The sequence below is a fragment of the Danio aesculapii genome, chromosome 10, assembly GCF_903798145.1.
Source record: "Danio aesculapii chromosome 10, fDanAes4.1, whole genome shotgun sequence".
NCBI lineage: Eukaryota > Metazoa > Chordata > Actinopteri > Cypriniformes > Danionidae > Danio > Danio aesculapii.
The window spans coordinates 8431545-8492492 of NC_079444.1; the positions used below are offsets into that span (position 1 = coordinate 8431545).

General features: G+C 35.9%; 1 protein-coding gene across 2 annotated transcripts; it reads right to left on the minus strand.

Moving 5' to 3' along the window:
- Positions 1-11470: 11470 nt before the first annotated feature.
- Positions 11471-56812, minus strand: smad2 (SMAD family member 2). Of its 2 annotated transcripts, none has more exons than XM_056466834.1 (12): positions 56667-56812; positions 56344-56422; positions 51677-52100; positions 31188-31277; positions 27947-28140; positions 24172-24306; positions 22538-22600; positions 19571-19624; positions 19240-19452; positions 15886-16023; positions 15652-15796; positions 11471-11857 (listed from the first exon to the last, which is right to left on the minus strand). In XM_056466834.1, the coding sequence occupies exons 3-12, from the start codon at positions 51913-51915 to the stop codon at positions 11734-11736; spliced, it is 1395 nt and encodes a 464-aa protein (XP_056322809.1). In that variant the 5' UTR covers positions 51916-52100; positions 56344-56422; positions 56667-56812; the 3' UTR covers positions 11471-11733. The 2 variants fall into 2 exon arrangements, with proteins under 2 accessions (XP_056322809.1, XP_056322808.1); XM_056466833.1 differs by having other exon boundaries at positions 22526-22600.
- Between the last annotated feature and the right edge of the window lie 4136 nt (positions 56813-60948).

Sequence of the window (60948 nt, forward strand, 5' to 3'; positions counted from 1 at the left end):
AGGTTTGTTTGAGCCCTGGTTGACCATGGCTCGTTATTATATGTATTTATAATTCCGCTGTAATCTCTCGGCTGTGTATTTCAAACATGGCGTTTTTTTTTTCATTCTGGCTTGTTGCGTAAGCGAATGACGTATCTCTGTAAACCAATAGCGTTCAACTGTGCGTCTAGCTCTGCCTTTTGGTACCCTTTCTCGTGTTTGGTACCCTTTCGAAAGGGTGCCAAAAAAAAAAGTGGTACGGTACGGTTCGGTATGCTTTTTGACAGTGGAAACTGCTATAAAAGCGTACCAAACCAAACCGAACCACTCAGTGGAAACGGGCCTTTAAAGACCTGTGTGTTTGATCAAGGTTGCAGCTGAACTCTGTAGGAAGGTAGATCTCTAAGAACAGGACTGGGCATCCCTGTTGTAGAGTGTCTAAGAAGTGATGTACTGTAAATCTAGTGGTTGTTTAAATTGTGCTGGTATCTTTCAATTCAGTGTGAATCTGCCTCATCAGGGCATCTCAAAACTATAGTTGTAAGAGTGATCAGCTGTTTCCTCAAAAAGAAATAATTATATTTCTGCCCTACACACTTAGACTACATCCGTCCTGTTGTTTAACTGCTATCCCTCAGCCCATGTTTATTCAGGATACTTAAGTCAGAGAGAGCTTTTTAAATGTAAGGTGAATGGAGAAGCGTAAATACTTTGGTCGTGGTCAGAACTACTGCATTATGCATTTTGCGGGAACTAAACAGAGGCGCTGCGGTCAAGCCACAGAACAGCCCGAGCACTTCACTCTGATCTGACGCATTACCTATTCACCACAGCGAGACTGCCTGTTTGTGTGCATTAGGGCTTCAGCAGTCTCAGTTATATGATATTAGATGGAGTGGGTGCTGTAGAGAGTATGGTGTGTGCGAGTATCCCATGCACACAGATTTCTGTCTTGACTTACATCACTCCGCCCCACTCCAACATCAAGAAGTCAAACTAAAGACAAACACAAGAAAAAGGAAGGACTCATGCGTAAAGAACTCAAAAAAGATAGTATGCCAACGTCAGACTTGATCAACAGATGACTGATCATATTGAGCAGCGCCATCCTTCATGAGCCTATTGTTTGATGACAGAACGGAGAGTTGTCCCTGTGCATCCATTTCCCACAAGCCCCTTTCAATCCCCCTCCCCACCCTCCTCCTCCTCCTCTTCTCCCCCGGGGCAGGAGCATCAATAACGCACACGGCCGGTTGGTCGAGGGTAGAGAACAGGGCCGCCGTGAACCCCCGAGGCCTCCACTATGCACCCCCAACATTACAGCCTGGCCATCCGTCATCACCTCGACCCCGCCTGGGGTCAACGCCACCCTCTGACCAGCCAGAGGATGGGACCATCCAGGGGTCTGGCTGCTGGTTCATATCACTCATATATCATATATCACAGATTTGTTGTACTCAGTATGTCCATATGATGCATGTCAGATCTGGTGCAAATGACACATTGGTGGTGGAAGAACGGGGCTATTAATAGCAAAAATAAAATGTTCAAAGATCTGTCAGGATGACAGATCATGAATGTTCACAAAAAAAAAAATGGGTACTAACAAATTCTCTGAATTCTTTCATTTTTCCCCTGGAACATATTAAAACACTATGTAATAATATTTGGTGTCAGTACCTTTCAACAATTCTAATATTGCATATGATGAATTGTGATCCAAGCACAGTGAGCAAAGCCAAATGGGAAGGAACGTTATGTCCCCTCTTGCCATAGTTTTTCATTACGTTCTGGGTGTCAATGTCAGGCTTGATGAGCTGAGTGCTGTACTGCTAATTGAAGGTAATGACCTTTGGTCGCTTGCCAAAGGCTGCCAAGTCCTTGTGGGGAAAAAACAGGTCGCACCCACTTCAGTTCTGAGGAAGGACTTTGTTGCCCAGGACACACAGTCTGAGATCTAGTTTAGAAAAAAATTGCTCCGTAAAGTTGTGGAATATACTGAAGTTTTAATTTACAACATGGGAACATGTAGAAGTTGAAACCTTCCTCTACAACACAGATGTCACACTCAGCACAATTTAGTTCCAACCCTAATTAAACACACCTGATCAAACTGATTAAGTACTTCAGGCTTGCTTGAAACCTACAAGTGAGTTTGTTGAAGCAGGGTTGGAACTAAACTGTGCAGGGCTGCGAGCCTGCGACCCTCCAGGAACTGAGTTTGACACCCCTGCGCCACAAGAAGTCCAGGGTAACCAATACATTTCTAGTTGGTTTGTTTATGGCGTCCCAAAATTACCCAGCCAGTCCACTGCCACTTTTAATGAAGATCAATATTACATATGATCAGCTTAACAAAAGTAGACTGCTCATGTGTTTTGCAAGCACAATTGTTTGTGCAATGAAGTCAAACAGCATTTTATCCAGGACTTACCATATGCAAACATAACACCTACAGAGTGTACCCTGTCGAGAATGTTTGCAATTAACAAGAACATGTTGTCTTAAATGAAAGGGTTTTAGGCTTTAATGAACTTGAAGAAAAGCCCCTGATAGTGATTCTATTAGCATGCATTACTGCCGTCTTCACTAAGGAGATTAACTTAGCCACAGTCGGTACGTATATTGTCAAGTGTATCTTCTTTATTATGAATAAAAGACAGAGAATGAAATTGATTAGCGAAACACAGAAGACAACACACTCGAGACAAAAGTAGAAAGGCCAGCACAGCGCTGTTGTTCAAAACGGATAAGCTATTCACACAAAAGGGCCATTTCTAGGACAAGGTACAGCAGGCATCAGACTGACAGCAGCCCCTGCTTCTAACTGCTCCAAATGTAATGGGAGGCTCCTCCAACACCTGAGACCATCGCACATTTTCAAGGCCTCCATTCCTGCCACCAAACCTCTTGCCACACTCGCTTTTCTTTCATCTTTGACAAAGCCCCACTATTTGGTGAGGGGACATCTCTTCCACAACCAACAGAGAGAGAGAGGAGAACACAGAATTAAACAAACAAACACAAAGCTCCGTGAAGCAATGCTTAATAGAGTCGCACATGGCTCCCCTTTTCATCTTCTCAATAGCTGTTCAGGAAGGATCAACACTCGAGAGCAAGTCCTCTCCCGCTTCCTCTCTCAGGGGCCTTGTATCAGTCGCCACTTCACAAGGGAACGAACTTTCTTGTTCTGACACACTTTTAATTAGATTGTCCACCACACAATCATTTCCAAGCCACAGCGAGGTCAGAAGAAGTTTCTACATAAAAAATGTGCGCTATGAATAACACTACTGAACAATTGGCAATTCAACAGAGTAGCCAATAAGAAAAATTCACTTGTCAGGTACCCGCTTTGTTGGTCCAAACCTGGTTGATTTTCTTCAGTGGAGGTTTTTTCTAATAACAAGTTTCTTGCGACGTTCTATATTTAAAAGTTACTCCAATGTGAACCCCTAAAATTCTTTGATTTTGCAGCAGTTCTATCACCTTGACATCCTCGAATGTAGGTCTGATGCAAAAGTAAGTACCAATGGCATTTTAATGGAGTTATAGAGGTCGAGAGAAGACATGTCATTGATCCCCAAATAATCCCAAGGCAGAAGTCACAAAGACTTTGAGAAAACTGACAGTGATTACTGTAAAAACCCCCAAGTTGTCTATGCTACTCACTGACCAAACAGCACTTTGACAAAACTGACCTTGAAATATGCAACGGAAATCAATTTGAAATCAATGCCTGAGCAAAAACAGGCCTTAAGATTCAGCCAAGCTGACTTTTGTCTGAGTCGAGCATAGATTTTGGAGGGAGGAGGTGCCTTTGTATATTTAAGGATTAGCAACTCCCCCTTCCCTTAACTGAACTCCTTAGTTATTAATTTTACTGTTAAATACCCAAAGAAAAGCACTTTTAAGCAGCACTCATTAATACGCCTCTCCTCTGTATAGCCCAGCTAGGTGAGAACCGTCACTGTGGCTAATTATTACCTTCATATGCAAATGCCGTTAGTCATGCTTAAAGTGTACTTTTTCTTATTTAATTAATTAAAACAATCATCTATGAACTTTAAATTAGTCTGGTGTAAAATAATCTCTTTTTATCGTTTAATAATTAGCAGGCAGTAAAGCGGCTGTATTAATTGCATTTAGGCTTCCGCCCCAGGAGATGCACAGAGAGGAACGGATCTCTGCTTCCTGAAATAGCGAATTCCCATGAACGGAGGAGCTGAGAAGGAAAAGAGAGTGAGAGAGGGGAAAAAAAAAAAGAATGAGAATAAACTCTTTTCTGCGTTCTTTCTTTAAATTACCCCTGGGAATAAGAGACAACCCTTAATTAGCCTAGCGCCGTGGTAAAATTGATTGAAATGCAGCACATCAATTATTAAGCGTAACAGTTTTTTTATAACTCTCCCCAGCTTCTCTTTGGGTGGGAGTGGGGTACGGCATATCGCTTGGGTGTTACCTCTGAAAACAGACTGCAAATAATAGGACTTTCGTTCAAATCTTTACAACACCACGGTATCTCTTACATGCAGATCCGTACATCGAAACTTAAGTATCACTGTTACTCCTCATGGCTCGTCTCCTTTGTCCTGCTGTGATGTTTACATGGGATTGGAATCTATGACACATACTTTCATGAATTTAGTGATTTAAACAAACTAAGGGATCCATCAAGACTTTGTATTAGGCCCCTTAAATTCTTCTTATTTTTTAGCTCTTGTGAAGCAAGAGCAATATTCCAATCATCTATGATTACCTTTAAAGGAAAGGTATGTCAAATACATCCTTGTCCAACCATACCACATTTGCTCATATGCAACTTGACCCCTGAGGTCAAACTATCACTGTCTGCCAAATGACCTCCCTCCTATCTGGAGTGTCACCGTGTTTAGGTTAAGACAAGGTCATTGTATTCGTTCTTTCTCTTTGTGATATTGTCAATGTGGGTTTACTTATCTTCTCTCAAAGTCACCTAAACGGCAAGTACTCGGTAATAAGCAGCTGGCACTTCTAATTACTTCTGTGATTACCAAAACAGAGCTGTTAGTTAAGCCCATCTCACTGGCAAATAAAAGTGTTCATTACTGAAACTGTATTAATCGGTTAAAACAGCAATAATCTGTATAATTGCTTTAATTACCCTGTCAATAAGAGAGCAACACAAATTCAGCGTGGCTGTTAGCCCACCTGGGCCATTTTCTTTAGAACTGCTGCCAGCTGCTGGTAAAAATGTGCATAACAGAGGTAAATTAAGGTGAGATGTCTTACCATAATCAGAGTTAAATTATGCTAATCGTTTAAGGGTCCAACAACTATCCAACCAAAAAAGAGGAGCGGAATTAAACAAGAATATGAATTGCCTATTGGACAGCTATCGATTTATTTACCCAAGACTTGCACAGTATAATGGCACCATATTCTCTTAAACTGGTTGAATAAATCAGACAGAATTGTAATTTCCAGGTACATTTTCCATTTAACCACTCTACCACCCCTTCTTTCTGAGGTCTCTTGGGGGTCACTACTCCAAAGACTATCTGACCCCTTCGATGTCCTGTATATCTTGGTCATTGTCAGTGCTTACCATGGGTGGAAAAACTCATTTGAGGCTAATTAATTCTTTGCAGGGCCCTTGTGCTCCAGTTACCGCTGCAGACCTTTGCCAAAGTACCAGGAATAAGACTTCAGAAGACATCCAACACTTCACACTGGACAAGTCAGAGGGCAGTACACAAAAGAATCCATAGAGCCCATTGTAAAAGAGTCAGGGTCAAGTATAGGTTAGGGTGATGTTTTAATTAGCTGGCCATAACTTATACATGATTGCTCTTTCCCTATGCCCAAAAATCAACAATAGATCTACTCTTGAGTGATCCAAGCAAAATAGCACAAGACGGTGGAGGTATTGTGAGGGTCAGTAAGGTATTATATGCAAAGAGATCTCACAGTTAACAAATCATGTGAATGGGAGACCCAAGAAGGCTAAGACCGGTTGGCCCCAAGAATGGAAAACAGTATCATACTTACATTATGGATGGAGGTTAAGTGAAAAATGGCCTTCCTGTATCTCAAATAGCAGAACAGCACAAACAACAGCAAGATTCTGGATTTCATTTTAAGACAATGAATGACATATTATGGTGTTGTCAGGTTTTCCCTAGGTATTGAACCGATTCCCTGGAAAAAAGTTTATGTGATAAAAACATATACCTCAAATGCAAAAGTAACTTAGGATAAAGGAGTCTGCACAAATGTAAAAAAAAAAAAAAAAAAGTATGCACAAACGTAAAATAAAAGACCTCCGTTGTAACAATACTACATTGACTGCATCCTCCAAATGTGTGCCCATTCAAATCAAACAAGTTGCAAACCCAATAGGCCTATTTAGAATACATTTCCAGTAAGCCAGTTTGTAAGTAAATATACATTTTTGGGAAATGTTTTTCTGGTGCACATTAATGAGCCGCCAGGGTTTACACCGTGAAATGCTGCCAAACCAGATGTAACTTCAAGACTGAATGCTACATAAATTATGAACTATTACGGTGTAACTTGGAGAAACCACTTAGTGCCTATCCCGATCATGTAGAGGGGTTTTAACAGGAGAGGAATGATTAACGAATGCTGCGATACATCTCAGAGCTTTTAGCAACTGATTGGGTTTATGTGGTCTTGCCTAACATCAAGGCCCCCATGGACCCAACCATCGGTAAGGATGTTAATTCAGAGTGAGGTGGCCTACACACTTTGGATTGTGATATTAGTGAGATTTACCACTTGGATATGGATATACATATTAGCAGTTATAGGACAACTTTCAACTCGTGTTTTATGTTAAAATCTGCTCCTGAAGGGCCAGTGACTCTCAGAGTTTCTCTCAAACTTTACTCAATACACCGGTCTGGAAATTTCTAGTGAAGCCGCAGTCACTCTGGACTGTCCTCCCCATAGACTTCCCTTCATACGCATGCGAATGCGTAGGACCGGAAATGCAAGCAGTTCGCTGGTTGGAAGCTTCAAGCTTGGTAAACTCTGATCTGCGAAATCACAATCACATAATTGTGTGAGACCAATCGTAGATCAAAACATGACCTCTCTGGACGGGAATTTAAAACATGGACCAATCGCTCGCTTTTTTAAAATGTCTAATCACCTTGTTTTTTCCTGCTGCTTTTCGCAGTGCCATACAACAGAATTTGGTAAGCTCAAACTCTAGTGTGCTGCAGCATAATTCGTATACCTTGATTAGCTTGGTTCAGGTGTGTTTTATTGGAATTGGAGCTGAACAATGCAGGGCAGTAGCACTCCAAGAGGAAGATTATTTAACTACATTATGTCGTAAAGTTGTTTAAAGCAAACAAGAACATACCAACAGATGTTTGAGGGGCAGCTGAACTATCAACACAGACAAGCATTCGTTACTGAATCTCTGGCACCTCCTGGTGGTCAAAGAAAGAAAGCATATTTCAATGACACATACAGGGGTGCCCAGGGGGTTGGCAAGTTTAGTCTTGGAGAGCCATGGTCCTGTTAAACGCATCTGAACAAGCTAAACAAGGTCTAAGGGTTATTACAAAACTAGGCTGCATCCAAAACCAGATAGAGGGAAAAAAAAAAAAAAATAGAAGCTTGTTTAAATCTAAAGTATACATAAAAGTAGGCTTTACTTTGGACATCTCATGAGGCCAGTGAAAAGAATTTGAGAATGGCACACACCTGGTACTGGTAAAGTCACATGCAAATGACAAATATGGTCCAGATTACATCCAAACAACACTATTATATAATTCAGAACATATTTTTTAGTGGTAACCATTGAATTAGCAGGTACTCTAGCAAGGCAGCATCCAATTTTGGCTGGAGCTTTAATCTAGGGAAGGGTGTTCAAACCTGCTCCTGTAGGGCTAATGTCCAGCTGATTTTGCTTCGAACCCAATGCCAAAACTCTGTTTTGGAAGTCTTCAGACCCTGATTAACTGGTTAAAACGAATTTAATTAGTGTTAGAGATAAACTCAACAGTGGAACAGGTCTAGGCACCACAGACAAAGAATATGAACAGCTCAATAAATCCACCCATTTAGTCTTTTCCAGGGGTGTCCAATCCTAAAGAGTTTCACTCCAACCCTAAAATAAAATACAGAATCTATCGAATTAAAATCTCCAAGAATACTAGGAACTTCCAGGCAGGCATACTATGGTATGTTTGTGCCAAAACCAGCACTCCACAAGCAGTTTTGAACAACCCTGATGTATACGTAAAGATATTTTAAAGATGTTGAAAATGTACCTCTAACAACCACAAACATGTCATACAATGAAGTACGTCACATATCCACATTTCACAATAATACGGTACAATGTAGTCAGGTTAATTGTTAATATACTTACACACAAAATAAATCCTTGTTTAGGTTATAAGTAATCATTCAGCATATTCAAATACAGAAATCCGGACCCCACCTGATGCTTGTAAAACAAATGTAACAATATAAATTCTTACAAATATTATGACTGACCCACACAGGCCCGTAGCCAGGGGGGGGGGGGTGTTCAGGTGGTTCAAAAGACCCATCCCTCACTGACAAACGTCCAGAATTTGTCCCATACATGAGCTCATTTATCCTATTTTGACTGCAATGCCCTCATAAATTGTTAAAATAACACATCGGAAAAAAAGACCAAGTATACTCCTCTTTTGGCTGTTGCTTCGGTGTGACTTCAGCTAATCAGTGTTGGACAATGCAGACAATTATTTTTTATGAGTCATCATCCAGCTGTGAAAGTAAAAACACAATCTGACGTAGGTGACGTCATCTTTTACTACTGACTTACTGTATTGTTGTTAAATAGACAAAATATTTTATAAGTAACATTTATTGTAAATTTTGGAGCTTATTCTTGAAACTAAAATGGAGCAGTAAAAAGGTGTGAAGCACCAAAAGCCGCTCATATTAAAATGAATTTGAATACTATTTTGGCTGTGCATAGCTGCGGTGCTCAAGGAATTGAGTTTGAGACCCATGTTCTAAATCATCAAAAAGTGTGGTCATGATAACCACCCGATAAGCTAATCCAGCTAAAAATAGTGCTTAAAATGTCAGTAAAATCATTTAAGTCTCTTAATTAAAGAAAATGAGGTGAATAACTGCAAAAAGGTTTACTTTGAGAAAACGGAACTACTTTCACCAGACTGGCTATAGGCCTGCCCCACTAAATGTTCTCATTACTGTACTTTAGTATGCGTTCTGAAAAGGGAGAAAAAAAAAAAAAAGAACAAAAAAAAAAGCATAAATAATTTGAATTAATTGATCTATGGAAGCCAGTTTTCACCAACTTTCCCACGTTTGCATTTCTGATTATAGCGGAAAAATCAAAATTGCAAGATTTAAAGTAAGCCATAGTACTCTGACTTTTCCATCTTTTTTTTCATCCTCAACTGACTATATTTAGGGTTTACAATTACGCATGAGTTTGTTACTCAGAATTTAGCCTTAAATAGAGTTTACCTTTTAAAAATGGCAAGATTCAATCAAACAATTTCAAGAAAAGCCCACATAATAAAACAAAATCTTTTATTCCATGGTGGAGACAAGCTTCATTGAGAAACCCACATTCACACCAATTTGATAGTATTTGTACAACAACAACAAAAAGAGAAAAATAGAGAAAGACAGGCATTAACATGAGAATTAAAACTTTTTATTAGTGTATTTATGAAGTCTGCATATGCAACACGCCTGAAAGCTTATCGCCTGAAGTTCACGTCCTACCAATACATCTCTCTAATGGTAAAACAAGCTCACCAACTGTTAAATGCTTTGCAAAAAAAGGAGAAAAAAAATAACAGAAAAAAAGGAAAAATAAAATTATATATACACATTTATATGCATATATGTCTGGTCCACTTTCAGTTCTATTTGGTTTTCTTTCCACACTCAGTCAAAAAAAATGGCAAACAGAATGTTCCCAGTGTCTTATTGGCCACTTATCGGCTTTAAAAATGGGCCACAACATCTTCGTCAGCTTTTTTTTCTAGATGCACTTAAAGTACAATCGCAAGAGTAGTTAAGATGGATGAAGGAAAATACGGAGACAGAGGTGGGAAGAGGGGAATGGAACGCCTGGTCACTGCCACAACAAGTAAAGAATAACAGACAGCTATATCACAGTCATTAGTAAAAGTTGTACAACGAGCACGCACACTAAAGTTGCACAGTTCTCCCTGTAAAAGCAACCTGTTTGAAAGTCTTTTTTCTATTTTTTTTTCCCCAATTGCAAACAAATAGAATACTGCGATGTTACCGTAGGCTGAATTTCCCCTTTTGGTAACCGTAGTTTTAAGGGGAGGTAGGTTATACAGTATTGTGAACAAAGCAACTAAAAAAGAAAATCGGATGCATTTCAGAGGGATCGAGATCAGGGCGAAACGGTAACCGTGAAAAAAGCGGAGGAAGAGGAGCAAAAAGATATTTGCACTTATAAAAATTTCATGCTAAATAATGATTTTCGTATGATAGGACATTTCATTATGAAGCCATGTTCCTTTAAAAAGAGGGCATGATCTAAAAAAATATTCAATTCTAATAAAAAGGAAGAGAGCTTTAAAGATCTTAAATATATTTATATATAAAAATACATGAAAATACAAAAAGTAGCTAAAAGAAAGATAAAAGGGAAAAACAATCTTGTAATTGAGTGAAGGATAACCTAGTTTATTAACACTTAAAGCTTAAATACTTGGATTTGTTTGTTTGTTTTTATATTTTGTTTAAAGATTTGGACTGCGCGAGACAATTTAAGAAATTTTGTTCATCCTTAAAGCCACTTTCTGAGGAAGCCAGACTCAGACGGCTAGCAAAGGTTTCACCCAGTGAATAAAAAGCTAATTCTGAAGGATCGAATTACACGTTTCGCGTTAAACATTCCTATCAGTTCGAATAACAGAAGCATATCTTACAGCAGCATACCTCAAATCAAAGGCAACATTCTTATATTATATATATATATATATATATATATATATATATATATATATATATATATATATATATATATATATATATATATATATATATATATATATATATATATATATATATATATATATATATATAGTGGTTTGGGGGAAGAAATGGTTCAAAATAAAAAATAAAGCAAAACAAAAGTATCTTTTGGCATTACTGAAGAAAATCGAAAACCATGATTAAGTCTTACCGCGTCAATCTGCACAATTATAACGTGTATATAAAAAAAAAAAAAAAGAATGTAACTTTTTGCCAGAAAAAGTAACCTCCTTGAACGAGCGGATTGGGAGCGCCAACGTCGTTCGTATCCGAGTATTTACTTCATCGGGGTGGGGGGGGAGCCTTACTGCTACACGTGTGTGTGAAGTCATGTACTGCCTTCGTGAACTTCCACACAACATACGCACCTTCCCTCCTTCTCGAAAACCGTAAAAATCAAATAAAAACCAATATACATTTCAAATTCTACTACTAATACATTTAATATTGAGGGTTTATGAAAGAAAACAAGAGAGAATCAAAGGTGCATGAAGCTGATGAGACAGCAAGTGCTGCGTTCGGGTCCGAACATCAGTGTCGAGAGGATAGAGAAGAGGAGAATAGAAGAAAGGCTCACGAGTACTATGAAAGAGAAAGAGGAGCGAGGGGGGCATCGTAAGTCTGTTGTTCTTCGAGTTGTCGCTTGATGTGATTGTTTTGGGGTGGGCAGAGGACAGAGAGCTGGGTTTAGGACATACTGGAGCAGCGTACGGAGGGAGAGCCCATCTGGGTCAGAACCTTGTCCAGCCACTGGAGGGGCCCGTTCAGATGCAGCTCGATCCAGCAGGGGGTGCTCGTCACTGTCTGCCGTCTGCACAACAAATACAGTAAGAGTCAAAGGGTGCATTATAGTTTCTGATAAGGTCCTTTCCACACCAACATGGTACTTTCAAGCCTCCTTTTTTCTTTACACGAGTTTGAGGCTAATTCATGGCAAACACGTTGAGCCCAAATAATAAAAAATTAATTACTCTTGCAAAAAAAGTCCCAAAAGATGGTTTTGGTCAATTAAGGCACTTGTTATGAGGCTGATATAGGCTCAGATCTTAATTATTTTTTTTTTTTGTAAAGAGTAGGTGTTTGGCCAGTAATTTTAAGCTATAAAAACAGGGCATGTCATCATGACTGACAGTTATGATTGACAACTTCTCTAAGCAGACCTTTGGAGTTTCGGGAGGAGGCTGAAGTGTTATTCGATTTCTGTGTTATTTTACCATGTTAAAATTAGTTCAGCAGTAAGCTATTCTTTCTGACCTACTGGATCTAATGAAACACTGTTTATTCGGTAAAGTGAGGGTTTTGTCGGGCTTCATTATTAGTTTGCTGATACACGCCTAGCCATGACAGAGAAAATGGTGATCGTTATTTAGCAGGAATTCTCTTTATGGGTCTGAAATAATAATTAGAAAACAAAACTAATGTTAACCTATGTCCACATTGATCTCCTTTAACGTTATTCGAACTTGATTTACAGGACGTCTCTGACATTTTGAGTTTCAGCATGTTATTGAGTTAATCTACTGAATGTGCTGTTATAAAATATTAATGTTCTAGAAGCAGAATCTTTTATAATAAATAGAGCTGCAAATGTTATAATTTATATACACCTTTTTAACCGTTGGCTTTTATTTGAAACCACCAACTAAACATTAAAGGTAAATTCTATTTTAAATATTATGGCATCGAATAAACCAAATGAAAAGGCTAAAAATAATAAACAATATACAAGCGATGTTGCAGCAGCTGATAGGCCTATATCATATAGACATCAGTTGATGTATTAATATTGCTAAGTTTATTGTACAAATTGATAAGGATTATTTTATATCGTGCAGGCATGAGATGTGTAAATATCCTGTTGATATTTAGAAATCTTGCTGTGTTTCTTTTAAACGCACAATATTTCCCGCAATGTTAAATCATCATCTTTCTAAAATGTGCTGTTTATATGTTCTTGTTCATATTTTACAAGTGTTAGTTCTGGCCCTGTGAAGATAATAAACACCAACAACCCGTTATAAGAGAAATATTTTTTGTGCTCATAGCTTAGTCTGACTTATGCTAGAGCATATGAAAAATCGTTTATTTTGCAGTCCAACATGTATTGCTGTTATTAAATGATAACAGCTGACATCACACAGTTTTTAAATTATATATTAAATGTTTTTAAATGTAAGTGCTAATATTTATATTAGCAAGCTTTTGTTATAGTGCAGATGCGAGGGGTCAAATGAGAAGTTCGGGGGGCGTGGTTGATTTGATGTACAAGCGTTTGGTTGGAAGCTTGATTCCGCAGCTCCACCTCTGGCTCCATCTGGTAGTCCCTTCTGCACATGCCCAGGCTCCAATTTCAGCAGTGTTTTGTGACAGTTTGTGCCCGTCATGAGGGTTTTGCCTTCAAAGCGTTCAATGGGCAATGTTGCGTCATCCATATTTTTTTTTACAGTCATTGCTTTGAACTGTCCAAACACTTCTCAAAGCGCTTTACAGTAGCAAAACAAAAAAAAATACTTAAATTTTTTTTTTTTTAAATAAACCCAGTTCAAATTTTTTTGTGACAGACAACAGTTTTAGAGGCAGTGTGACAATGCGATTGACACAACGTGGTGAAGATTTTTTTTTTTAAATGGACAAAAATTGCAGAAGAAAATTGTGGATTCGTTGTGCAATACTCTTAAATCACATGTTTGCATTGACTTTGCATGTAACTTTCTTACAGAAATACTTAAATTACGCATTTGGTGTGAACCCAGCATTAGGCTTTTATCTCTGGTTGTTGATTCGGCATAGCCTTGACAGTGCGGTTTGGCATTTTCAAGTAGATTTTGTTGTTTTTTTTTTTAATCTGACATTTCACTAATTAAGCAATTGCTCCAGAAAAAGCTTTTGAGTATATACAGTGAAATTGCTTCATTACTACTGCAAAACTGTAGATTTACTATTGTAAATGTAAATCCTGCTTAGGTCATAAAAATCAGTAGTTTGTGAATAAAAACAGTAAAAGTCTGAACAGTTTTAAGCCCACTCTATGACGTGCTTAAATGTTGATATTAGGTTAGTAACTAAACATTGAAATAAAGTAACATACTAGTATTTTTTTCATATTATATTCTTAAAATGTTTGCCTTTTTCAGAGTATTCTTATTTGGCAACCCAATAAGGGGTTTATGCTGTATTTTGTCAATTTCATTTTTTTGCATAGTTCAATTATTAATTATCAATAGTTATATGTAGATAACAAGTTTGGAGAACAGTATTGCTTTCATTTCTAAATTAAAACCCTTGCAAGTTGTAACTGTTCTAAATTTTTATTTTGATCTGATCTATAAAATAAATAAATCTCTGCAGTATTTTTTGTTATTTGTGCAATATAATTTGAAAAACCTTTGAAAAGTTTCAACTGTTATAAGCCATTAAATATCAAACTTAAAGGTAGACAATCATTTTACATTAGAAGTGGATTAAAATGCAAATTCACATCTGTCCAGTAGAGGCTGCTATATGAACACGCATAGAAAATTCAGTTCAATACTCACAAATTAAACAGACATGATGTTTGTCTAGTAATTTACATTATGCGTATGATTGGATTTGATCATTGGAAATCTACAGCAAAGGGTTACCACTTACAAAAATATTGATTACAGTGAATGAATGACACAATAACTGATCATCATTTTTTCTGAATACAGTTACAATCTATTATGAGCAGATGTAATGAAATATACATTCAGGATATCTGTAAATGTTCAGTTTTACTTGAGGCAATTCAACATTACTTTTGCAATTCTAAATTCTGATCTCAACAATGCCATTTTTGACCTTACATGAGTGATTTTTCACAAAATACAATATCAAAGGTACTGATACAGAGTACTGACACACGCATAAAACCATTCGCACTATTTTTTATTTTTTGCAAATGTCAGAAGTGGTTTTTATCCACTCATTTTATTTTGGAATATAGCATGAAAATGGTAAATGGAAATGTCAAGATATGCATACATTTTAAAAATACCAAGTAGAAATATCTTTTTATCAGATAGGTAAAAAAGATACTTTGATATAAACAGATTAACTGAATGAATTCCAGCATGCACATCAAGAGAATCTTTGTTTTAACAAATCATGTGACAGAAACACAAACTAGGCTTGATGGAATGGCATCAAATGAACAAACCAGCAGACTGACAACACTGCACAACATCTTCATTGCTTTGTTCATTCTAAAATACATTAGCTAAAGTCTGTCAAAGTGGCTTGGTATTATTACCTTACAGAACCCTGTTGAGTGGCTGTGCTTCTAAAGGGCATCTCACACCTCCAAAAGCCAAAAAGCGCTGATCGCGTTTAGTTTTGATCTTTTGAGATCATTTTGAAGTCATTTATTACGTGACAAAAAGGTCCGCAGTATCTCTCTTATCTTTTTTTGTTTTGATATTTAGCTCCAGTTTATCATGAAGTGACTATTTTGTTCTCTTTGACTTATTGGATGGTAACGGTGCTTTATCTGCAAATGTTTTATGCACTATTCCAGTTTCGCATGAATATAATTGGCATCTTTGGACAGAAACGTAGCTAGAGAGGCAGTTAGACTGTCCTTACCTGTACTCGGCTCCCCAGCCTTTGACAAAACTCATGCGAATGGTACACATCCTGGTCAACTGATAAACAGCCTCGAAGCCCTGGTTCACAGACTGAGCCAGCAGCGCCGCAAACTCCTGGTTGTTGAAGATCTTCAGGTTACAGCCTAAGAGAGAAGATTTCATTACAGCATAAACAGACTGACGTGATCTCAATATTTTGAAAAATGAGACTCGTGACGTATAAAAGTCTTACCTGGGGGTATTTTACAGACTGTTGCAGGATGCCAGCCATACCTCTGATTACAGTTTGGGCTCTGAACAAAGATGGCGCTATCGCTAAGACATTCAGCAAACACTTCCCCACCAATATAATACAGCCTGACTCCTCGTCCTGATTCAAAACAAACAGCCATCAGAAATGAATATATTAAAATTATAAGTTAATCAAATGTGAAAATCACCATGCTCTTACAGATAAGTTTGATGCGGTGACCAAATTTTTTCAAATGAACAGTGCACACTATTTATTAAAATGAACATCAGGGGTTCGTTCTTCATACCTCGCTTAAATGATCTAAGATGATTTGACAGATCTTGGATCTTTTAATCTTGATAACTGATCTCTGGCTAATTTGGTTCTTCAAACAAGTTCACGAATCAGATTAAAACTGTCTGGATAAACTGATCTGAGATCACTGTGTGTGTTGTGAAGGACAGATCTATTGATCCTCGATATCATGATCATCATGATCGGCAAAGCAACGATTGGCTGACGGCACAGGAGCATTATGACGTCATCCAATTAATATCCAATTATCCACACGCAATAACTTCCCACGTTTGTTGTGAGCTGCAGGCTTTACACTTTCATGTGGCAAGAGTATTCATCATGTATTTCAATGCATATCAATGTATTTAGTTCTACATTTAGAGAAGATTTTCTTTTTTATAGTAGCCTGGGCCCACTCAAGTTTTTTTTTTAATTGACAAAAGGTATAACTGTATTAATTTTGCATCAAAAAAGCATTTTGATATCGGTAAAAGGTGTCTGCAACTTTTTTGAAGCATCAAATCACTGGTATATTAGCGGTCAAAACACGTGCATGACTGCATAAATTATTATCCTTTATTTATTTATTTATTTTTAAAGTCGAATATTGTGCATGTACACATTTGTATCTAAAAAGTTCCTATCAATAAATTCTCTTTGAACCACCAGGTGGCAGTCTTTGTACTTCATTTCGGAGTGCAGATTGCATAAGTGTATATATATATATATATATATATATATATATATATATATATATATATATATATATATATATATATATATATATATAAATGAATAAATAAATCTTTATATATAAAAATAGCAGGTTTGAGCAACCAGAACTGTTGCTATGACAACAAGTCTCAGATGATTTTTGAACTAAACGATCCTGGATCATGTCAAATTGTCAATATCCAAATCCAGCTAACGGAGTAATCCACGTACAAAGAACGGACCCCAGGAGACAAGAAAAAAAAACAATGTTTTGGCCTAAATATTTGTTTTTTCCATTTAATAAATTACTGAGTGCATACCTTCTTTGCTACTTGTCACTAAAAGTATACTTCACTCAAAAAATTAAGAGAGCAATTAAGCATTTCATTTATGATTATCACTTTGATTTTTATGCAGTTTGTAATCTTTTTGCTTCTTTATTGCTATAAGGTGTGACTTTTGGGTTGCTACTGGGATTTTATGCAAGCTTGTAATTCTGGCTTGGGTTGCATTTTACTGTTGTTATATATCATGTAGTGCTTTGAGTTTAAGAACAGTGCACCAAATATATAGATTTTTTGATACTTGATAAACACATGTATGAGGTCAAGTTGAGGTAGCCGTGCAAAACCTGCTGACTTTGACCACAAGGTGACGCTACAACGTTCAAAAACCATGAAAAAGACCACAACCTTACAAATACAGTGATTAAATACAATTCTGTAGCTCCTGGTCAATTATTATTCAGACTGGACATTGCATATCTTTGCGATGTGACTATTGCTTATAAACATTGTGAGATCAATGGTGAAACAATATATTGTGCAGCCCTTCCTCCATAGTATTTTTGTTCCTACTATGAATGTAAATGACAAAAAATTCTAATTCGAGAGAAAATAAATTCAAAGTTTAACCACTTCAGTGAGTAAATAAGTAGAACATTTTAATTTCAAGACAGCAAATGTGACGCTGATCATAAACACTTAATATTAAGTGTTACATCTTAATGTCATTTTGTTGCCTTAAATTGAATCAAATAAACTTTTCTAGTCATCTGAACTTACATCAATAAAACTGACCAAAACTATTAAGTTAAGCTTTGCATAATCTAAATTGTTGAAACCTGCTTAACCTATTATAGTAAGTTAAATTAATAAAAACATTTGCTATCAGGATTTTTGCTATAATATGTTACAATATCACCTACTAGTGGTTGGGTCAAACTTATTTTTCTACAAAAGCGCACAAACAAATGTTAATTAAGTGAATGGTTTACCCAAGAATGAAAGTTTACTAACCATTTAATCACTCTCAAGTGGTTTCAAACCTTTAGGGGTTTCTTTTGTTCTGTTTAACACAAGTGAAGTTCTTTTTAATAATGTTGGAATCCATAACCACTGTTCTCCATAGAAGAAAAAACATAAGTGCTAGGGTAGTTTTGATTTCCAACATTCTTCAAATTATCTTTTTTGAGCAAGAAGCTCAAACAGGTTTAGAACATGTGGATAGTGAGTAAATGACAGAACTTTCATTTTCAACCCTTTAAAAGCATTGTCATTTGTGGGTGACCTTTCCCTTTAAACCAGGGGTGTCCAACTCAGTTCCTGGAGGGCCGCAGACCGGCACAGTTTAATTCCAACACACTTACTGTACCTGTAGGTTTCAAACAAGCCTGAATAACTCAGTTTGATCAGGTATGTTTAATTAGGGTTAAAGCTAAACTGTGGCCCTCCAGGAACTGAGTTTGATACCAGCACTTCACATCCAAATTATACTTCAGTGTATTATATGTCTGTCATCACATGTGTACAGTCTGAAAACACATTGAGGTCTTATTAAGCCAAACTAGTAGTCTGAGCAAGAAATGACAACATCATTGCCTTTAATCTACCGCCTCAGGAAATGATTTGGGCGTGTTCACAACACTATGAAGAAAGAACAACGTTTTCAAAATCTCTTCTCAGATTCAGAGCGCCTTGTATATGTCATTATCTCTCAGGAAGCTTGTGCCCGCGACTGTCTTAAGCACACATTTGGTGAGACTGTAGATTAAAGATAATAATGCTGTAAATAACGTTCAAGTTTTTTTTAGCACTGACGTATTGTTTAAATTAATAAGACCTTGATGTATCACCAAGAAACATTTTGTTATGCCTGTATATGTTCTTAAACTGATAGTAGCCAATGACATGATTTTATGCATGAACAAGAACCATGGTTTCAGCTAAAAATCTTCTATAAATCTTCAACTGGAGGGAAAAAAAATCCCTTAATATCAGATGGAGTGTTTGAGCATCCCTTTGAAAGCTGAAGAGCAGGGAGGAGCAGAAGAGGTCTTGATACCTATATGTCTTCGGGTCATCTCGACGGTGGCGTTGCGGTTGACGTTGGACAGCAGGCCCAGGCAGAAACGCTCTGAATTGGAGGGGTCTGTGAAGCCGTCCACGGTGAGGGAAGGCTGAGAGGCGTGGAATGTTTCTCCGACTCGCTGGTTGAGTTCATAGTAAGCTATGGAGCACCAAAACGCAGGCTCTGAGTAAGTCACTGGCTGTAGGTCTGGAAAAAAAAAGCCAATGAAAAAATTGGATCACAAACTCATTTCCATAATTGATAACCATTATTATTGATCACTTGAGAATTAAACAATGGGGTTAAGCAGTTAGTTGGGTCTTACCCATGCCATGATTGACAGGCGAGAGTGTGCTTGGTGACAGTTCAGCAGGAGAACCTGACAAAGAGAAGATTTTTATACATTTAACAAATGTAATGGCAATACAAGAACAAACCATTTTTTTTTTTTGTAAGTAGTCATCAAAAGTTTAAACATTATACATTGTATTTACGGGTGTAACAGTACACTGAAGTCACGGTTTGGTATGTACCTTGGTTTTGAGGTGACAGTTTGATATGGGTTCAGTACAAAAGAATGAGCAACAAATACCCAGTACTTGCTTTTTACCCAGGCAGAAGTGTTTTGTTACAGTCAGCTTCAGAACTGAAAAGCTTTGTGATGCAAAAGTACTAAATAAACAATAACGAGAAATAAAATGTTATAATTAGGAGAATAAACTTTTCAAAATGTAATCTCCATCCTCAACGAAAAAAAAAAAAAATTAATAAAAAAACTGAAAAACAATTTAATTTAAGATCCAGTAAGCTTCAAAACTGAAATCTCCCTCTGAAAATGTTAGCTAGATGTCCATCCATAACAGCGGGTGCAGTGGACAACAACTGACCTGCACACAAGATAACACAGAATCTTATATTTACACAGTTTTTATTTAAACGCAGCTTTTTTTAAGACTTCAAGATAAAACAGTTTAAAATTGTACACGTAGTGCTCCCTGTCAGTCCAATGAAGTGGAGAGTTGCAAGCTTCTGTTTAAAGTAGTAAGTTGGCATGACCACAACAACATGGCAAAACAATTTCAGACTGCTGCGTCTCGGGTTTTAAGATGCAAAGACGGGTTCTTTGTGAATGGCTCCTACAGTGCATCCACTTTTTCCACATTTTTTTATGCTACAGTCTTATTCCAAAATGGATTAAATTAATTTATTTCCTTAACATTCTACACACAATACCCCATAATGACAATGTGGAAAAAGATTTTTGAAATCGTTGCAAATGTACTAAAAAAATTTATTTAAAAAATTATAACAATAAATAAATAAATAAATAAATAAAAAAAATTAATTAATTTAAATTTAATTTAATTTAAAAAAAAAAAAACTCACATGTACATAAGTATTTACAGCCTTTGCTCAATACTTTGTTGATGCACCTTTGGCAGCATTTACAGCCTCAAGACTTTTTAAATATGATGCCACAAGCTTGGCACACCTGTCTTTAGGAATTGTTGCCCATTCCTCTTTGCAGTACCTCTCAAGCTCCATCGGGTTGGATGGGAAGCAACGGTGTACAGCCATTTTCAGATCTCTCCAGAGATGTTCAATAAGATTTAGATCAGGGCTCTGGCTGGGCCACTCAAGGACATTCACAGAGTTGTTGTGAAGCCACTCCATTGATATTTTGGCGGTGTGCTTTGGGTCATTGTCCTGCTGGAAGATGAACTGTCACCCCAGTCTGAGGTCAAGAGCACTCTGAAGCAGGTTTTCATTCAGGATGTCTCTGTACATTGCTGGTTCCTGCTGCTGAAAAACATCCCCACTGCATAATGCGGCTACCACCAAGCTTTACTATAGGGATGCTATTAGCCTGGTGATGAGCGGTGCCTGGTTTTCTTCAAACGTAATGCCTGGCATTCACTCCAAAGAGTTCAATTTTAGTCTCATCAAACCAGAGAATTTTGTTACTTATGGTCTGAGAGTCCTTCAGATGTCTTTTGGCAAATTCCAGGTGGGGAGTGGCTTCCGTCTGGCCACTCTACCATGCAGGCCGAATTGGTGGATTTCTGCACAGATGGTTGTCCTTCTGTAAGTTTCTCCTTCCTCCACAGAAGACTGGAGCTCTGACAGAGTGACCATCGGGTTATTGAGCACCTCCCCGACTAAGGCCCTTCTCCCCCGATCACTCAGCTTAGATGGCCAGCCAGCTCTAGAAAGAGTTCTGGTGGTTCCTATCATCTTCCACTTACAGATGACGGAGGCCACTGTGCTCACTGGAACTTTCAGAGCAGCAGAAACTTTTTTGTAACCTTCCCCAGCCCTGTGCCTCGAGACAATCATGTCTCGGAGGTCTAAAGACAATTCCGTTGTCTTCATGCTTGGTTTGTGCTTTGGCATGCACTCTCAACCCTGGGACCTTATATATAGACAGGTGTATGCCTTTTCAAATCACGTCCAATCGACTGAATTTACCACAGGTGAATTCCAATTAAGCTGCTGAAACATCTCAAGAATGATCAGTGGAAACCGAATTTCTTGAGCTCAATTTAGAACTTCACGGCAAAGGCTGTGAATACTTCAGTACATGTGATTCTTCAGGTTTTTTATTTTTAATAAATTTGCAACAATATCAAAAAAATCTTCACATTGTCATTATGGGGTATTGTGTGTAGAATTGAGGAAATAAATGAATTTTATCTTTTTTAGAATAAGGCTGATACATAAAAAAAGTGGAAAAAGTAAAGCACTATAAATACTTTCAGGATGCACTGTAGGTTGTTGCACTGCAGTGGTCTTTTTGCTAAGTTATTGGCAAATCTGGACTGACTGTATTTGTCATTGCAATGCATGAACCGAACAGTAACAAATGTACTATGATGATTCGGGATGAATTAAACAAAAACCTCTAAGTGCCGTCTGAAATTTCCATCAAAAATTCTCAGCATCTTGTTTCTGTTCTTTTACTTTAAAGATCAGGAAAATAACTTTTTGCCATAAAAGTGATATTACTAAACCTACTAATTGGAGCCTGATAAAAATGCTAATTTTAGAAAATATTTCAGAAGGCATTCAGAGGTTCTCTTCACATGTACTGTTACACCCCGAGTGTATTCCAGCATACAGCAAACACCACTCATACATTCATAATCAATCTAAGAAGAACATTTTAGGAAAAGTCTAGGAGGAGCTTAGAAAGGACACTACTGCAGTAAAAGCACATTTACTGCCTGAAAAACACAAGTGGCTGTCATTCCCATGTGGTGATGTCACTTTGGGAATGTACCTGTGTCCATACTTTGATTCATCTGCTGGTCACTGGCCTCCCCATCCTCACTGATGTATCCTGGTGGAGGAGTTTCTGGACACATTTACAGATCAAAAACAAATTAAAACTTAGAAGTAGGTATGAAATACAATAATCATGCCATTTACTGAGCCTACAGGGCACAATCAAAACACTAAAAGCAAGTTCAGCTTTTCAGCTGTTCAAATCAGTCAGTTACTTTAGTCATCGTCTTCTCAAAATATGCAGAATGAATGGGTTGCGTGTTTCAATTCATATGTGAAAATTTGTGTATAATAATTTTTGTATAAATCTTATTCGTAAGAAAACACACCCCTAAACAAAGGTGTAGTTTACACAAAAGTGAAAGTTTACTCATGCACAAGTGATTCCAAACTGGAGTTTCTTCCTCTGTTAAATGAAACTAATTTTGAAGAAAGTTGGAAATCAGTAACCAACTGGTTACTAGTATAGAGTGCATCATGTCACAACTTCCATAGTAGGAGAAACAAACACTATGGGAGTCAATGGCAATGTGCCTGCATCATTTATCTAAATATCTTTGTTTTCAACAGAAGGATGAATCTTAAACTGGTTGGATGGTGAATAAACGACCTTTTGGGTGAACAATCTCTTTGTCACTTTGGTTTGAGCAGGTAGTACCAAAAACATGTAATCATTCAGATTCTTATGAATTTGCAAGCCATGTTGAATTGTTAAAAACTGCCGTTAGACAAAGTTGGAAAATGCATACAAACAATGATTTATTCTTAAACATACAAAAATGTCAAATGTGCATTACTGGGTATGAGACATATGTATTAGCCCCTTTCACACAGCGATACCAGTAAATATCCGGAAAATTTCCTGAACGACTTCACCAGTAAATAAAAATAAATAAATAAATAATTCCACAAAACTAGTAAATTCTTACATCATTAACCAGAAATGAGCACTAAACTGACTTTTGTTGATGGTTTCACTTTTATTGAAAAGCTTCAGCATTCATGCAGCTGCTTTGTCCCAGAAACACCCAAAGGTAAAAGCGCTAATCGCAGCTATAGGATTACACATTTGACTACATTATAAATTCTGTGGATGGATACATAGAATAATTTGATGCAAACGTATGGAAGAACACCTTCGCATGAGATTAACGTGCTCCTTTACGTGCAAGAGCGCCACACGCAGGGTTTGCAGGTAAACTTGCAACAGTTTATCATAAGCATTTTATTAAAAAAAAAAATTCTACAGTTGGCATTAATAATGAACATAGAAACATTATCTGACTAACAACTAGTAGCTAAACGTGTCTGGAAAAGTATTCAAGGGCTTTTATTTTCATAAACGGCACGAATGTGAATGCGTTTGAATGTTCTGATTGGCTGAAGTAGACATTCCAAACGTGAACGAGCTCTTTCTGGCAATTTTCCTTCTGCGTTCACACGGAGCAGCATTCTGACAAATTACCGGTAATTTTACAACTTCTTTCCGGAAAACTGCCAGAACGAAGTTACTGTTTTGTTTTTTTTTTTTAGAAAGGGCCTGTTCACACATGATCCCTTTCCGGAAAATTGCCGGTAATTTTCAAGAAAAGTCAGTATGTGTGAAAGGGGCTAGTTAGTAAAAAAATCTTGTGCTCCAACCTGGTATGTAATTATTAGGGGGCTCGATCCCTGTTGGGAAGTTGGTGTTTTCAGGTATGGAGTTGGTGTAGTCGTCCAAAGGAGGCAACTCAGTCAGGATCTCCGTGTGTCTTGGCACGAGAACAGGAGGAAGAACTACAGGATAGAGGATAAAAGAGATTATTCCTCCAAACTGTTTTTCCAACAAATGCACCTAAATGAAAATTCTGAAAAACAAATAAAATTCTGGATGCGCTTGGACGAAAAAAAAAAAAAAAAAAAAAAATCGGCATTATTATTTTATTATGTATTATAATGTGGTAAGATTTTAAATTTAACTTAATAACTATTCCATTATATTATTAGATATCACAGATTTTTTTTAAAAAAGGACATTTTATTGACAATAAACGAAACAAAATGCACCATTTTACCAGCATTGCGCTATATTGTAAACAGCAGGAATGAAATTTCATGTCAGCCAGATTTTTCATTGGACTGCTTGCCCAGTGAGCTCAGACATTTACAGGTTCATGAATGTAATATCCACAGGAGCAGAATACTGAGCTTTTTTTGCACTTACTGCAAAATATTAAAACAAAACAGAGTTAGAAATGAAACAAGTGGGTTTCATAGCACAGAGTGACATCTGGTCTAAAACCGCTTCACACACCACAGTGACTATGGCTGAAAGGAAAGTAAAACCACCACACTAAAAGCAGCGTGGCACAGCATAAGCTTCTTTTCATCTCATTTTCAGGTGTTTTTCTCTTTTGGCAAGTGAAAATTGTGCATCCCTTGTTTATCTAAAAATGTTTTCAATTAGAAAGTCACACATCAAGCAGGAGCAACCGGACAATTGGTGAGGTGTCTTTTGTTTCCACTCAGTCCTGTGTTGTCTTTTTAGTAACCACTGTTTGAAAGATGTCTAGTCAGATTAAATTGATTCCCTGCTTTTCAATCAAACTAAACGAAGAAAAACACAAATTAAATGTCTTATGCCTGTAAAAAAACAGATCACTTGTCTCAGAGTATGCACATCTGCAAATCTCCAAATTAGAATGTTAATATGAAAAATAAAGACTGGACAAACTTTCATTTCATTGACAATGGGTCTAGCTAAATGCTGGCCATTCCAATCCTCTTTTACATCAATGTAGTTCTATGGAAGTGGTGTTGAGGAATGCAAGAATGTATTAGTAACAAATTTATCTTCAGAAAGAACAGATGAGAGTACCGTTCTACAACAGCATAACAGAAGCGCCAAATTGCCTGCAGAAACACCGGGACGTGCAGTGTTTGATGTTAGACTGGTTAAAGTCAGGTAAACAACACAAAAATATTGCGTCATCACTTGCTCCCAAGTCTGTGGAAACATCAGTCGGGGTAGTGAGAGGATTATTTTTGACGGGGCAAAAACAGTCTCTGGCTCCAAAATCATTCTCAGAAAGATGCATTTATTTTGGTGGACACATGGGGTAAAAGATGTGGTCACAATGGCAAAGATTCAGCCCATTGTCAACAATGTTACTGTGAACAGCACACACAGAAGTCACTTTCAAAATATGCAACTTCTCTATCGGTAAATGCAGCCAATTTGAAATCAAGAAAAAAAAAAAACTCAGTTCTACAAATTTCTATGGCAATGTCATTTTTTTTTAAGAGCTAAATGTGATGACACCCAAACTTTTCTAGGTTGTGCAATAGATCACAAATGTGCATAATCGCAATAATTTGCAATACATGAATGATTTAATACAAAAAGTATCTTCTGTATATATACAGTATATATCCTTTGTGTTCCAACAACAGGTTTGGAACAAGTAGAGGATGAGTAAATGGCAGTTCTTTTTTGATGAACTGCCCTTTTAAGAAATCAATAAGACCACATGGAATAATTGTTTTGGTTTACCTTATTGTTCTTGATGCTTTCAGGTTAATGAAACTGAAAGGGGTGGTGATGCTTATTTTATCATTATTTAATTCACATGTCTGATTTGCTTTATGCAACAGTATAATTTGGCTTTTCAATATCAGAAATTGTAGAGATGCTTTCTTTTCCCTAAAATAATGCGAAATGTATGTTTGTTGTAATAAAAAAGATAATAATAATAATAATAAATCTTGTATTGTAGGGCTGCACGATTTTGGACATTGTGATATTTCATTTTTCTGCAATACAATGCGACATGAGCATAATTTCACAAGATCACTATTAATTCATGATTTAACATTGATTGGATTATTTTGTAGGCGAGTGTATCTGCATAAAATTTACAAAATGAAATGAATTACGGCCTGTTTTCACTCACTGGTACAGTACGGTATGGGTCACCTTTATCAGGCTTAAGTTTCGACCGCTAAAAGGGGTACCAATGGTACCCTTTCGGTGGGCGCGATGTACGACAAAGTTTCAGTCGACGTCATTCTCGCTCAAAGTAAAGCTGTACGGGTCGTTCGCATATCATATGAGAAGCACTTCCCTCAACACATACTGCCCCTTACAGTCTCCGATATGTTACCAATTACAGAAAAACTACACACAACATACATTTAGTCCTTATTTTGGTTCAAAAACAACACGCAATATATAGCCCACAGTCAGAGCAAACCTCTCATCTGTATCTTTAATCTTCAATAGCTCATGTAACCTCTTGTTAGAAATAAATTCCATGTTCATAATAGTCCAAAAAGTGATGATAATAGTTAAACATGGCAGTTTGTTCATGTTTTAGTTTGGAAAAAGAATCATTCGCTCCTTCGTTTTTTTCGTGCTTCTCGTGTCTTCACGCTTCACTCTCACGTTTGTTCGTTTCTAAAAGGATCCGATGTCAGAAGCACTTCAATGATCACGCGCACGTTATTATCATCAGCTCAAGAAGTTTCTTATTTCAGATATAGATGCAGACGCGAGCGATCGCGAACTCTCTGGAGAAAGTGAAACCACTAGCACATTTAGACAAGCCTCGTAAAACAAAAACAGTACACGGCAGATTTTGTTCTTCTTGGCTTTGTGGCTGTTTATCAAGACGACCACAAGGTTTGTTTGAGCTTGGGTCAACCATGCCTTGTCTTTTTATGCATATAGTATTACGATGTAATGTCTCGGCTGTGTATTTAAAAATGGCAGTTTCTGTGTTTTCATTCTTCTGCCTGTGTATGCGCGAGTGACGCTTCTCTGTAAACCAATAGCGTCTAGCTCCGCCTTTTGGTATAGTTCGCTTTTTGGAATCTTTTGAAAGTGGAAACGGCCAACTGAACCGAACTGTACCACTTAGTGGAAACTGTTCATTAAAGCACAGACGGAAACAATAGAACAAGGATCAAAATTTCACTGGAGTCTATCAGTATTGAGGTATTAAAAAAAAAATTCAATAATCAAATGCAAAAGAACAGTGTAGTCTTTACTGTATAAATAAACAATTAACCTGTTAAAACTACCAATTGTATAATTTCGTGTCCAAATAGCTTAAGTTTGCTTGAAATTGTACAGTCAGATGTCTTATACACATCAAAATAAAAATCTTTTTATGAACTGTTTTTATGGTTAATCATCATGTGTATTTGACATTGCAGATCCTGTTATGTGACTATTGCAATAGCGATGCTGAAACGATATATTGTGCAGCCCTAGTATATTGGATTATTTCACACGCCATTGCATATCATATGTTGGTTAAAAAAAAAAAAATAATCGCATCACATACTGAGTATTGCATTATTTAGCACACTTTCACACATCAAATTTTTCTTCAATAATCACACTCAGCCCTACTTTTTATGCCAACTTCCATACCTGGCGTCTCCACCCGCTGGTAGTGGTAGGGATTGACGCAGACTTCGTCCTTCTTGAGGTTGAAAGCGTACTCGCAGGTCTCGATGGCGCGCAGCTCGTGATGGCTGTGCAGGTCGGGCCATCGCCACAGGCGGCAGTAGATGACATGAGGCAGACCTTTACGGTGAGACACTTGCAGACGCCCGTCCAGAGATCTGACCCGAGCGTCCACAGAGAGAGGGCGAGAGAAATGGAAGAGAGGGAGGGAGCGTGCCAAATGACCAGAGAAAGACATGCATGGATGGAGGAAAGAGGGATAACGGTGAGATTAGACAGCAAGTCATGACAAACAACTACAGATGCAAGATAAATATTATGATTAAAACATCGGAATGTTTAGCTACAATTAAAAAGTACTAATATTTAAAGCGCTGGTTCTCAACTGGTAGATTGGGACCAAAAAGGACTGACACAAACTAAATTCTAAATTAAATTATACCACAAATTTGAGAAATCCTAATCCTAAATTCTAAAATGCAATCCAAACAGAGTAAGTTTGTAATTATAAAAAAAGTTTTAAAAAAGTATTCAAAAAAGTTAAGTCTTTCTTTAATACTTGAGTTTCTAATGATGGCTTAATTTGTGCGTTCAAACAATATAGTAAATGCAGTGCATCTGGAAAGTATTCATAGCGTTTCATTTTCTCCACATTTTTTTTTTATGTTGCAGCCTTATTCCAAAATGGATTAAATTCATTTGTTTCCTCAATTGTACACACAATACCCCATAATGACAATGTGAAAAGATTTTTGAAATTGGTGCAAATTTATTAAAAATAAAAAAAACCTGAAGAATCACATGTACAGAAGTATTCACAGCCTTTGCTGTGAAGCTCCAAATCGAGCTCAGGTACATTCTGTTTCCATTAATCATTCTACAGATGTTTCAGCAGCTTAATTGGAATTCACCTGTGGTAAATTCAGTTGATTGGACCTGATTTGAAAAGGCAAACACCTGTCTATATAAGGTCCCAGGGTTGACAGTGCATGTCAAAGCACAAACCAAGCAACACAAGATTGTCGAGGCACAAAACTGGGGAAAGTTACAGAAAATTTTCTGCTGCTCTGAAAGTTCCAATGAGCACAGTGGCCTCCATCATCCGTAAGTGGAAGATGTTTGGAACCATTAGGAATCTTTCTAGAGCTGGCCGGCCATCTAAGCTGAGTGATCGAGGGAGAAGGGCTTTAGTCAGGGAGGTGATCAATAACTCGATGGTCAATCTGTCTGAGCTCCAGTGTTCTGTGGAGAGAGGAGAACCTTACAGTAGGACAACCATCTGTGCAGCAATCGACCAATCAGGCCTGTATGATAGAGTGGGAGGTGATCAATAACTCGATGGTCAATCTGTCTGAGCTCCAGCGTTCTGTGGAGAGAGGAGAACCTTACAGTAGGACAACCATCTGTGCAGCAATCGACCAATCAGGCCTGTATGGTAGAGTGGCCAGACAGAAGCCACTCCTTAGTATTGGAATTTGCCAAAAGGCATCTGAAGGACTCGGACCATAAGAAACAAAATTCTCTGGTCTGATGAGACTAAAATTGAACTCTTTGGAGTGAATGCCAGGCATTACGTTTGGAGAAAACCGGGCACCACTTATCACCAGGCTAATACTATCCCTACAGTAAAGCATGGTGGTGGCAGCATCATGCTGTGGGGATGCTTTTCAGCAGCAGGAACTGGAAGACTAATCGGGATAGAGGGAAAGATGAATGCAGCAATGTACAGAGACAAAAAAATGTACATTGATTTTTTATGATTTTTTTTCCATTGTCATTATGGGGTATTGTGTATAGAATTTTGAGAAAATAAATGAATTTAATCCATTTTGGAATAAGGCTGTAACATAAAAAAAGGTGGAAAAAGTGAAGCGCTATGAATACTTTCCGGATGCACTGTAAAGGATATTGCGAAATTTTAGATTAATTAAAAAAAATAAATAAATGTGCATAAGTACCGTAGGGTTAAACAGTTGAGCTTTACCATTTTAGAATCCCTTCAACTGATCTTGGGAGCACTTTTAGACTTAGCTTAGCATAAAAAATTGGATTAGACCATTTAAAAAAAAAAAAAAAAAAAAAAAAAAAAAAAACATTTTCCCATTTAAAGCTTTACTCTTCTGTAGTTATATTGTGTACAAAGACTGACAGAAAATGAAAATCTGCTATTTTAAGTATGCTAGGACAATACGGCTATGAACTATACACCCATGATGTAATTCATTTTCCGTCTGTAATACACAATGCAACTACAGAAAAAAAGTCTTCAAAAAAAACTTTAAATATGAACATGATTTTTTTTTTTTATTGAGCGAGATGTTAATGGTCTAAACCATTGGTGTTATGGAGAGTTTGGCTTCAACCCTAATCAAACACCTAAACCAGCTAATCAAGCTCTTACTAGATATGACAGAAAGCAAGTTGGAGCTAAACTCAACAGGACACCGGCCCTCCAGGACTGAGTTTGGACACCCCTGGTCTAAACAGATCAATGACCTTCGCTTTGTCAAGCTAAAAGTGCTTTCGCCAGACCTGGAGATCGGCTGAATGAATTCAAAAGTGGTAAAACTCAACTCTTTAAAAGCGGACTTTTCCAAAAAACAAACAAACAAAAAAAGTAGGGTTCTTTAATGTTACATGATCTAAAAGAACCCTTAGCAATACCCCACTCAATACAAATAGGTGTATTGCTTTTAATTTTGATGAAAACAATTTTAATTAATAAAATAAAAAGATTTCATAAACATAATAATTCGCTCTCACGTTTTAGCAATTTATTGCATCTTTGCTAAATAAAGTTAATATCATATGAACTATAAACATATATAATAAAAAATAATATTAATAAAAAAAGAACTTACTGACCCCAAACTTTTGAAGGAGGTGCATAAATTGTGCATACATTTGGTAACTTGTTAGGTCACTTCTTGAAAATAAAACCAGGTGAGAACCAGCATTTTAAACTTCTTGCTTTAGTGAAGTGAATGTATGAATTATGAAAACATGTTTTGAATCTACTTTAAATCTATCATAACATTCAGAGTTAAAACTCTACAGTAACAAAAGCGATTTAAATCTAAATCAACTATAACAAAGCGCGTTACAAAATGTTGATTTGACGGCCTCTTGAGCCCCCTGTGCTCGTTCATCCCCCACCTGTGGCTCGTGGGGTGAGTGTGGCACAATGTCAGGAGAGGATATTCACCTGGTTTGGTCAGGGTAGCTGTAAAGGCCTGAGGTTTCCCACTGTTCTATCGTATTTGGTGTACTCAGTCCCCAAATTTCAGAGCAATTGCTGTGCACAGAAAGTAAAATAACAAAAACAAAGAAAAAAAGAAAAAACAAGAACACAAAGAAACAAAAAATGATAAACATGGGGCATGATTCATTCAAAAATACCAAGATGAAATACCATGAGGGAAAAATCGAAGGGCATTGTTTCTTTTATTTGAGATGTTTCGCGCAGGTCGCCTGCAGTCGGCGAACAACACAGCCCACCTCGAATAAAAGAAGCCACTCTAATGGAAAATTCACATATAACAGTGAGATGAGAAAACCGAAGAGAAACTGACAAATGTATTTCAAATTACAGTTAGAGCTGGGCGATACATTGAATATTCACAATGAAAATTAGCCAGTTCAGCATGTCAGTTGGATTCATTTCAATAAGTGAAATGTCCCTGGATAATTTCTATTTCTACGGTGTTGATTTGAAAGGAAAACATCCCTCTATTTAGCTTAACTGTAAGTTGACGTAACGGTACAAAAACGGAACTGGTTTTAAATGCAAATTCAATATTAATTGATTACAGCAGGACATTTGATTCCATTGTTGAAACCCTGATTGATCAATTAACATGTTCATTCATATTTGTTTGCTGCTATAACTGGTAGTAAAGACTAACTGGTAGGAATGATTGCATTTATTGCTTAACTTTCCTGATACGAAAAAAAAAAAAAAAAAAATTCCAGAATTTTAGAAATTTTAAAAATCAAATTCGCTTCATGCTCTAATTAAAACACCAGTCTTAGGCCTACTTAAATTTGGCATTAAAGTATAAATTTTTGTCTTGCTAATCACAGGTGTACAACACTAAACACTAGGGGTGCAATAATACATAATATTAAGAAATCATGAAACAAAAATGTGCTGATCTAAATTAAATGAATAACTACTCTGGCTGATACATTGAATGTAAGGCAATAGGGAATATGAGAATGACAAATGTTTGATTTTTCCAGTGAAAATTAATCCATTTACAGAATATGTAGTCCATGACAGTGCAAGCATATGTACCCAGCGCAATTAATCTTCAAAATTATGAATGGTAGTATTCTGATTCCATCACTGTCCCATGCATTGAGGACCAGGACAAGTGTCGTTAAACATTACAGGTGTTGTAGGAGCTTGCCATATGACATTTTCAAAACTAGTTTCGAAGTGGAAGGGGGGAAAAGGGTTTTACAAGTCATAATTGCAACACATTGCCACTGTTCTCCCTTTTTAAAATTAGAATTGTGCAATATTATATCAAAGAAACGGCTCATACAAACACCAGTCCACACACTAGCTACTCAAAAAAAAAAAAAAAAAAAAAAACGTTTAAGTGGACAAAATAGACCAATTAAAACATTAAGGGCTCTATTTTAACGGTCTAGGCGCAAAGTCTGAAGCTTATGGTGCAAAAGCATTAAGGGCGTGTCCGAATCCACTTTTGCCATTTTAAGGACAGAAAAATACGCTCTGCGCTGCATGGTCTAGGGTTAAGCTTATTTTCTTAATGAGTTATAGGTGCATTTTCAGAATAAACCTCATCTCCCATTCCCTTTAAGAGTCAGTTGCGTCGCACCATGGCGTATTTGCCATTTAAATGGTGGACTTTGTAAGTGTAAAAACTGAACACTTCACAAGCAAGAAAACAGTTAAACAGACCATCTGCAATGCAAGGATTAAGAAAGAGCCTCCTCCATTTGGTCTTTACTTTCACTTTCGTGGATAAGGAAACGTGTTGGACGCACTCACTGAAAACATCCATAAGCCTTCATAATTAGTTTGTTAAGTGCTAAGATTTGTTTCTAAACTATTTCTAAATTCTGTTCTAATTAACAGCAAACAAATGAATGAAAAACTGAGTAATATCCAAAAGACACGTCCTATGCCCCATATGGTCCAAAACCTGACAGGTGGACAAATTCAAGCTTGTTTTTTAATAAAACAAATATAAATATGCATATAATAAATACTACTACTACTACTACTACTACTACTAATAATAATAATAATAATAATAATAATAATAATAATAATAAAAATAACAACAACATTATACAAAATCAAGTTGTCATGAATAAACTGAAAAAACCACCGAGGTGAAGAAAAGCATGGAATTAGTGGTTTTTATATTTATGTAAAAAAAAAAAAAAGTAAAATTTCGTTCCTTTAATTCTTTTTCATGTGTAAAGATATTTGCGTATTGCTGTACATCCTGGGTGTTTTAAGCAATGTTTAAGCGAGGTGCACAACTAACAAGCTCTGCATTGGACTTTAGACCTGCATTCAGCTGGTCTATTACACAGTCTATTTTAGTTCCTCAAAATAGCAACGCGCAAACAATGCGCCTTAACACACCTCTTTTCTAGACGGAAACACCCATGAGTCCACAAAGTGGTGCAAAAGATTTGCCATTTAAACAACGTGGCGGAAAACAGGAAAATAAAAGGTTACTTTGGTCTAAAAAAAGCAACACGTTGGGGCAAACATGTCTTACGCCTTATTGCGCCGGGTGTATGATAGGGCCCTACAATTAATGCCCAATGTAAATGGGCCTCTAAAACATTGATCTTGGGATTTAAGAAATACTTCAGATTTGTATACCACAATCACTGGGGTTCAAGTATTTTAAGACCTTTAATAACTGTAAGATGATCATACTTAATGGCTAAAAAAAACAAATGTGATTTTTTTTTCTAGTAGTCATATATCTATCTTTTTTTTTTTTTTTCCTTTTGGAATGTTCAGAAGATACAACATTTTTTAAAAGAAACAGTAAATAGCTGGCAAAATATAGCCTCAAATCTAGCAAGCTCTTCAACAAATTTGTTTGTGTTATTTGAGAACTTTTAGGTCAATAAAAAAAAAAAAAAAAAAGATTTAGATAATTTTTTTGACAGAACAGTCTCACGACAAATCATGTCAATTTCAAAAATCAACTAAACCCGTTTAATCTAACATTTCCTGTACATTACTTTTAAATGACCAATTTTATAGCCAGAAATGTGTCAACATTCAATGTCATCAAAAGACTAAAAATAATAACTGCGCTACATCGCCCAGCTCTAGTTACAGTACATAATCTCTTCCTCGGTCATCATGCAGTGTTTTATGAGACGGACAGAGCAATTAACGTTATAAAAAAGACGTTTCATTCAGGGGTTGGATTTCACATCAGATATCAACATATCAAACATGCAGGACAGGAGCCTATATGACCTAGTGTCATTCGACTACATCACACTCAAGATAAAGAATGCTATCAGTCAATCAGACAAGCACACAGACCTTCAGTAGTTCTGAAAAAGAAACATGGGATGAGAAACAGACATGGTGACGTGACAGGAACAGGACTCGCACAGACTTGATATGTGATGAATGAAGTTTTTGGCCCCCTGTGGTTTAACGGTCTCTGAAAAGGGACTCTTAAGACAGCAACTCACAAACACGTGCCAAACTCCACCAGCAACCTGGGCTTCGAGAGTCACATCTTATCATAAGTGTGCTTTAAAAGCCCTAAGATTGGATTTCCTCGGTTTCCTATCTGTCCTGCAGCAGTTGCTCTATGGGCTAAAGAAGTGTTTTTCAACCATTTACTAGGTAACAGTAGATCAGCATTTGATCTTTCAGTATGAATTTCTTTAGCCAGTAATTGACAATTCAAAGAAAATATAATGTTTTACCAAAAATAAATTCATTGATTTAAAAAAAGGAATTTCCTAAGACATTTTTAACGAAAGATATTTTAAAATTAACATCATGCCATGCCAAAACATTGATATACTTCAGTTATTTTATGCTACATTTATAAAAGCACTTATTTTTACATTTCTGCTCGTATATTATTTTGTTCCTCAAACAAGTTCAAAAACAAACTTGCCTTTGGCTTGATTTTGTCCCAACAGTCACACCAGCTCATATTCACATTTTCTTGAAGTGTTTTGAGGCCATTATTGTCAAAATATCTAAATTAAAATACAAGTAATACAAGCACAAGTAATCTATTCCCAAAACGAATCCAATTTTTGGGGTTTTTAGGTGTTTTTAAGTCAAGGTCAAATAAAAAAATGGGTGAGACCACAAAAATCTGACATCGTTTTGTTTTTCATGAAAACAAAATCTCTAAGTAACTATAAACTGTGGGTTAAAAAATCTAAACACAAAAAAAATATTACAGCACAACTTCTACCATGTGGTATTGGTTACCAAGTCACAGAAGAACGAACGAACAAACGTAGCCTTTTCTGATTATTATTGTTATTATTATTTTTTAAATAGTTTAATTTTAATTATTTAATTGATAGAGAGGACTCATGGACTGTCTTATAGTTAGTACAATACTTATGTAAATGCTAGTTTACCAGAGTTTGACTACTTTCTTTGAACACTGTAAATGTGTAAAACCATAATGCACCAATTTGAGGTGACACCTGAAAGAATAGTTCATTGAAAATTTTAAAAAGGAATAATTTATTCTGCCCTAAAGCAAGGTTTCTGCAGGTTTCTTACAGTCAAACGCAAGACTTTAAGACCCTTTTAAGACCTTTATGAATGAAATTTTAGACTTATGCAGGGTTAAACACTAAGGTTTTTTCTCATGGGCCGGTTACTTCTGTAAATAGTTTTTGTATTATTGGAGGATTATGTTAAGGGATGTGTTGTTTTAGTTTTCTTTCCCTGGTAATTGGTAGGCCCACACGAAATCTGCACATGTAGGAATCAGCAGATTTTCAGCCCATCATTGAGTCCATTTTTTTATTTGTGAAAATGTGTGTAAATTTATATTAATTCAGCTTTTAAATTTATTTCAGTAAAATTTCAAACTAATATGAAAACGTTCATATAATTTACTTACAATAAAGTTTGTAAAGTAATGATTTCTGTCTTTTAGTGTATCTATGCATGCATGTACGTACGTACGCACGCACGCACGCACGCACGCATGTACACATGCGTGTGTGTGCGTGTGTGTCTTGATTGTTTACCAAATAAGTGGATCTAATAGGATTTGCATTGTAAACCTGGAATAAAAAAAACTATAAATTTATTTAAACGTATTAAGTTTTTAGTTACGATACACCCAAAATCATTCCGCAAAAATTCACAGATTTTTTTTTTTTTTTACAATATCCTGTGCAGAAATAGCAAAAAATCTCAGCAGATTCTGTCTGCCCCCACTGATTAGGTGTCGGCCCGATTGGGTAGCTTTAGTCGGACATAAAAAATTAAGACCGGTTTAAAATGATTTAAGACTTTAAAGCCTAAAATTTAGTTTTTGAAATTTAAGACATTAAAGGGCACCTATGGTGAAAATTCAACTTTACAAGCTGTTTGGACAGAAATGTGTGTAAGTATAGTGTATAAACTGTCATATTGGGGTGATATAAACACACCCAGTCCTTTTTTTTCCAAATTTAACAACATAAAAACAGTGGACCAATTGGAGCGGTTTTCAGATCGACCGCAACTTTACGTACTGTAGGAGTGCGGTCCCCCCGCCCACCAATATTGATTGACAGCTGCGCGCATTAACGTGTCCCGGTAGTCACGTGCATAATCATATCAACAAGAGAGTACGAGCGCAAAGCAACCAGGAATAAAAAGTCTGTTCAGTTCGCTAGGATCATCAATCATCATCAAACGTGATCAAGAGTGAATTTTACAAGTTTAAAATGTTTTAAACAGAGCATGTGTGTAATGAATTCTAGCGATTCACTTCAGATTCACTTAATCAGCACAGCCACGTGTCAAAACATTCATAAAAGAAGACGCTTCAATCCCAGTTTGTGGACGTTAAATCAGGTTTATTTTGTACATTAACATAACAGATATCCATACAGCAGTGGATATTACCAGTATCATGTCACATATGCGTGCAAAACGAGTGCAAAGCTTAACGTGCTGTCTCTCTCTGTGTGTGTGTGTGTGTCTGCACTATGTGTGTGTGTGTGTGTGTGTGTATGTGTCTGTCCTTGCTGTGTGTGTGCGTGAACTTTGTAATGACATTGTGTGTGACTCATTGTTGCAACTCCACAAAAAAAATGCATCAAATGCTGATTGTTAAAGTTCTTACTGTAGTATTTCTCACACACGTTACGTGAGATCCGCTTTCTGAGGCAGCCGAGGGCGGCGATTGCTGACAGGCACATGGGAACGGTGGGTGGGGAGGACTAGCCTTAAAGGCCCAGTACAAAAAAAAAAAAAAAAAAACAGCAACAACTTTTTTTCAGCTATAATATAGACACTTTAAACAGCTATAATAAATAATCTGATGGGTATTTTAAGCTGAAACTTTACAGACACGTTCTGGGGACACACAAGACTTATATTAAATATGAAAAAAGGGGTAACCTATGTGCCCTTTAAGACTTTAAGGCCTTGCGGACACCCTGTAAAAGGCACAGTTCACGCAGAAATGAAAAATTACTCAGTTTACTTTCCCTTAACTGGTTCCAAACCTTTGAATTTCTTTATTCTGTTGAACACAAAAGATGTTCTGAAGGAAGCTGAAAACCTGCAACCACTGACATCCATAGCAGGAAAAACAAATATGGAAGTCAATGGTTCTAGTTTTCCTCCAAAATTTTTTCGTTTGTGTTCAACAGAAGAAATTAAAACAGGTCTAAAAGAATGGAATGATGAGTAAATTACAGAATTTTCATTTTTGGGTGAACTACCCCTTCAAGACTTTTTGGTTCATTTGTGAAATACAAATAAAGAAATTAGCTAAAACCTGATAAATTTATGTTCCTTAACTGAAAAACAAAACTTTGATGCATCAAAAGGTTGAAAACAGAAAAAACTAAAGTATTAAACACAGAAACTGCGCAATAACTTCATTTCATATAGACTACTTTAAAGCTTCAAGCTCAAAAGAATTAAAAAAATTCGTATAAACTTCAAGATAAAGTCATTACTTCAGATTTTACTACATTTACTATAGATTTATGATATTTTACCTTTGCTCTTCAGTGTTTGGACTTTCAGAACTGAAATTTACACCACATGGAACTGAACTTAAACTGTGAAAACTGGACTGACAGTTTCAATTTACTAGAAAGCGCTATAGAAATAAACATGAATTGAATTATTTTGCTGTGCTTTATATGTGTGCAATTATCAACTTTCTGAAGAATTAAATATTACACTTTGTGGTTATTTATCTTTTCTACAAAGAAATGATATACTATGTAATTAAAGTCTAAGATTTTTGTCTTCACTTCAATTCAGACAATGATTGAAACTCATGGGTTAAAGGTAGGAGTGAGTAATTGACAACAGTTTACCTTTAACGACCTTTTAAAACAAGTAACTAGTGTAGTGTTTGTATCAAGCTTAAAAATTCAAAGCAGGCACCCCAACGTTCCTGAGAGCAGCATGCATACAACAAACAACCCAAGCAACAATAAAACACTTAAGCAGACAAAAGGAGTCTGTAAGAAAGAAAAGCCTCGAGGAGAACATTAACATTAGAGAGGCTACCCGAGCGTTGCTTGTATCACTAACCCTCGACCTGTACACTCACTGCTACCTGATGTCAAAAGTTAATGAGACGACCCTGATGTAACGATGTCACCCGAGATATAGCACGAAGCTTGCTCGCAGTATAACGTGTCCTTATTTCTTCAGGAAATTAAGATTTCATGATGCCCAGAGAACATGACCGATGGGGAGATTTGGTCAACAACAAACCAGAAAAGGTCCGCAGATTAAATTTGTTTACATTTCTAGATTGACTAAATTGGATTAAAAACAGCAATTACCTTCGTATGTCCATGTCAAATTAATCCATCTATATATAACTGACTTTAAAAATATTATCCCTACTGTGAAATTATTATTCTTTCTAATATTTTTCAAGCTTTGTTTAACAGAGAAAGGAAGTTTCCTATAATATTTTTCGTATTCTATTCTTCAATAAGCAGTGTTTCATATATCTTTTATCTTCTGGGGAAAGTCTAATCTCTCTTAGTTTGGTTGAAATAAAATAATTTGAAAAAAATATATATTAGTCCCTCTATTTAAACTGTACATGTTTCATGTTTTACAGAGAAAGCATGTTAAATCTAATTGTCTACTATATGGTTCAAATTAATTGAGAAAAAAAATTATACACTACCTGACAGAAGTCTTGTCGCTTATTAGTTTTAGGAACATAATTTTAGGAACATAATAACTTGACTTCTAGTTGATCATTTGGTATCAGAAGTGGCTTATCTCTAGATTACGCTTATTTCACCAAAAAAAAAAGATCATGTCTTGATTTTTAATTCGTTAATTAGGACAGTAAGGTCTTATTTTGCTTAGACAAAAGTCTTGTCACTTAACAGAAATAATGTAGAGTATAAAATATAAAGTTATGGTGCAGTGGAAAAAGAATGAATATTATGTATGACTGCCATGAGCTTGGAGGACTGCATCCATACATCTCTGCAATGACTCGTAACTTATTAATAAAGTCATCTGGAATGGCAAAGAACGCGTTCTTGCAGGACTCCCAGAGTTCATCAAGATTCTTTGGATTCATTTTCAATGCCTCCTCCAGCTTACCCCAGACATGCTCAATAATGTTCATGTCTTGTGACTTGGATTGCCAAACCTGGAGCACCTTGACCTTCTTTTAGGGACTTTGATGTGGAGGTTGAAGTATGAGAATAAGCGCTATTCTGCTGAAGAATCTGCCCTCTCCCGTGGTTTGTTATGTAATGGACAGCACAAATATCTTGGTACCTCAGGCTGTTGATGTTGCCATCCAGTCTACAGATCTCTTGCACGCCCGATACTTAATGTAATCTCAAACCATGATTTTTTCCTTCACCAAACTTGATTATTTCTATGACTGGCAACCAGTTCAACAGATGAGATCTACCTTCTGCCACTTTTCCAAATGATCAACTAGAAGTCAAGTTATTATTTGTTAACCTTACAACTGGGATAGTCGACAAGACTTTTGTTAAGTAGTGTTTATGAAAATATGGGTGAACATGCTCCACTGTCATATAGCATAACATGCTATAATAGTGTAAATGTGTGTTTAAATGATTGAAAACCTGCTGACTAATGAGTAAAACCTACTTCTTTGAAGGATTATGGCAAAGTATAACAATTTAAAAATAAGCAGTGTTTTAAATATGTCCGATACGAACTTGTCTATAAACTATTGTTAGAAAAAAATAAATAAATAAAAGAAACTGTATTGGGTATTTTGTTTTTAGACAAAAAAGATAAATTGTTATGTAGAGAAAAAAATAAACTGCAAATAAATTGTCAAAATTTACATTTAATTTGAGTTAAATACTTTTAAACCATAATTACCTTATGGCAGAAAACCCATGCGATTTTTAACATTGAAATTAAATACACTATTCTGTCTAAATAAATGAAATGACTAAAATCTAAAAAAATGTTTTAAGTGATTTTGAACCATATTCATTTTGTTCTTTTCTTAAGATTGTTTAATCATTTGCATTTAATGCTTTAAAAGATTGACTTAAGTGAAGATTAGCTTGAACAATTACAAATAATAATAATTGACCGAAACCCATTTCAGCCATAACAAATTTTTCTTTTTAGTCTTAGTTTGACCTTTAAAATAAGTTAGTTTCAAATGCCAGGCAGTGTTGGTAGAAAAACAAAGCAAGATGAGGAGCACAGTGAACGTGTATGAGAAACTATTAAAAGAAGTGAAACCACAAAGTTCACAAACTCACATGACCTGCTTTAAGGGGGGATGGGGGACTTCAGTTTCAACACCAGCAGATGAAGCATTTCCCAATACTCTCTTAAAACACACACACACACACACACACAATGGATACCAGATTCTGTATTAACCCTCAAACTAACAATAGAGCAGATGGCCAATCACTGTGTGATATCAACAGAGGTGCAATCAAGCATGATAAATGATAATTCATTACATTAGCAGGAATCCCATCAGTAATACAAGATAACTGATGAAAACCTTAAATGAAGTGCTAAAAGTAAACTTTATCATTGAATGTACCCAAAATGCAATTGTTTACAACTTTTAAAACCTTTAATTAAAAAAAGATGCATTTAACATTAGAAATAACCTCCAGTTTCCCATCATGGACCTCATCAGCAAGCTGAAGATAACAAAACCAAGCTTGAAATGGGAATCCCAGTCCAGCATCACTGCTTGTTTGTGTCCCAGACAGATGACACACTTTTGGAGGGTATTAGCTCTTGTATCCTGGTGTGTAGAGACCCCATCATCACTAAATCACTGAGAGTCCATCTGCTGGCCACAGTCTACCCGCAATCCAGCTATTATACAGTTGGCTTAAGATAAAAAGCAAAACGTTTTTGTTTTTATCCCCCTCTAAAGTATCTCTTTCTTTCAGTATCAGGTGACTAACTAATAAAGACCAAGCGTTTATTCTTAAAATAAAAAAAAGGTTTTGCAGGCTCTCCTCTAAAACGGCCCCCAGGCCAGGAAGGATTAAAACTGAAGCATCACAAAGGAAACCATACGTCTCAGTCAAATCTCTGGATAATTCTTTCAAATGAACAGTCAATGAGTGTCCTGTTTCAGGCTATTATTTGAACACGCGCCAAATGAACATCTTAGTCCCATGGGAGATGTTTGAACAAGGGATTTTTAAATGATGTTACGTTATCATTTCTTTGTTCAGAAAGATGTATTCTATGGTTAAAATTAACTTTACGATTGCGATTGTCTTTTTTTACTTAAGACTGCACCAATTAAAGATTACACAGTGTATTTTGATCCATTTGGGGAAGAAAAAAAAAACTGCATCTGGCTGGTGCGTTTTAACAATCTAATTAAGTGCTACTGAAAATCTTTCAGAGAGTTAATGTCGTTAACCTCATATACTTTATTTTTATAAATCAATTGTTCATAATTTTGAAACCACAATGGCTCAGTTATTAAAGTGGAGATTTAAAACTGGCCAATGTTATTAACACTTTTAACAAAACCCACACTTGGGGCTGATAAATTAGGAGCGAACATTTAAACTGCAAAATTTGTGAATCACCTTTTTGGGGTCATCTTTTACCCTCTTCAAAATTGTGTCACTTTTTGCTTTTCCTGCCCAACATAAGATGGGCCAACAGTGTTAACTGTTATTATTATTAATCAATCTAGAATTCAAAAAATAAAATAAAAATATATTTGCTCTTTGTTCAACAAGGTAAAACAATTCTTGAGGGTTTTGAGACAACTTAAACGTTTTATGTTCAATCCACTTAAATTTGCAAAAACTAACAAGTTAACTTAATTCCTTCATGTTGTCCCAACGAGGCATGGGACAATAACTGGTTCCAAGGTTTACCGCGGTTTGGGAAAGTCAAGGTTTTAAACTTTAAATTTTTCTGTTGTACCGTTCCTAAGGTATATGGTAAAAAAATATATAAATTAATTAAGTGTTGTTAATAAATCTTTGTTACTCAATGAAGACAGCAGAAGTCAATAATTTATTTTAATTATTTAGCTTGACATTTTACAGTTGCAAAATATTATAAAAAATGTTTACTAAATTTAATTGTTGTTTTTTTTACTCAGACATTTAAAAACAACTTATTTTAGACCAGTCATCACAATACAGTGATATCATGAAACAGTGGTATTTTTATCCATCTGAAACTTATACCGGCCCATGCCTAGTCCCAACACAAATCAAGTGCATGGAACCTATAGCAATTTTTTATTTGTTATGTACACTCAAAAGAGTTCTGCTGCTTGCTTAAACTACTAATTTAAAATGAGCCGAATCAACACAATTCCTGAGTTGGTGCCTGCCTCACATGTAGTCGTGCATTTATACTTCTGCATGCTGTTTGTGTAACTCTGCAATGACACTGTGTAGCGTTTCCTTGGGGGTATTTTGCTTTTCCTAAAAGCAGCTAAGTAGCTAAAACTCGCTCATTCAGAGGAGGGAACCAGCGGACGTGCAACAACTTTAATCATAAGGTAAACACAAAAAGGTTTCCATCTAGAGAGTTCCTTCACGGGATTCGACATTTGTAAACACTCGCTTCATCGGGCTCGTGGATCTCAGCACCGCCCACGCTCATCACCACTACCAAGCCGACCAATCACAGAGCTAGCACTATAAGTGTCGTTGCGAATTGTAGTTACATTTTTTGAGAGGTGCGCGTCAGCCACAATGAGGTCTTTGAGACCACACAGAGGCTGTGCCAAAGCATACGCATGTGCTTGACGCAGAAGTATGAAGCTGCGGTCACATTGGGCTCTGTGTGTGCGAAATTCTGTCGTGTGGCGCTGCGAAAAGGGGCGGGATTAAACAAGATGATTAGACATTAAAAAAAGCGAGTGATTGCTCCATGTTTTACATTTCTGTCCAGAGAGGGCATGTTTTGATCCTCGATTAGTCTCACGCAGTCAAGTGATGCGATTTCGCAGGTCAGAGTTCACCAAGCTTGAACTTTGCACCGCAGCAACCTGCGAAACTTAACGCATGACCCCGCGTTTCCGGTCTGACGCATTCGCGTGCGTATGAATGGAAGTCTATGGGAGAAAAAGCCCAGTGTGACCGCAGCTTAAATCTGTCTTTAATTGTTTTACGTCCAAACCACTTAGATTTGCAAAAACAGTTAAAAACTTGATTTAATTGATTTGTGTTGGCAAAACATGAAGGAATAGTGTGGAACCCAGCATCTTTTACAGTTTGCATTCAACAATTGCTGTCATTCATAAAATTAACTGACCAAGTCTTTTCTGATCAATTAGCTTTCTATTGTTAAGAGTCAGCCATTCGTCAATTTGTACAACCTCAGACAATTTTGTTAAAAAGGATAGTTCACCCAAAAGTAAAAACAGACTCACCATTTACTCACCCTCGATTGGTTCAAACCTTATTTGAAGTTTTTTTTTTTTTTTTTAAATAATCTATATTTTGATATGAGGCAAAAACTGATAAACATTTTACATCCAAATACTTTTGAAGTCAGTGTTTTCCAGCTGACATCAAAATATCCTCTGTGTTCAACAGAAGAACTAAAGTCAGTTTGGAACAAGTTAAATGTGAGTAAATGACAGGGATTCTGCATTTTGGTGTGAAGATGTCGCTTTAAATCCCAAGTCTGCTCTGAAAATAGATCTTGTAAAGAAAACAAAGGAGGAAAGGGTATTTTATCTCAATTCCAAAGTCATTTCTCAGGCCAAAAGAACGCTGGACGTTAGTTATTGTATGGAAAGCCAGACAGACAACAGAGTCTTCAAGTTACAATCGATAGTCTAGAAAAACCCACAGCGCCAGTCGGCTCCATACGTAGTGGAGAAACCCTCTTCTTACACTCCCTGAAAGCATCCGACAGATACACTATCAGCACTTCAATACAAAAGACCTGCGCTGATAGCAGAGCCTGCTGAGATCTTCAACAGGAAGTCAGGACCAGACAGATACGGGTTTGTTTACCCTTTAAACAAGACAAATGTAACAAGTAATGAAAAAGCACAGATATCAGCTATAATTTAATGCTGGCTTAAACCATTTAGTTCTGGATATGAGTACACAGTTTAAACTAATTAAATGCATGGCATACAACTTGATCTGTTTGGAAGATTTCAAGATTGGCTTCCTAAAAGACCTAATGAAAGGGCAAATCATTAATGCACTTCCTACATTTTATTTGTGATCACCAACTCGGTTCCTACTGTATAATGTACTGTTACTGGATAAATATCATGAAAGCCTCATTCACACTACAAGCGACTCGCAGCGGCAAAGCGACTGTTCATTTCATCGGAGAGTGAGCAACTTCTGGCAACCTCAGTCTACATAAACGACAGAAACGACAAAGTTAACATTCCTTTAACTTTATGCAAATAAAGAGCGACTTTGAGCTATAGCCAATAGGAACACCAGTAGAGCTCACGTGATCCTCTCTCAGCTCGCTCAGAGGCCGGTTGTATTTGTGCTGTATACCTACACACCTCTGCGTTTGAAGCAGGTCGCCACCCAGAGCGACAGGCAGCTACAAAGTCACTGCTAGTCTGAATGAGGCAAAAGAAGGACAATAGGTTGGTTTAACTAGAAGTCTTTAGAAGTCATTATTATAATACAATCATCATAAATTTGATTTTGACTGCTTGTGCAACAACAAATTTCTCAAATTATCAGTTATGAAAAAAACATGACAATATTTACATGTTTTGAGTGGAACATCCCTAAAAAAATATTTTCATTCACAATAAGCTGACATCAATCAAGACATTGGCTCATCTCATAAATATTATCAATTCTACACGAGTTTCTTTGCTTTACAGAAACGAATCTTCAATTCATCTACTTTTATTCTACACTTTTTAATAATTACATTAAACGTAAACTTATCAGTCATTTAATTAACAGGTAGGCTTGTAAGAAGGCTGAAAAGACAGTTGGGGAGTCTTTTGATGTTACTATCAAACATGACAACCGGTGAACACAAAGACTGATCAAGCCGTTCCCACCAGCCTCCAAGGTTAGCGAATAGATTAGCGGCAAAAAAACACAGAAAGAAAGTTTCCCACCCATAGAATCCACTCTCAAGGGAAGACAAAGCATTCTGGGTGACTTGGGAAGAATTTCTGAAGGTCTGACCTGGACTCTGAATTTAAGCGGGGGAAAAATCATTATTTAAATCCTCCGTTTTACCACTTTTAACTGGAAGGAGGTAGATTAAACCTGTATTTACAGTGGACGGTACAGTCCAAGAGGTTTTGCTGAGTAAACCTGATCAAGTATTAAGGCTTGATGCCAAGTCGCACAGCATTTTCACAAGAACCCTTGCACAAGTCTTTAACACCGTTGTGGGAAGCTTGTAGTCAGCAGAGCATTTGTTAAATGACACAGAATCTGCAGATTTAAGATGTTCAAATCGATTCAAACAGGATTCAATCTCTTCAGGACAAAGTATAATGTTGGTTTGCCATTACAAAAAGCTTGCATTATTGGTCTTAACAACCCAGGAAATGTTTAAAGCTGGTTTTATGCGATTATGTGCTTTATGCCGGAAACTCACACCAACATAAAACTCTATATTGGATATCAAGGAATGCTAGACCTCTACATTATTACTATTATGTTAGATCTTCATCCTTTTAAAAAAAACAATACCACATAGTATATTTCAGACTGAGGTGTTTGATTACATTGGTGTTGTTAAATCACTCAAGAAAATGACTTTTGCTGTTTGTACAAAACTATTTATTTATTTCATTTGAGCTGAAACAAATTCTTGAAGTTTTTGGGGGACAACCGAAATGTTTTATGGTTCAATCCACTTTCATTTGTAAAAACTAACTTAATTCTTAACTGTAAAAGTTAACTTAATTCTTCATGATGTCCCAACACAAATCTATTGTGTGGAACCCAGCAGTTTTTAGTGTAATGATCTTACACTTTAACTGACTGCAGGTTTTAAGGGCAGCTTTGCACTGCCACACACAATGGCATTAATGTAGCTTGTTAGTTTTTATAACTAGACATTTTTGATTGTCAATACATATTTTTTTCCACGTAATGTTTTATTGGTTTCTGCGTTAAATTTACAAAAATTATTTTAAAAACAAATTTAGTCTTAAAAACTTTTGGGAAAAAAAGGTCAAAATGGTTGAAAGAATGCTTCGTTTTAATTGAAGATGATATTTGTCATAAGTGTACTTATCAAAATAAGTACTTGTGTAATTTTGAAAAGAGGTACTTCTTAATTTATACAACACACGCTCAGAGGTAACGATACAAGAGCTGTCACTGGAGTGGCAACTTTTCAAAGGTACATATTTGGACCTAAATGTTTCATATTTGTACCTCAAAATGTATAGACCATTTCAATGTGGTGATGTCTTTGGGCCATGAAAATTTCCTGCTAGTTATCAAACCATTTCATAACTTTAACAAGAGGTGATTCAATCATAACTCAATGTTAAAACAGCTATCATAATATTATTTATCAATATGTGACTCTTTTTGGATTCTCGGAAGCTATTTATATATAAAAATAAATCAATAAATAAATAAAAAGTAAAACAGAAAATACATTGGGACCATTGTTTTTGTTTGCATCCCTCAAAATGGTCTATATATATATATATATATATATATATATATATATATATATATATATATATATATATATATATATATATATATATATATATATATATATATATATATATATATATATATATATATATATATATATATATATATATATATATATATATATATATATATATACACACATACATATATACATACACACACACACACACAATATCGTTTCAGCATTGATATCGCAATGTGTATGTCCAGAATAGCCACATCGCAGGTTTTGTAATGTTAAGTTATTTTTAATCAGCACTACAGTTGACAATACATGAGATTTGTGGAGTCGTTGCAAATTAATACCATAACAGAGTGAAACTTTATGATTTGCATGTTTTAAAAGGCATTTAAAGAGCATTAACGCACAAAAAAATACAATATTTTTAACTTTAATAACAAATTCTTTAACTAAATTAATACAATGAAGACTATATGGTGTTATTTTATATTTTACATTTAATTATTCAACTTCCGTACCCGAATACTGTTTAACTCTTCGAAAAACCTTAAAAGCACTGTTTATTTGACCTTTTCTTTGCTCTATTGTAATTATTTTGACTTGCAATTTATTTTATTTTTTTAATCCATGATTCAGACTCTTACAAAATCACCACAATCAATCTAAATTAATGATTTCGCAATATAGGTCGCAGAAAAACAAAATATCGTGATGTCAGATTTTTCCAGTATCATGCAGCCATAATTAGTCCCTAAACATTTCAAAAAGCACACTTTTGTACTTTTTAGGTTCTAATATGTTCCCTTGAGGTATTAATAAGGACCCTTTAGTTACAAATGTTTACTATTTGAAAAAGTATTACCCCAGTGACAGCTCTTTTACCTTTATTTCTGACAGTACAATAAATAATCCCAGTAAACACACATTTGCATGTTTGTCTTATTATTTTTAATAATTAAATTGACACAAATGTACGATTCATTAAGCCTCAGTTATAAAAACAATGTATGGGTGTTTTTATCTAATACTGAAGATTTAAAAGCAGAAATGTGACCCTTGTTTCACGCCTCCTTTTAACATCTTAAGGCCATTTCAAAGCAAATCCACCAATACTTCACAAATGCCACCATAGGCCTAAAAAGGCAGATTTAATGCATTAGACTTTCAACACAACCCTTGTGTATCTGTAACATATTAGGTTCAAACTATTGATATGTTGTGGCTCGGGCACAAAACCCATCCTCCATCATCCTCTCAGCATTTCCCTAAAATAGCACTGAAATTCCAGCATTTGTCATGAGAAATGGAGTTAAAGCAGCCTGATGGTTGATATCGCGGACATTCATACAGCATGAGAAGCCTATATGCGAGTTTAGATATGGAGGGGATGTGGAGCTGTACAGAATGACCTTAACTCAAGTCAAGACAGATGGAGCAGAAATCATTCAAAGAAACAAAAAGGGGGGTAATGCTGATAGAATCGCAAGCGTAGACGCAACTCGGCGTCATTCCTTCACCTTCACTCACGACGCAACACATGCAATGATATGGTTAAGGTTACCTCGACAATTAAATAGAAGCCAGTCTGATTTATTATAGGACTTATGAGAATTTATAATATGATGAAGACTCCACTTTAAGGGTAGTACATTTAAAAATCAAATAGACGTTTTATTTACTCGTAACTCTGTGCAAACGTAATACAAAGTTGAGAGAGGGGAAATAAAAACAGCTAGGGGTGTGCGATAATCCATATTTTGAGGACTTTTCAGTAGTGATAACAATTTGATGATTAGATGCTACTTTGGCTGGTTTAGACCTTATATGGATCCATAAATTCATTGACGGAATAATTTAATCAAATGATTCATTCAAAAAGGCAGATTACTTTGGGGTGACGCAAGTTACTGTCTGGGTTAATTGAATCATTTACATGCTTAAAGTCTGTGAAAAATCAAAATTTAGACATGTCCTTGTGTTGTGCAGACACATTTTGGTCTTAAAGGGAACAAATAATTTACAATTAATTTTGGTAATATTTTAAATCCAAATCGGTCCATTTGCTTCCACTCTGCAATGGCAGTCTTGATGACATCAGTTTGATGGCGATATATGCTTAGCCACACAACACCAACTATTAGTTTGTCTGTGAAAAATAAGAGATCAAAAATAAAGCCCCACCCCCTACTGAATATTCAGTTTCTGTTAAAAATAACTGTGTTCACATTGAAGGCGGTGAGAGCATCAAAGTTCGCTCTGGTCACCCTGAAAACAACGCTGTCTGCCTTCAGCTCTGGCGGCGAGAGCCTCACAATTCACTACATTGATCTCATATTTAAAAGGGCCGTTGCAGCATATAATATCAGTTACATTCCCGCATAAAACATGCTTTCTAGCGTGCAAATGTTGCACTTTTTATAAAATTTAACAATGGAAGATCAAGTTGAATATGGTATTGCTTTGCGCCACTTAATTATCCAATGTGTCCATATGTCTGAAATATCCTGAAGCAGCAATACTGTTTAATACGGTCGGATGAGATTCCCATTCCCAACAACATTACTGCACACCAGTAACTTTTTTAAATGCATGTTCTTGTAAGAAAACATTGCAAATAACTGGAAGTCCAGCAACCACAATAATCAACCCCTTGAGAACAACTGTGGTCGGAACCAAAGTTCACAGTGACCGTGTTCTCTGGACTCCTCCTAAACGGTGGACTTCTACATTCTGATTGCTTGCCGCCGAACAGCGTAATAGCTCATTACCATAAAGTTGACATGATTTCAACTCTCCTCGATGCCCACACTGGCGAAGACGCAGCGCCACTCGCCGCTTAATCGCCGCTGGCTCCCACTGAAAATGAATGCATTGCGGCTATTTTGACGCTCTCGCCGCTTTCGGTGTGTGTACAGTAAGACATCATACTGAGATTAAAGTCTGCTGCAACTTCCACAGATTTTAAATAATTTATAAACAGATTCATCCAGGAATGAAACACTTGTGATTTATGCTACATAATCTACAGCCACAATTACATTATTGGGGGTTTCTATTGTAATTCATGTTAAATATGCATGTTAGTTTATTATCATTAACTATGATAATTTGATTTGTTTATTGCTTTGATTTACTAATTTATTTGTTTATGCTTAAAAAACCCTTTTTGTCTTTGACCCATTTATCCATAACCTTTACGTTTTTAGGTCCTGTCCACACAAACAAGGGTGTTTTCAAAACCGCATTTTTTTTCTACAGGGATTGGCAGTTTGTTGACAGGAAAACGTTTTTCAAAACTCCGGATACGGTGTGGTCGCTTGGACGCTAAAACCTAAGTTTTAGCCTCATGACATCAGCGTGCACAGCATTTTCTCTCCGTGACTGGCCAACACGGCTGGGCTCACGCCAAACACGGATAACGTGAATGAGGCAAATTCTGCACAGTCGCAGCAAATGAAATGCATATTCTGCTGTGTTCAACAATGGGACGGTAATCCACCTCTGTACTCACGTTTGCATTGACTAGAATGCAATTTACTTACGAAATATACTTAAGTTCCTGTCTGATGTAAACTCATTATCACTTGTTGGTTAGGCATGTCCATAACATATATCACAGGATTTTTGCATTTTCATGTGGACAGATTTTTTTTGAAAACGAAAACGTTTATAAAAAGACCCATGTACGTGTGGACATGGCCTTAGTGTACTCATGAGAAGTTATATGCAAAACTATTGACATTATACTTGTCGGCAGAGCAGGTGCAGGCATTTGAATCTTTTAGGCTCGAGACTTCCGGTTTTATTCACTTCGATTGATTTCTAGACATTAAAACAGCTTGTCGTGGTGCTTCATGTTGCAAACTGATTTTTTCTTATTATTTTATTCTACTTTTATTGTAAAGTCATGAACACACTTGTTTGTAAAGCAAGTAGTTTGACTGTTTTCTACCGTTTATTATTCCTAGTCATAGGCAACTGAATCTGAATTACTGAAACAAAAATCAACGCACCTCTGAATCGCAGAATAAGGTCAATACCACATCTTAGAATTACTAAAAACACAATTTATACAACTCATTTTTTGCTATTATATCTTACTTTGTATTGATAGGTCATTCTAACGGCATTCTAGTAGGCTTTAATAGATTTTGAAGTCAAGAATATCAGCTTGCCTATCATTAAAACAACACTTACCATATTATTATAACCAAAAACAATTAAAATTCAACCAATCACACACCCCTAACTATTTTTTTGTGGTACCATAATGAATGACAACTTCAATTTCTGCTTCAATCCACACATTTAAGACGACATCGAGCTAAAAGCATGAATGCGGGCAGCTTTTTGCGTTGACGTACCTGGGAATGGTGACACACTTGGTGTTGCGGTTTTGTGTGGTGATGGCCTTCTCCAGCTCGTCCAGTTGGCCAGTTTTCTTCAACTTCTTAACCAGGCTTTTGACTGCCTTCTCACACCACTTCTCCTCCTGGCCGTTTTGCTCTCCACCACCTCCCGCTCCGCTCGAACCACTAGCAGACTTCTTCCAGCCCAGCAGACGCTTCACCACGGGCGGAGTGAAAGGCAAGATGGAGGACATTTTTTTGGAGGGGGTGTCCGATGAGCGGTCAGTCTGGGCAGGTGAAGTTAGAGAGACAGATGGAGGCTAGGAGAATGGGGAGGAACAGACCCAACGTTCCTAACTGGGTCTCTGGGCTGATTATGAGGGGGCAGGGGGCATAGACGTTTAGGAAACAGGAGAGGAAAGGGGGGGTGAGGGGTTACCTGAGTGGAGAAAAGCAGAAATTAGGATGAGTTGATGGCAGACACAAAAAAAACTCCTTTTCTTGGCCATAATAACGAAAAAAAAAATAAATTAATGAATCCATTTTGGTTGTTTTTTACACTCGTTTTAAGGGCTTGTTTTCAAGACCGTAGAAAAATCCTTAGTACTTATTCATGCTTAAACATTTAACAGAACTTAAAGGGGTGGTCCAGAGTGTATTTTTAAGGCTTGATTGTGTTTATAAGACTCAGAAGCAATGTGTGCTCATGCTTCATTTGTGAAAAATCAAGTTATTTTTCCATATATGTATATACATATCTTACTTTAATTATATACAGCTACTCAGCTAACATGAAAGTCATATTTCCTAGTTCCTTCGAAAGGCTCCGCCATCAAGAGGCTCTGACTAGTTAGCTAACAGTGCTATGATTCATGGATCGGCTTCATGTCACAGGAAGCGTCTCTGCTTTAACAATACAGTGCCTCTGGCCACACCCCTTCACAGCATGGGGTGTATGCTCGTAACCTGAAGGGTTTATGACATCATTAACCCGGATGTATTTTTTTGTAGTCCCCAAACTTCGTTCGCTGTAGGCTTTCCTAAGTCAACTCTGCAAAAGCCAATGTCTCCCTTTGCATTGAACTTTGAGTGTCTTACCTTCAGAGATGTTATTTATGTTCACACAGCTACATTACACATCAACTAAAGTTTAAAATATGATATCGTAGTGGACCACCCCTTTAAGAAATTAAAACATTGTTCCTTTACAAAAATTTACTTGAATTAGAAGTTGATGTGCAAATATAAAACATTTCATTTCTAATAATAATTACAACACTGCCATTATAATATGGCAATTTATTACATTTAAATCGTTTTTGCTTACTAAAACATGAATGATGTGGAGTGAGATACATCGCAACAAAAAGAGCACCAACTTGAGTTGAATTTACCTGTAAAATGTCCTTTTTTTATTATAAGTTCACGCCTTTGTTGTTGTGGCAATATTTTCAAAAACCCGCTTATGAAGCATGAATTCACACGAAGCGGCTTCAGGGTCCAGTCACTCTTTCAAACTGTATAGAGTGGCTATACAAATGGTAATAATAAATGTTTACAAAAATCACTGTAATACTTTCGAAAATCACAATGGCAATATATATTTATGGCTAATAATACGCGATGGCCAGAAAGTGATTAATTTTTTTATAAAATGATAAAATATTGGTGTATGTGATGCAGCAGGTCCAGAGACTGCTGTTTACACCATGATTTTATATAAAATTCACTTTAAAGTGCGATTTAATTATTTTCTCAATTCAAACGAGTAGCAGCTTGGAATCGGAAACAGTATTCCATACATCACTTAACAAGCGGATGTCATATTGTATCATGATTGTAGTTGGCAAAGCTAAAATTCATGTTCATATATATACACACACAAGCTAGTTTTTTATTTAAACTGTTTTTTTCTCTACATAATAAATCTACCCAGAAAAAAGGATGAATATTGCCAGGCTGTAAACATGAGGAAGTGGAAGTAAAACATCCTGATGACGACTTTAGTCAGGCTTACAAAGTACCCTTACTCTGGGTGCTATTTATTATAATCGAAACGACAAGCAATAAGGTAAAAATCTAAATCAAATTTAGTATTCTTTTAGCCAGTCCAGTAGATGACAACACTGAAACTTGGAAAGTGGTTTGTGCCACCCCACATATAGTATTATAGTTGTTATTGTTGTTGTTCTGGTGTACAAATAAACATGCAGTTTTTGCAAAATTGTATTTTTGTAGTTTATACCTAGTTGACAACAATATTGGTTTAAAAGCGTGCATTTTGAAATCCATTTGCAACGATCTGTATTTTAAGGCTCCCAATACATTGTTGTGCAAATATGAATAGCGAAATTGGGTAAAGTGTAAAGGCCACACACTTTTCTTTGCTAGTCGAAATTTCACGTTCAATTCGAAAGAAAAAAGATTTTTTATATTTTTCAATCAATCAATCAATAATTTTAGATTGATTGGGATGATTCTGTGGTGCAGTGCATTTGCAATAAAGAAAAATATGCTAATTATATAAACAGGGTTTTATTGCTTTCTGAAGACACAAAATGTATTCAGGTATACAGAAATCGAATGCCCAAATACTATCAAAACCCCTCAAAGTCACAGGCCTCAAGAAACAATTGCAAAGTGACCAATTATAATCCAGATTCAACATTGCATATTCTCGCAATGACTATTGCGAATGATCACATTGCAATATCGATGCTGAAACGATATATTGAGCAGCCCTAGTTGGCAGCCCTAATTTTTTACAGATTTGTTAGTTTCTAATGTTATAATCAAACTTTTCAATATGCTGTCTTGCCTTTATGAAATGCAACAATACAATACGTACCAAATACATAATTTAAAAAAAGCTGTTAACTATAAAATATAATGAGTATACCTTAGAGTAAGATTTAAATACAAAATCTGAAGAATTTTAGAACATTTAATATTAGCAAATTTCAGTACAATTAGAGGTTTGTTTGGTAAAATTTTTAAACGTGATTTTTCTTTTGGCAAAATATGAAAGCACTTGTTGTTCACAGACCTAACTACGTTTATTTACTTATCTATTAATTGAAATGAAGTAAAGTTGGTGATATATTCGCACATTCGTTCATTGACAACTTGTAACATGCTACCTATATTGTTCACCATGGTATTTGGTCTGAAATCACATGCATGATTAGAAAACAGCATTAGCACTATTTAATTGACTGTGAACATTGTACTTTTATCGTCATTGGCTGCTATAATAGTGAAATTGTTTACCATTTAAAATTTGCAAAGAATATTTTGTGAAATTTATTTATATATATATATATATATATATATATATTTATTTATATATATATATATATATATTATTAATATATATATATATATGACAAAGTCTGAATGTGTGAATATAAGACCAACTTTACCTCAATATTAATTAAGTGGCATCACTCAGGTATTTGTACGTTTTTTTATTAAATAATGATAGCTTTTATGGGTTTTAAAAGCCCACTTATAGTCCAAAATCAAACAAAACGTGCTCAGAGGTAGGCATGGGTTGATAACCGTTTCCAAGGTATACCGTAGATTGCAAGTCAATTTTCTGCAATACTCTTACTTAGGTATGTGTACAATATTTTTGTATTTTTTCCCCCGTTTCTTTTATCAAACAGTATATCCAGCAAAAAAATGATATCCAAAGATGCCATTTTAAATTGTAAAAAATAAAAATCTGTTTTTGAAATAAATGAAGACAACAGAAGTCAATAATTTATTTGAATTATTTAGCCTGACATGTTCACTGTTCCAAAAGATTTAAAATGTTTCTTAAAATAAAATATATTTTGTTTAAACAGGGGAGAAAATGTTTTTTTACCCAGACATTTAAAAAGAACATATTATAAAGCGGTAATCACAATACCACAAAACCATGATATTTTTATTCAAAGTTATCATACCGTCAAAATCTTAAACCAGCCCATGCCTACTCAGGGGTATCTTAAATTATGTGTTTGTGCTCTTTGGGTAAGGGACTCATCAGAATAAAATGCAAAAATTTGTCCAAGGCCCTCGAAAAATGTGGAAAAAAAAAAACAATCAAAGGCTTTTTAATATTTTTCCCACATTATTCGAGTGCTTTGAACTGATTTGAGCTGTTTAGACCGCTTAAAGTGCTTTAAAGTTCCTTGGTATGGTGGACTTACTTGAACGTTCAAATCAAAACAAACACTCGAAGTTTTACGCGTTTTAGGAAGTGCTCACGAACTTTTTGCTTTTTTCCCCCGTCAAACATCACATTCGCCAATGAAAGATTCAAAGGGGTGTTTTTAAACAAAATCTGGCCTCATGGAATGTTTGATTCTAACGTTTTGGCGCGTTGCGATGTTGCAACTTTAACGCCCAATAATGTTGCCTAGGTATGCTTTACCTCTCTTACGCTTTGACATAGTGCCAGAGTCTGAGATGGGCAATACAGAGGCCAATGAGCGAGGTGCGATTTGTGTGTCAATGTTCTTGAACATGCATTTATATACGAACGCTACACCAATAACATGCATTTCAGAAATCAACTGTGCAAAACAAACACCGTCACTATGCATCTAATGGTACAATTCTAACCATACTCAGAAATCAAGCATGAGTTTGTTAAAACTGATGGCTAATTGATTTGTAAACGCATTGTTTACCTTCTTCGGTGATTTGATGGGGTCTCACGAGCTCGTTAAGGCTGCATGGGCCGCTAATCGACTCACTGTCCCGGTCTACCTACAATATAACAAACCCAAGGATCAATACATTTAGATTAACCTCTGCATTATACACTTACAAAGGTTAGAAACTCATCTATGCAAAAGGGAGAAGTCGAAATTTGCCTTCTGATGCGAGTTTGTGTGACCATTGATTTTGTGTAAACCGCTAGCAGCCTGCGCTACTTTCTTTGACAGAAAAATAAACAGCTTTCAAAGGGGGTTTGCGAGCCGTTGTCTTCTCGTTTACCCATCCAACTCACCCTTCTTGTGCGAAGCGTTCTCCGTAATAAAGCGGTGGCTTAAAATCCGAGCGAAACTGATTATTCGCGAGTGGGTAAAAGTCGATTTAAAACAATATTTTCCTTCCCACTGTAGCCGAATTACAGCAGCAGACGACGGCCTCCAACGCGCGCAACCTAATCTTATTGCACGCAACGCGATCCGCGCTCCGCATAAGCCCCGCCTTCTATACTCCCATTGGAGAATCTGACAGCCAGTCATAAATATGCTCTTCATCGATAGGATAGCAAAAACGTCACTCTTGATCAAAATTGAATATGCAAACTAGGGTCGATTTTTATTGGCTAATCAGGGTGCGTCTTCTAATCAGTAATGTTTAGGTTGTGGAAGTAGGCAGTGGTTTGTCGATGCGCCTGTCCATCTATTGACTTCATAATAGAGTCTCACTGAAATGGGTGGAGAAACCGCCTCTAAATAACATTACTATGAGATTGTGAGGTGTGTGTTCATCCGCCATTCAAGCTAGCTAAAAATAAAGCTAAAACATTTCATACGCTATTGCTGATGGCCACGTGCGATCCGTTGCAGTAATAACACATAAGCCAAACAGGTTTAGAAAATTCACCAGTCTTTTTTACAGGATTTTGATATTTTTTTGGAAATTGCAGGGGTGGAAAATATAACCGTTACATTAGAAAGGCTATGGAATACATAATAGCAATAAATAATAACAGGCTTTGTTATAGACGAATGTGAGTTAATGTGAATTGTGTGATGTGTGTGTATTTGATGGTGAAACAAAGCCCACATCACTGATTTCTTTAATAACATGAAGCGTCGCCAGTTCATGTCACTAGATGGCGCCATTGTTTATTAATAGTTTTTGTCTGTTTGTCCGTTGCATTTCTTACATTAAAAGAAAAACAAAAACTTATTATCAAATTTTCTTACATTTGACTAATTGACAAAAGACTAAAGAGGGTACGTAAAGAAACGATAAAAGAGTAAAGAGTATTTAAACAATTGGTATAAATAGAAGTGTAATGTTTTATTATTGATAGATAATTAAACTGCTAAATTAACCATTATAATTTCAGTTCTTGATGAGAACAAAGTGAGGTTTGTATTTGTGTGTTTATTTACAGTTAAGCATGTAAAACATTCCAATAAACACATACATTTACATAAGAATTTGCTTTGAAATTTATCTTAAATACAATATGCTTAAAGACAAAGAAAATAAATTTTGAATAAGTTTAGCATATTTATATTATCCTTGATACTCTAAGTAACAGAATATTTCCAAACAAATGATTTATAGAGACAAAGACTGACAAAAAGTGTGCAATGAGTTAATCTTCTTTTCCTTTTTTCCAAGAGCAGTGCCAACAAGTTAATTTAAACAGAAGGGTGTTATCTTTTATTTTTTTATTCAAACTTTATTCAGTAGAGATATGGGTTAGACAACATATGTAACATCTGCACAGTATTGACACTTTTTTCTTTTCTTTTCTTTTTTGATCAAATAAAACAAGTTTGCAAAAAAACAATCATTAGGAATTTTCATGACAATTTACAGTAAATTATCACAAGGCAATGTATTAACTAACATTACAAATAAGCAGCACATTTGTCATGTTTTTTTAATTGTTGTTAATAAACATGCAGCTGTTCACTGTTAGTTGTTAGTTCCATTAAAAATCCTTTTTTTTAAATACATTTATAAAACCCAAAGTTTTATTTGTTGATGTTGATGTGAGATATAATAATAATAATAATAATAATAATAATAATTATTATTATTAGTAGTAGTAGTAGTAGTAGTATAAAATCAGCTGAGACATTAAATTGAACAAAATTGACTGTAAAAATATTTATAATGCTTGTTGAAAACAACTTGTTAAAGATCTGTTTTCTACAAAAAAACAAAACAAAAAAAAAACATCAAGTTGCCTAAAAGAAATTATCTAAAATACATACATACATTTAAAATAGAATGTTGCCAACCTGATATTATATTATTCATTCATTTTCTTTTCGGCTTAGTCCCTTTGTTAATCTGGGGTCGCCACAGCGCAATGAACCGCCAACTTATCCAGCATATGTTTTACGCAGCGGATGCCCTTCCAGTTTGCAACCCATTACTAGGAAAATATTATATGATTATTTTATATTATTATTGTATGACACAATATAAAATAATAGTTAGTTATATTTGCACTGTATTTTAATCAAATAAATTAACTCCTGGTTACTTAAAATAAACTAAATCCTTCTAAACTTTTCACATAATTATAAGCTAGGCCTATTCTTTTAGATACCAACCAATAAAATGAAAAATATCTTTTTGCCACATGACGACGTCATGATTGAGCTCGCCTTGCGCAGATTCTTATATATAGGCCGGTGATTGGCGCGCACACGCGCGTGGGTCTCTCAGGTGTGTGTGTTTGTTTGTGATGGACCTGCAGCGTTTCTTCTGCTGCACCGCAGTGTTTGTTTTACTCTCAGGTAACTTTTTCCCTCCCGACTTTTTGTTAGAACCATGGTGTTTTTCAAAGATATTTTTGTAATGGTCTTCCTCTTAAAATAGGCTAAGCTAAATAAAAGGAGAACGCTAGTTGTCACAAGGCCACATCTCGAAACGCGACCAACCACTGATTTATATACAATTTTGTTCTATATTTTAGGTCAGCCTAAGCCGATGTTTTACTTGTACTCTAAAAGTTATTTAAATGAAATAAAATTTCGCCGAAAATGACCGTTTTCAACATTGGTCATAAAGCTTCATATCATGTAAAAATGGTTTCAGCAGAATTGTCGATAGACCGATAACTGAAGTAATACTGAAATTCAGCTTTTAATTATAGGAATGCATTTAATTTTCAAAGTTATTTAAACAAAAATAGTCATAATAAAAAGTTATTTTTTTATTTTACCTATTGCTATAAAAATGCATGAAATATATAGTAGTAAATATTCTATGTATGTCAAAATAACGAATATTGTTTATATTTTCAGCTTTGCCTGTGCTCTCAGGTGTTGATGGCGGCTGCAGCAGCAATCAGTGGCAGTGTGATGATGGAGCGTGTGTTTCCCACAGATGGCGCTGTGATGGTGCCAGCGACTGCCAGGATGGATCTGATGAGATGGAATGTTGTATGTATCATGTCAATAATTCAGAAATCAAAATGAGTAAAAATAATTCAGATCAAAATGATGATCTTAGTGTATAATAAAGGGTGATATAGCTTACTTTATGGAATGAGAAGCAACGATGAACTTGAATGATATGCCACCAGTGTGTCAGCCTGGAGATTTTGAGTGTTTGGATGGGTCCGGCTGTGTGATTGGGTCTGATGTTTGTGACGGGATGGCCCATTGCCCCGATGGTTCAGATGAGTGGGATTGCAGCTGGCGTTTTGGGTGTCTTTCGAATGACTGGAAGTGCAGGAACAACATTTGCATCCCACAGGAGCTTCTCTGCAACAAGGCCAATGACTGCGGTGATGATTCTGATGAAGAAACCTGTGGTGAGAGAGACTCTAGACTGGTTAAACTCTAATATACCTTTTATAGATGATAGTAAATATACTATAAATATTACCTTTTATATTATATGGGCTGTTGTGTGTATATATTAATTAAATCTGATTAGCTGAAGGTCATTGCAAATTCTATTCTTGCAAATTCTATTCTTCATTGCAATTATTTTCTGATAAACGCACAGCTAAAGTTCCAGGCTAGTTAAGGTTCCATATCACTATGCTAAATCATGTAATTTATTTATTGTTTTCAACATAAAAAAAGATCTGAACAAAAGGCTTTGGATGATTCGTGTTAAAAAAAATAAATAAATAAATAACACATCCAAAATTAGGCCGGTAGCCAGCATGGTGAGAGGGGTGATTCTTGTTTCTCAAAAAGTGGACCTTTTCTATTTAATTATGAGGTTTAAATACTGCATTTAGTGACATTTTAAGCTGTATTTTTATCCAGATTAGCTTGTCAGATGGTTATAACATTAGCTAAATATTTAGAATAAAGAAATATGAAAAAAAGAAATAATTAAAACACATTCCCACATGGCCAACACATACAACTTTCCTCAGTCAGAATTTGTCCATCTGAATATTAAAAAAAAAAACATATTTAGTACATAGTTTCATTCTTTTTCTGATCTTTTTTGTTAAAAAAAAAAAAAAAAAACTTTTTGAATGTTCATGAATGCCTAAAATAGCCCAAATAGTATTTAAATAAACATTAATATGGGCCTATTTTAGCGCTTTAAACCTTTTTAGT

Coding starts and splice junctions, on each gene's coding strand:
- smad2 (XM_056466833.1), bottom strand. CDS start 51,915: ATGTCCTCCATCTTGCCTTTCACTCCGCCCGTGGTGAAGCGTCTGCTG. Junction 31,278..51,676: donor AAGTGTGTCACCATTCCCAG/GTACGTCAACGC, acceptor TTCTGTGCACAG/CAATTGCTCTGAAATTTGGG. Junction 24,307..27,946: donor CCAGCGGGTGGAGACGCCAG/GTATGGAAGTTG, acceptor TCTATCCTGTAG/TTCTTCCTCCTGTTCTCGTG.